The sequence below is a fragment of the Salvia splendens genome, chromosome 19, assembly GCF_004379255.2.
Source record: "Salvia splendens isolate huo1 chromosome 19, SspV2, whole genome shotgun sequence".
Lineage (NCBI taxonomy): Eukaryota > Viridiplantae > Streptophyta > Magnoliopsida > Lamiales > Lamiaceae > Salvia > Salvia splendens.
This window is the reverse complement of record NC_056050.1, coordinates 21,891,414-21,963,142: the sequence shown is the minus strand read 5'-3', so window position 1 is coordinate 21,963,142 and position 71,729 is coordinate 21,891,414. Positions and strand designations below refer to the sequence as shown.

At 40.3% G+C, this 71,729-nt stretch overlaps 3 protein-coding genes and 1 long non-coding RNA gene across 9 annotated transcripts; 3 read left to right on the top strand and 1 right to left on the bottom strand.

The window, feature by feature from the left end:
* Nucleotides 1-29,981: 29,981 nt before the first annotated feature.
* Nucleotides 29,982-32,288, top strand: LOC121778544. Its single transcript, XR_006045687.1, has 3 exons — nt 29,982-30,339; nt 31,081-31,169; nt 32,036-32,288. It is a non-coding gene; the product is annotated as an uncharacterized LOC121778544 (long non-coding RNA).
* Nucleotides 32,289-41,757: 9,469 nt separating this feature from the next.
* On the top strand, nt 41,758-47,171 carry LOC121778641. Of its 3 annotated transcripts, XM_042176025.1 has the most exons (4): nt 41,758-42,060; nt 44,495-44,604; nt 45,607-46,631; nt 46,848-47,171. In XM_042176025.1, exons 2-4 carry the CDS (start codon nt 44,599-44,601, stop codon nt 46,894-46,896), a joined length of 1,080 nt encoding a protein of 359 aa, XP_042031959.1. In that variant the 5' UTR covers nt 41,758-42,060; nt 44,495-44,598; the 3' UTR covers nt 46,897-47,171. The 3 variants fall into 3 exon arrangements, with proteins under 3 accessions (XP_042031959.1, XP_042031960.1, XP_042031958.1); XM_042176026.1 differs by lacking the exon at nt 41,758-42,060 and having other exon boundaries at nt 44,039-44,604; XM_042176024.1 differs by lacking the exons at nt 41,758-42,060; nt 44,495-44,604 and having other exon boundaries at nt 44,614-46,631.
* Nucleotides 47,172-47,315: 144 nt separating this feature from the next.
* Nucleotides 47,316-56,200, bottom strand: LOC121779769 (3-ketoacyl-CoA synthase 10-like). The gene is made up of 3 exons (XM_042177184.1): nt 55,672-56,200; nt 54,045-54,670; nt 47,316-48,065 (listed from the first exon to the last, which is right to left on the bottom strand). Exons 1-3 carry the CDS (start codon nt 56,083-56,085, stop codon nt 47,510-47,512), a joined length of 1,596 nt encoding a protein of 531 aa, XP_042033118.1. The 5' UTR covers nt 56,086-56,200; the 3' UTR covers nt 47,316-47,509.
* Nucleotides 56,201-59,713: 3,513 nt separating this feature from the next.
* LOC121779945 (protein RFT1 homolog) lies at nt 59,714-69,061 on the top strand. Of its 4 annotated transcripts, none has more exons than XM_042177426.1 (16): nt 59,714-59,856; nt 60,029-60,153; nt 60,239-60,318; nt 61,861-61,955; nt 62,455-62,618; nt 63,290-63,441; nt 63,927-64,045; nt 65,288-65,451; nt 65,639-65,713; nt 67,524-67,595; nt 67,672-67,809; nt 68,049-68,204; nt 68,353-68,405; nt 68,496-68,674; nt 68,758-68,836; nt 68,930-69,061. In XM_042177426.1, the coding sequence occupies exons 2-15, from the start codon at nt 60,081-60,083 to the stop codon at nt 68,816-68,818; spliced, it is 1,581 nt and encodes a 526-aa protein (XP_042033360.1). In that variant the 5' UTR covers nt 59,714-59,856; nt 60,029-60,080; the 3' UTR covers nt 68,819-68,836; nt 68,930-69,061. The 4 variants fall into 4 exon arrangements, with proteins under 4 accessions (XP_042033360.1, XP_042033361.1, XP_042033363.1 ...); XM_042177427.1 differs by having other exon boundaries at nt 59,719-59,856; nt 59,935-60,153; XM_042177429.1 differs by having other exon boundaries at nt 59,720-59,856; nt 59,935-60,153; nt 60,247-60,318.
* The last annotated feature ends 2,668 nt before the right edge of the window (nt 69,062-71,729 follow it).

Here is a 71,729-nt window from a genome sequence, read left to right as displayed (position 1 = left end):
TCCACTATGTGCATATGCTTTCTCTCAGTTAGGCCGTTTTGTTGAGGAGTGTAAGGGCAGGAGACTCTATGAATGATTCCACACTCTTTAAGGTAAGGAACTAGACCCTGAAACTCACCTCCCCAATCAGATTGTAGGATTTTAATTTTTGAACTCAAAAGGTTTTCAGCTAAAGCCTTGAACTGTTTGAAGACAGCAGCTAAGTCACCTTTGGATTTGAGATGGAAAATCCATGTGAATCTGAAGAAATGATCAACAAATGACACATAATAAGAGTATCCATTTCTGGATCTGACAGGAGATGGCCCCCATAGATCACTATGAACAAGCTCAAGAGGGGAGTGATATTCTGACACAAAATTGGAATATGGTAACCTATGTGCTTTGGAGACTGAACAAGATAAGAAAAGCGAAGGATTTTTCATTTCATTGAATGGAATATTACAACTACTTAGAGCAAGCTTTACTACATCAAGAGTAGGATGACCTAATCTATTATGCCATAAGGACAAATCCTGACTAGGTACACAGGAAGAGCTGCTGCTAGATTTAGAATTGGCTAAGCTCAGTGAACAGCTGGATATCCTTGACTGGAAGAAGAAATGGAGCTAGTGTCTCTCTTGATTGGGGAATGATCTACTAGCAAGTGATAAAGACCTCTCTCAAGGGTTCCTTTGAGCACAACTTCCCTGGTGCTCAGATCCTTAACAAAACAGAATTTTGGGTGAAACTAAAAAAATACAGAATTGTCGTGAGCAAATTTGGAAACACTGAGGAGATTCTTAGTGATGTTAGGAACATGCAAGAGATTTTTAAGATGAAGCTTTCTGGAAGAATTAGCTGAATGAGATTTAAAAACACATTCTCCAATATTTGAAATATTAACACCATCTCCATTACCAAGCAAGAGTGTCTTACCTCCTGTGTACTCTGAATTGATGTTGAGGTTGTTGAGATCATTTGACACATGATGGGTAGCTCCTGAGTCAGGGTACCAGCTTGAGGAATAGCTTGTGCCATAATTAAATTCTGATGGAACAGCTACAGAGTAAGAACTTGATGGAGATCTTGGAACTGATTGAAGCAGATGTGCCGAGGGATTAAAATACCCTTGTTGCTGTTGATGTGGTGCACTTCCTCTGAATTGAACTTGAGGAGGTGTGTAGTTCTGTTCAAACCTTTTTAAACAAAATAAAATTAACTCCTATATAAGGGAGAAAATTACAAATTAACTCCTATACTATAGATAGGAGGAAATTACAACTAATGTCAAGAGGGCTCGAACTCGGCACCTCATTCAAAAATGTCTAAGCTCCTTGTCGCTAGGACAAAGGCTCTGGACTAGTTTTGTTCAAACCTGTGCCAACACTTGGCTGCAGAATGTCCAGGCTTCTCACAAAGCTGGCACACTATCTTGTTACCTCATCTTCCATAAGACCTCTCTGATTCCTTCCTCCAAAGCCTCTTCCACGTCCAGATCCAAATCTACTGCTGTTGAAGCTTTGCTGGTCCTTTTTCTGCCCAGATTGATGTTGAACAAGGTTGAGTGTTGGCTGTGTACCTTCTGCACTCACTGATTGAGCTCTAGTAGTTTCCATTCTGGATTCAAAACTGAGCAAGAAAGCACTGGCATTTCCAATGCTCCATGGATCTGATCTGGAGAGTAACTACACAAACAGTAGGATCATAATCTTGTCCAAGACCTCTTAAGATGTGGAGAACTTATTCTCCCTCTGAGATTCTGCAGCCAACTGATCTCAGCAAGTCAAAATAGGTTCTCATCTTTCCCAAATAATCAGTCATGGACATCGCTTCTTTCTTCAAATTTTGCATCCGCTGTCGATATTGCATAACCTTTGCTGTTGAGCGGCTTGCAAAATTAGTCTCCAGAGCATTCCATATGTCTTTGGCAGATCTGAGTCCAACCACTAAGTTTAGAGCATTTTCCGATAAAGAAGACATCATCCATTCAGCCACCCTTCTATCTTGTCTTTGCCAAGTTGTGAACGCAGGATTTACCACCATGAACTCTCCATCTCGATCAACAATCATCTGTGGAGGCGGTTCAGTTTCTCCTATAACAAAACCTTCTAGGCCATGGCCATACACAATAACATCTACTTGCTGCTGCCACATAAGAAAATTTCCATCAGTCAGTTTAACTGAGATGGGGGTCAACTGAGAAAAGATTGGTGGCAGCGTTGCCACTGGAATAGTTTCATTGGCTTCTGCCATTTTTTGAGTAATGAAAGAAAAAGAAAAAGAATGGCAAAGAGCCAAGATCAAAAAGATCCTGCTCTGATACCATGAAAAGAAGCTGCGAAAGCTATGGAGACACACATACTGGAGATATGTTTAGTGAGAGAGAGCTCAAATCTGCATTTTTCATAGTTCGAATGTAACAAGGTGCAATACATATATTCTCTATTTGAATGATCTAGATCATTGTACTAATCTACTTTAACAAACTCTAAACATTGTACTAATCTACTTTAACAAACTCTGCAAGGCATGTTTCCTCTTTAAACCGTTCAACACCACGTCGCGCCAAGTACATATGTGGTCCTCCATCTTAGCTGGCTTGTACTTGGCTTCGGCTTGTGTGAGGTTAATAATTGGATGTTCTTGCACAGCACGTGCTTCAATCCTCTTTGTCTCATTCGCGTCTCCAGATTGTGGCTTGAGACCATGATCCACAACTTGATCAACTTGATCACTACGACCATGATTAATCTCAGCATTGTAGGCAGCAGCTTGACCAACAGCTTGATCAACTTGACATGCCGCGGCTTGGTATGCAGTGGCTTGAACAGTAGCTTGATCCACTTGGTATGCAGTGGCTTGAGCAGTGGCTTGATCAACTTGATATGCATTGGCTTGAGCAGAGGCTTGGTATGCAGCGGCTTGACCAGTGGCTTGATCAACTTGACGTGCAGTGGCTTTGTCATCACTTCTAACGCCCTTCCCCATCACATCCCCAATTCAGTCTCAACAAATGGATGCTCTCATCAATTCTAGAAAGAGAAAGAGAGATATATCCGAATTCCCACTCAACGACCTCAACCAAGACCTCCTCGAGAGAGTCCTCTCATGGCTCCCCACCTCCTCATTCCTCCGCCTCACTTCCGTCTGCAAGCGATGGAAATCCGTCTCCCACTCCTCTTTCAAACTCGCCTGCAACCAAATCCCCTCCCGCCGCTCCTGGTTCCTCATGGTCCCCTCCACCAACCACAATCTACCAATCATCTTCGACTCCGCCGAATTCAATTGGAAAATACTCAACAAATTAAACCAAATCCCCGTCGCCACCGCCGGCTTCACCGTCACCAACCCCGTCACCGCCTCCTCCCGCCACATCGATCCCCCGCCCTCTACCGCGATGCCGCCGATGCGATGGCGGCGGAAGGGAAAACTTTCAAGCTCGTTCTGCTCTGCGGCGAGCTTCCGAATCTCAGATTCAGAGAATACAGGTCTGTGACCCAGAGATGAGGAAATCCTTCTTTGAGTATCCACGGCTGCTGCCGGCGATGTCAAAGTACTCGATCGATCTGGTGGAGGTCGAAGGAAGGATGTGCGTGGTGTTGTTGTCGGAGTTTTTGGAGACGGCAAGCCTTCGGGTGTGGGGGTGGGATGAGGGGGGAGGTGTTTGTTAGGATTGTCGACTGCAACATTAGTTTGATATTATCCGCTTTGGGTTAAGCCCACACGGATTTATTTTTGGGTCACTCCCAAAAGGCCTCAAACTAATTGGGGTTGGACAGGAATTATATACACCTTCCAACTTCCCTCACTCATCCGATGTGGGATAGGTTTGTAACCCAACAAACGTCCCATCAAACCGAGACCACATCGGGAATGCAGTCGATAAAAAAATGGGTCGTTCCAACCCTGGCCCCTGGGTCATCCTGGGCCCGACTCTAACCCGAGTCCTTTAGGGCCCGACCCTAACCGGGGCTCATCCAGGCACAACCCATATCCACCTGGGCTCTGATACCACTTGTTAGGATCGTCAACTGCAACATTAGTTTGATATTGTCCGCTTTGGGTCAAACCCGCACGGATTTGTTTTTGGGTCACTCCCAAAAGGCCTCAAACTAATTGGGGTTGGACAGGAATTATATACACCTTCCAACTTCCATCACTCATCCGATGTGGGATAGGTTTGTAACCCAACAGTGTTGGGAGCAGAGGGCGGCGATGCAACCGTGGATGTCTCACGGATTGTATGGGAAGAAGGCGGATGTGAACTGTGCGGGCGGCGGCTACGGGAAGGTGTTGGTGTGTGTGAATTCTGGGGAGATTTGTAGGTGTTGTATGTGTGATTGATCGTCGAGTTACTGAGCTTGATTGAGCTCACGAGCTGGAAATAGAGTGAAGAAGCCGTCGAGGTTCAGCAACCGTCGGATCTCCTTAGGATTAGTTAGTTCTAATCTTGGCCGTTAATTGTACTAGCCGTTAAATTCAATATAAAGGTTGTTAGTTAGTTAGTTTTCATTCATTCTTTCTCATTGTGGTATACAGCTCGATTCAAGAGTGATTCAATAAGATTTCCATTTTTCTCTCAAATCAAAGTTCTTCAATTCTTAATTTCAGAATCAGTTTCATAACAAATTGGCGCCGTCTGTGGGAATTGAGGCGACGAGCGATTTCTTCCACCGATTGCAGTTTCCCAAAATTTTGAGCTCAAGATTGAAGTAGTTTTTTTTGTTTCTTGCGATTTCTTGATGATGGCAGCGCGTTTGGAGACCGAGAAATTCACAGGAAACAACGATTTCGGACTATGGAGAATGAAGATGAATGCGATGTTGACGCAGCAAGGGCTCGCATCAGCTCTGGATACGAAGCCGAAGGATCAGAAAGAAAATGGGGTTCTCGATGAAAAGGCTATGTTGAAGCAAGCTGAGATCGAGGCCAAGGCACATAGCACGATCATATTGTGCCTCGCCGACAAGGTTTTGCAGGAGGTGGCAAAGGAGACGACCGCTACGGGTATTCTGACCAGGTTAGAGGATCTCTATCTTACGAAATCATTGGCGAATCGTTAATATATGAAGCAAAGACTGTATTCCTATAAGTTCTTGGAGGGTAAAGGAGTGTTAGAAAAACCGTTGGAGGATTTTGGTAGAGCTATTGATGATCTTGAAAATATTGATGCTAAAATTGGGGATGAGGATAAAGCGATCCTACTACTAAATGCTCTTCCTAGATCCTTTGATCAACTTCGTGATGCTATTTTGTATGGGAGGGACAGAGCTATTACATTTGCGGAGGTCCAAAACGCAATTCGAGCTAAAGAACTCCATAATAGTGGGTTGGGAATTGGTTCTGGTTCCAGCTCTGCTATGGCAGAGAGCCTGAATGTGAGGCATCACAAATTCAAGAAATCCCTTCAAGAAGGATAAGGATATGTCTAAGGCTGATCAAGCTGATAAAAGGGAAACTCGGTCTTGCTATTGGTGCAAGAAACTTGGTCATTTGAAGAAGGATTGCCATGCTTGGAAAAGGAAGCAAGCACAGGCTGGGGAGAAAATGGTTAATGCAACTGATTGTGTGGAAGATGGTGAGGAGAATCAAATTTTGACTGTGGCAGATAGTGGTATAGGTGGATCTTGGATAATGGATTCGGGCTGTAGTTTTCACATTAGCTCTAATCTGATGTGGTTTGAGGAGCTGGTGGAGCACTCAGGAACAGTCATTCTTGGAAACAACCAGGTGTGCTATGTGAAAGGAATTGGCACCATAAGGCTGAAGATGCAGGATGGTTGTATTAGAGTCTTGACAGAGGTAAGATATATACCTCAAGTATCTGATTTCTCTTGGCCTTCTTGAAAGAAAGGGCTGTGTATTCTCTTCTGCTGGAGGGAAGATGGTGGTGTCTAAAAACAGCAAGATAGTGATGCGTGCAGAGAGAATAGCTAGCCTATATTACCTGCTAGCTGAGGTCCAGGTGCCACTCAAGGCAGAAATCAACTCAGTGTCTGAGGGCTTGGAGTTATTGCATAAAAGATTGGGCCATCCAGCTGAGAGGAGTATCAGAGAATTAGTGAAATCTGGGGTCATGAAGGGTCAGCTGGAGGTGGAGCATCTCAAATGTGAGCAGTGTATGCTTGGGAAATCTAAAAAGCTCACCTATCCAAAGGGCAAACACACATCAGCCAAGCCGTTGGACTATGCCCACTCTGATTTGTGGGGACCTGCCCAGGTTAATTCTATAGGTGGTGGCAGATACTATATGAGTATCATAGATGATTACTCAAGAAAGATCTGGATTTATATACTGAAGGAGAAGTCACAAGCATTTAGTAAATTCTGAGACTGGTGCACTAAAATTGAGCTTGAGAAAGGGGCAGTGCTGAAGTGTCTGCGCACTGATAATGGCTTGGAGTATCTGTCAAGGGAGTTTGATGAGTTTTGTAGGAGCAAAGGGATAAAAAGGCACAGAACAGTCCCACTCAACCCTCAGCAAAATGGTGTGGCGGGGAGGGCCAATAGAACTATCATTGAAAGTGTGAGGTGCATGCTTCTGTCAGCGGGCATGGGAATGAAGTTCTGGGAAGAGGCTGCCTCTACAGCTGTGAAAATGATGAATAAATGTCCATCTTCAAGCATCAATGGTGATACATTGGATTTTAGGTGGTATGGAGCTCATGGAGATTACTCTGGACTGAGAGTTTTTGGCTGCAAAGCTTTTGCTCACATCAAGCAAGGGAAATTGGAAGCAAGAGCTCAGAGATGTGTGATGCTTGGGTATCAATCTGGGGTAAAGGGTTACAGGTTATGGTGTATAGAACCTGAGAATTCCAAGATTGTGATCTCCAGAGATGTGGTTTTCTGGGAGGAGCAGATGCCATTTCTTAAAGAGTCTCCAAAGACTGATCAGACTAATAAGATTGCTGAGTTTGAGGTGGAGACTGAGGGTGTGGGGGCTGATGATGCTGATCCTGTTTCTGCTCAAAGTTCAGGAAGTACCAACACAGATTAGCAGGTTGAAGAACCAGAGAATCTAGAAAACTATCAGCTTACTAGAGATAGACTAAGAAAGCAAAATGTCAAACCACCTTCAAGATATGCAGATGCTGAGATGTTGTTTTATGCTCTGTGTGTGGCTGAGGAGGTGGAGTATTCTGAGCCAGCCAACTACAGAGAAGCTATTGAGAGCAAGGAAGCAGACAGATGGATGCTTGCTATGATAGAGGAGATAGAGTCTCTCCTTAAAAATGGAACTTGGATACTGGTTGAGAAGGTCCCAGGCAGAAAGATTGTGAGTTGTAGATGGATCTTTAAGAAGAAAATAGAGTCAGTTGATGGAGAGCATATCAGATTCAAAGCAAGGTTAGTTACTAGAGGATTTACTCAAGAGCATGGGGTAGATTTCAATGAAGTATTCAGTCCCGTTGTGAAACACACTTCCATAAGGATACTGCTTGCTTACTGTGGTTGCCAAGAGGGATTGGGAGCTAGAGCAACTACATGTTAAAACGGCCTTCCTACATGGTGAGCTGGAGGAAACTATATATATGACACAGCCCGAGGGGTTTGTCAATCCAGGAGAAGAAGGAAAGGTTTGTTTACTCAAAAGAAGCCTTTATGGGCTGAAGCAAGCAAGTAGACAGTGGCATAGGCGTTTTGATGATCATGTGCTGAGCTGTGGTTTTGTGAAGTTACTCTATGATGAGTGTGTGTATATCAAGAGGAGAGATGGTGTTTCTGTTGCCTATCTCTTGTTGTATGTGGACGATATGCTGCTGGCAGGATCTTGCAAAGATGAAATCAAATCAGTAAAAGATGACTTGAAGGCTGCTTTTGAGATGAAAGATCTTGGCCCAGCCAAGAGGATTCTGGGCATGAACTTGATCAGAGACAGAAGAAGGAAGTTGATATGGCTCTCACAACATGATTATGTATCAAGATTGCTACAGAGGTTCAACATGAGCAATGTTAAGGAAGGAGCAACTCCACTAGCCCAGCACTTCAAGCTATCTAAAGATTAGAGGCATAAAACAGAAGCTGAAGCTGCAGAAATGCAAAAATTACCATATGCTAACATCATTGGAGGAATAATGTATGCTATGATCTCGACGAGGCCGAATGTGGCTCAAGCTGTAAGTGTGACCAGTAGATACATGTCCAATCATGGAAGGGAGCATTGGTGTGCATTGAAATGGCTGATGAGATACTTGAAGGGAGCTGGGGACTTTAGCATTCTGTTCAGAGGAGATGATGAATATAAGGGAGATGTTATAGTTGGCTTTTGTGACTCTGACTTTGCAGGGAATCTTGATAATAGAAGGTCACAATCCGGGTACATCTTCACTATGTTTAGAGCATCTATTAGCTGGAAATCAAGTCTCCAAAGTGTAGTAGCTTTGTCGACTACTGAAGCTGAATTCATGGCGCTGACTGCAGCGGTGAAGGAAAGCTACTGGATAAAGGGGATTGCTGGAGATTTTGGTTGTGAAGTGGATGCTATCTCAATCGGCTGTGATAACAAAAGCTACTTGGCAAAACACAAGGTATATCATTAAAGGAGTAAACATATAGATGTCCGTTTACACTTCATCAGAGAAGGGATAGAGAAAGGAAATGTGAGGGTGTTCAAGGTGCACACGAATGACAATCCCGTCGATATGTTAACAAAGCCTCTACCGAGAGAAAAGTTTGATCTATGCAAGAAGTTGATGAGTGTTTGCAGGCTGAAGTCTGAGCAAGCTTTGATCAATCAAGGTGGAGGATTGTTGTATGTGTGATTGATCGTCGAGTAACTGAGCTTGATTGAGCTCACGAGCTGGAAATGGAATGAAGAAGCCGTCGAGGTTCAGCAGCCGTCAGATCTCTTTAGGATTAGTTAGTTCTAATCTTGGCCGTTGATTGTACTAGCCGTTAAATTCAATATAAAGGTTGTTAGTTAGTTTTCATTCATTCTTTCTCATTGTGGTATACAGCTCGATTCAAGAGTGAATCAATAAGATTTCCATTTTTCTCTCAAATCAAAGTTCTTCAATTCTTAGTTTCAGAATCAGTTTCATAACAGTAGGTATGTGATGTGTGATTTGGGGGAGAATGAGTGGGAGGAGCTGCCGGAATGCACCGTGGAAGGCGGGCGGAGGGAATTTGTGTCTGCTTTTTCGTTTGAGCCTAGGATTGAAGTTTGATTGATTTTTTTAAAAAAATTTATTTTAGGTTTTCTAGTTTTATTAGTTCATTATTGGAAATCATTGGATTTGATAAGATGTTTTCTTGAGTTGGAACAAATATTTATTGGAGGAGTTGAAATAAGTTGAATGAAAATTCAACAACTTGTACGTTGAATACAAAGTTATCCTTTTTTAAAAGTTCAATCAATTTTGACAATATGCAAGTCTAGTAATTTGCTTCTGTTTTGGTCATTGTCGTTGTAAAACAACTTAGGAAAAGTAATGAGGACTAATATATAAAATCTTGAAACAAACTAAAACAAATTAAATCTCATATAATTCATAAACTTTCTCTGGGACTTTAAACTGAGACCTTGTCAACAAAGCAAAAAAGTTGGGTTATCAACTACTATACTATATATACACATTATTATTTTATAATTATGGACTTATGGTTTACTTAAATTAACTTGAAACTAGGGAAATGTTAAGAACACAAGCATAGTCATGGCCCTTCAAATATGCTTAAGTTAGTGGGCTTTGTTACTCTATGTCTCAATTACTCACCCAAGCTTCAGGTCCAGCCCAAGATCATTGTCTCGGGCAATGGATGGCCCAATTCAAGTGCCAAGCAAATATAAATGCTAGTAATTTAATTCTTTCCGTACATGCTACAGTAGTTCATCTTTTAGAAATAAGATATGAATTTGCGCAGCTTCTATGTGTTTTGTTATTGTGAAATTATTTTATATTGTTAATTGTAGTATATAAGATAACATCTCCTCCATTTACTATCTACTCCCTTTGTTTGGCAATATGTATCCACTTTGATTTAACACAAATTGTACAAAATGTGAAGAAATAAAAGTGTCCAAATTTAGTAAAATATAAATTGTGCATATTATTAATTTAAGGCATAGTTGGGTGGTGGCTATAACAATTCTAGATTAGCTTATTTAATCTACATTTTTATTATTTGGTGGCATAAGTTTTTTTTTTTCAAAGCCCATGATTAAGGGCTGGCCCTACGAAGCCCAAGAAAATAAACTCCAATTTTGCAGAAATTTTTTTCTGGTTTTCGTGGTCTGACTATTTTTCTGCACCAATTTCAAAATGTGACAAACCTATTTTCTTACACAAATACTCTATCAAATAAACGTAAAAATAAAACTGATGTTTTTCTAGAACCTACTAAACATTCTAATAGATTATTTATCACATTCAATTAAGATATTTTTACATAGTTGATAATTTTTCTTAGAATAATTTCACTAACCTACCAAACTATAGAATGTTAGTTAAATGAGGTTGGATTGTTAGACAAAATATGTTCTACTTTTGTAAACAAAATCTCATCTTTTCTTAATCTCTTATTTATTTTGTATCTCTTTTTGGTTTATTATGGATGATAGAATAATTTATTCTTTAACTAAAAAATTTTCAATTCATCCCATGATTATTTCTCCAATTTTGATAATTTTTTCAAATGTGGGCGAGTATCAAAGTTAATTTCAAAACTATCTTGTAAAACTTATTTCAAGATAAGCCGCAAACCAATATGAATTCTTCAAACACTACCTATGGTTGGAGTGAGCGCAAGAAGACATAGCACTAATGATTGTGTAGTGTTTTGTTAGTATGAATATAATTGTCGGGAGCAATCAAACTAATTGCAAGCTACGAAATGTTACAGATGTATGTGAACAAAGAAGAGCGGAATAATCGCCAAATTGGAGGAGAAAAGAGAAAAGAAGAAGAAGATAATGATTTATATACTCTACGATAGAATTGCAAATCTAGTTTCTTATATGAAAAATAAAGCTAAATTTTTCAATAAAAAACGCACAAAACTTTGGATGACTTGGTTAAGCTTATATGAAAAAATTTTAATAATTGAAAGTTTGAAACTGATGTGTAATTTTCATCCTTTTAAGCATCAATTATGCATTTTTAATTTCGTATATCAATTGTATTTTGGTTTGTTTTATAATAATTCGTAGTTTGTTGATTTTTTTTTTATGAATTTTGCAAGTGAGAAAAAGAGAAATTAGATGTAAAAAATGTTACTGGTTGGGTGATCTGTGCCAATCTCTAATCAATTTAGTCTTAACTCTTAATAGAAGGTGATATTCACTTATCAAACATAATAAATTAGGAATAAAATGTGTAATGACCAATAGACCAAAATAATAAAATATACATATATATATTGTCAGGCAAGGGAGAGTAGTATTTAGAAGATATTGTTATCTTAAAACCTATTAGATTTAGCCCCAGATAAATATGCTACATATCAAATCAGTAAATAAGTGAGTAAATGAACAATAATTTTCCTACTCTTTAAATGAAGTAGAAGCTTCAATATTCTGTAATAAAATGAAATTGAAGCATTAAATTAAATGTAGTAAGACGTGATGGTTCATTTTCTTTCTGTATCCTTTGCAGTGATTCCAGAACTGCGATGCGTGCGTGCATCAAATTAATTCACTCTAAACTAAAAAAACACATACGGAGTAATAAAATTTCAGTTGTTGAGCACTCCAACTGTGATATGTCTGTCACTATATATTATCACCGTCTTAAGGCCACCCGCAACGCGTTACGCGGGTGGCCCGTGTCCCATTACGCCGTGACGGAACCAGGGCGGGACGCGTTGCAGCGTCTTGTCCCGTCCCCAGCCCGCCGGATCGCCCGTACCGCCGTGACCAATCGCGTGACGTCTCGCCATGCGCCGAGGCGGCGTGGCAAGCTCCCAGTCGATGCGTGATGCCCACTCGCCGGGCCGCGAGTGGGATTCTTCACGCTGACGCAATAATTCATTTTTTTAAAATTCGAAATTAAAAAAAAATTAATTGTGAAAACGGTAATGTTACCGTTTTTAATAGCCGTTTCCATTTTTTTTTACTGTATAAATACTCTTAATTCATCCTCATTTCACACACAACTACACATCTATTCTTCCCAAATCATCTCCATTTCCTCTCCAATTTTCATCTCAATTCATCACTCTTTTATTCTTCCCCCAAATTTAATCGATCTTATGGATCCATATGAGTAAATGCGTCAAATAATGGAAGAATCACTTGAAGAAGATCGACGCCGGGAAGCGGAGGAAGCCGCGCCGCCCCAAAGACGCTCCCGGACTCACATCCATTGTAACCGAGAGGAAGCCGCCGCAAGGTTGGTCTGCGACTACTTCTGCGATAATCCGGTGTGGGGAGATACCTACTTCCATCGCCGTATCCGCATGCACCGATCGCTATTTCTCCACATCGCAAATACATTGGCGGGCCGGGAAGAGTTCTTCCAAGAAAGGTTCGACGCCGTCGGCCGTCCCAGCCACACGACGCTGCAGAAATGTATTGCAACAATCCGTCAGCTTGCGACTGGACCAACGGCAGATGTGTTCGACGAATACCTCCACGTTGGAGACAGCACTGAGTGAATGTGCTTGCTCCAATTCTGCAAAGGCGTCCGGGCAGCTTTCACCGACGAATTTCTTCGGAAGCCAAGCACGACAGATTGTCAGTTCCTGCTCCGCCTTCACGAACAAGTGCATGGCTTCCCCAGGATGCTTGGCAGCGTCGACTGCATGCACTGGCAATGGAAGAATTATCCGGTGGCGTGGAGGGGTTCGTACACGAGCGGCCACAAAGGCACCCACCCCACCGTTATACTCGAGGCCGTCGCCGACTGCCGGCTATGGATCTGGCATGCGTACTTCGGGGTCCCCGGCTCGAACAACGACATAAACGTGCTCCAACAATCCGACCTCTTCGCCGAAGTTTTAGATGGTAAAGCGCCGGCCATCAACTTCACCGCTAACAACCGGTGCTATAGAATGGGGTACTATCTTGCCGACGGCATCTACCGAAGTGGCCAACCTTCGTAAAGACGTGCGCTAGGCCTGTGAACGCAAAGCAGGCGCTTTTTGCGCAGAAGCAGGAGGCTGCTTGGAAGGATGTGGAGCGGGCGTTCGGGGTTCTCCAAGCGCGCTTCAACATTATCAAAGCCCCGGCTCGTTCGTGATTCATGGAGAACATGGTCGACATCATGTATATGTGCATAATCTTGCACAACATGATTGTCCAAGACGAAGGACCCGAAGCGGGAAATTGGTTCGACCCCGAAGCCACCAGAAGCTCAACCGCCAGTAGTCCGCCTCGAAGTGGAGTGCATCCGTCTATACAAGAACAGTTGTCTATTCGAGCAAGGACACGTGACTCTTCCGCCCACGCCCAACTCCAAGATGATCTCATGGAGCACATTTGGTCAAACTTTGGTGGAGGAAATTAAATTATGTATTTTTAATTTTTTAGGATTTTTAATTATGTTTTTTTTAATTTTTTACGAATTTTATGTTGTAATGTTATTTTGTTTTTAATGAAGTGTGTTTTTATTAATTGAATTTGGTGGGAAAAAAATAAAAAAATGAAATTGAATGAATAGTAATTTAAGGGACGGTTAAGGGACGGAGGGTTGCAGGTTCCGTCCCTTAGTTAAGGGATGGAGTAAAAAGGTACAATGGGGGCCACAAATAGTGTTTTAAGGGACGGTTAAGGGATGATATAGTGACATCGCTGGCCTAATTCATCATAATTAATGCACTACACTATTCATTTTATTAATAACAAAAAAGCAATTCATACTTGATACTGCTCACTGCTATCAACTAAAATATAATCCCACGTCGTCTCAATACAATATAAATATAGGTTAATAAAAATATGGAGTATAAATAAAAATAATTTCGTTTTTAGATTAACAGATATATACTATAAATTACATATCTTGTTCAATTCTAATAACCAAATTAATAATCAATAAGTAAACCAATAAACAAGGTAACAAAAAACTATACTACTACTATAAAACCCAAATTCTTTTTCAACGTCAATTTCTTTTCGGTGCTTCAACTTTGCCAGTGGACAAAAAAAATTCGTCCAAATGTTATATAATGCTTATACAAACTTAGATACACACCAAAATATAAAAATAGTAAAATGAATACCAATTTTAAGTTATTTAACTAGGCCATATAATGGATTAAGAGCATGCGCAGCGGTGGCGTCCGTCGTCACCGCCGTCTGCGCCGCTGGCACGGACGCCATCCGCCGCCGCTGCGCTCGCGCCGCTGGCACGGCGCTGCTCGATGTATCGAGCACGTCCGTGCCAGCGGACGCACACGTGGCGCGCTCCCATTCGTCAACGGCTCGACCGTTGCATTTAAACATTTTTATATTTTTTTTAAAAAAATCGGTTTTTTATTAAAAAAACCGATAAAAAATAAAATAAAAAAAATTTCACTTCCCCAAAAAAATATATCCGTTTATAACCGTTTTTTACACCTTTTTAATTTTTTTTCATTTTTTTTACCCCAAAAATACACACTTTCATCTATAAATACCCCCAATTTCACCCCAAAAATTCACATCAAACTACACAACTCTCATCATCATTCTCCAATATTCATTCTCATCTCCATTCTCTCATATCCATTTTCATCTTCATTCTCTCATACCCTACAGCATCACTATGTCCGGCCAAGACGATAACCCTTCGGGCTCCCACGGTTGGAACCCCGAATGGTTCGGTTCACAACCGTTTCCTAGTCCGGAAACGAAATATTCGGCCCCTCCTCAAACCCAAGATTTGGCCGTTCCGGGTGGCTACCGTCCATACCCAATCGACGACCAAGGTGCCTCCGAAGGGCGCTACGGGTGGACACCAGAGCCTAGGCCTCGCGCCCCTTCCCAAATGCCGATTCCTCTATCTCGCGCCGGTGTTCGCACACCGTACTCACCGGCGGAGATGGAAAGATTGTTCAAGGCGTACTTGAAAATCTCCGAAGATGCGGTGGTTGGAACGAACCAATCCGGCGATCACTTTTGGTGGCGCGTCTCTAGCCGGTACAATGCAAACCGGCCGCCCGGAACGATCGAGCGCAACGAGAGTATGGTACGCAACTGCATCGGCCGAGCCAACGAAGAAATTGGCAAGTTCAACGGCTATTTCATCCAGGAGTCCCGGAATGCCGGGAGCGGCCGAAGCGAGGTCGACATCATCACCGCCGCGCTGAGCACCTACCAATCCATGAACGGTAAGTCGTTCAAATATCTTAACGTTTGGCAGGAGACGCGGATGACAAACTCGTATTTATAGTGTTGTGATTGGTATGTTGATGTGCATAATTATTGAGTTTCGGTGCTCAAAATGGTTATTTCCAGCCAATTACTCTATATTTTGGGGTTCACATGTTTGTTGAGTGTTTTAGGCAAAAAGTAGGCGAAAATGCAGCAAAAAGGGAACTACCCGGCCGGGTGAATATCATGTGGTTAAATTCCACTCGGCCGGGTGTCAACGTGAAGTCTGCCGAAGGTCAGAAGCTGCCGAGCAAGGGCGACCCGGCCGGGTGAATTTCCAGTTCATTAATGCCACCCGGCCGGGTGACTCATTTAACACGCGAGGAGTCCAGTAGCATCCCACCCGGTCGGGTGAATTTCCTATGCAATAAATACACCCGGCCGGGTCCGTCAGTTTGACGATTTTTTGATTTCCAAACGCGATTTTTGGAGGAAAAATAAGAGGCAAGAGCTAGGGCTATTCGATGACATTCTCTACAAGCCGCAAAAACACACACTCTCTCTCTATCAAGAACTCTTGGAAGAAGATTGAAGATTCAAGCTTCGATTCCTCCGCCAATTGTAATCCGTATCATGAATTCTATTATTTTCTTTAGTTTTTGTTTGTTTTCTACTTTGAACATGAGTAGCTAAACACTTTGTGTAGAATTCTTGGTGAAGATGCATTGATTCATAATTATTAATCCAATTGACTTCGTTTTTATCTTGCTCTTGTAATTATTTGAATTATTCTTGTGCTTTTTCCTAACACTTGCTTGATCACCAATTGGGAGTGTTAGGATTTCTTAGAGTAATCGGGAGATGAAATAATTAATCTTGAAAGAAGAATAATTCACACCTTAATTCAATAGAACTCGGCAGAGTTGAGGTTTTGAGTGGAATCTGTTATCTAATCGATCTATTGGGAGTTAGGTCTAAGAATTAGAAGGGGACTTCAATTGTTACACTTAATCTACAGGTTTCTCACCTCGGGTGGGGGTTTAATCTACATGTGTGATTGATTCAATAATTCTAGAGACTTTAATTGGTAAATCGATTTCAATTGGGTTAGGCTATGAGTTGTGCATCGGATCCTTGAATTCTGCATATTTCTCCACCATCTTACACAGCTTTCTTAATTGCTTTCGTGTTTAAGTGTTCTATTTTATTCTCTGACTTTACATGCTTTTAGTAGTTGTTAGTTTTAAAACCAAAAGATTTCTGATTGTCTGGATAGTAGTTGAAATTGGTTCGTGGTACTCAAGTTGACACTTATTTGTCTCTGTGGGATACGATATACTCTTGCTTGCTAAATGCTACAATAACCCCGTACACTTGCGGGTATTAATTGGGTAAAATAAAGTTGAGTCAAGTTTTTGGCGCCGTTGCCGGGGACATTTTTGTGTTATATAACTTGATATCGTGATAATAATCAAGATTACTACTTCAGATTTTTTTGCTTTTTGTTTCTTTTTACGTCATTTTTAATTTTTTTGGATTCTCACATTTTTGTTTCTTGTTCAGGTGTATGCACACACGTTCTAAAGGCTTGCCTCTAGAACCTTTCGATCCGGAGATCGAAGCAACAAACCGGAAGAGGAACGCCTATAGGAGACTCACGCAGAAAATTCAAGCTTCTTCGCCTAACCGCATAGGGGCATCTTCAGTTCAAAGCGACCTTTCACCCATCCGATCACCAGTTCAGGACCATATTTTGTTTGATCCCGTTTCTCCTAGTCTGATGGAGTACGAAGAGGGCAACAACGGTCCACCACCCCCTCCTCCCAATTATGCTGAGCTTCTACGACAGCTGGAGGAGCTGTGTCAACAAGTCAATCATAGACAAGCTGTGGTGCCTGTTCAGAATCAGTATGCATACCAAGGCCAGGCAAATCCAACTGTCCATAGCAACATCGCTGCCAACACCTTTGAGCTGAAAAGAGGACTTATTCAGATGGCAGAGAATATTGCTTTTAGGGGCAAATCCACAGATGATCCGAACAAACACATCACCAAGTTCATTCAGATCTGCAACACTACGAAGTTGAATGGAGTGACAGATGATCAGATTCGACTTAGGCTGTTTCCCTTTTCCTTAGAGGATTCATCAAAGGATTGGTTGGAGAGCTTGGAGTCGGGCTCAATCAGAACATGGGATGCTATGGTAGAGAAGTTTTTAGAAAAGTTTTATCCCCCCAGTGAGGCGATTAAGAGGCGGCATGAGATCATTGCCTTTCAGATGAACCCTGCGGAGAATATCAGAGAAGCATGGGCGAGATTCAAAGCCTTGATGAAGCGATGTCCTAACCATGGGCTAACCCCAACTGTTCAAGTCATAACATTCTTCAAGGGGTGTGTGCCTGAAGCACAACGGGAGTTGAACTTGAGCTCAGGTGGTAATTTTCTGAAGAAAGGAGTGGATGAGGCCATGGAAGTAATAGAGGAGCTCGCATCTAATGACGACGGATGGAGCAACAACAGGAGTAAAGTACATAGGGTGGCGTCTACCACAGATCATGATCCTATGAGCGCCCTATCTGACAAGCTGGATGCGCTGACTATGAAGTTTGACTGCATGGCAATGGGGCAACCGACTCAAGAGCCCCAAGGAAATATGGAGGATGTTAGCTATGTGAATCAAGGGGGCAACAACCGGTACTACAATAACCAACGTCCCAACTTCTAGGGTGGAGGATATAATCAGTTTGGGAACAGGGGGCATCCCAATCTCTCTTATGGGAACCCCAATAATGCTCTGCAACCACCCCCGGGGTTCACGGTTACCAATGGAGTGGTCGATGATCCGAAGAAGATGACCACAGAAGACATACTTAAGTCTTTCATGCTACAGTCCAACAAGCTCATGGAACAGAACAACCAAAGAATGGAGAAGGTTGAGACAGATGTGCAAAGCATGGCCACTCATATGAAGAACATCGACACACAGATCAGCCAGATTTCCCAGACTGTGAGTATTATGACTCAACCGGGAAAATTCCCTTCGAACACCATCATAAATCCCAAAGATTGCAAAGCTGTGCAGCTGAGGAATGGAAAAAGTTATGAGGGACCTGCAATGCCATATGAGGACAGAGTAACGGAAAAGGCACCTGAAGAGGAGGAGTTAGTCGAGGAAGTTGAGACCGAGACAGTACAAATTACTCCCCCATCTAAGGAGAACGTGGTTCCAACTCCACCTACACCACCTGCAGCTCACACTTCCACTGACGTGAGGATTCCCTACCCTCAACGTGTGCAAAAGAAGAAGACAGATGCACAGTTCTCGAGGTTCTTGGATATATTTAGGAAGGTGCAGATAAACATCCCATTGGTGGAGGCATTACAGCAGATGCCCAGCTATGCCAAATTTCTGAAGGATGTGGTTTCTAACAAGAGGAAATGGATGGAGTATGAGACGGTGAATTTGACTGAAAGCTGCAGCGCCATTATTCAAAAGAAGCTACCAGCTAAATTGAAGGATCCAGGAAGTTTTACCATTTCTTGCATAGTGGGAGATTGTCAAGAAGGGAGAGCGTTATGTGATCTGGGGGCGAGTATCAATCTAATGCCCTATTCGTTCTTCCAGAAAATGAAGATTGGAGTGCTCAGACCCACTACTATATCATTGCAGATGGCTGACAGAACAGTGTCATATCCGAAGGGGATCGTTGAAGACATACTTGTCAAGGTCGGGGAATTTATTTTTCCAGCCGACTTTGTAGTACTTGATATGGAGGAAGATAGGCACGTCCCACTTCTCTTAGGCAGGCTCTTTTTAGCCACAGGGAGAGCACTGATTGATGTGCACAAAGGAGAACTTACTCTCCGACTGAATGATGAGAGCATCACATTTTCCATCTATGATGCGATGCAGAAATATGATGACGAGGATGCTTGGAGGTTCAAACAGTGTAACATGATCGAGGTGATTGATGATTGTGTGAGAGAGGTAGCCCATGCTATTTCTTATCAAGACAGGCTCGAGTGATGCCTATCGCAGTCTTTACTGGCTTCAGACAGTCTGCAAGTGTCTGAATTTGCTGAAGAGCTACTTCATTTTGTGGGAGCTCTTAATTCTGGTGGGGAGATTCCAAGAAGGAACAACAAATTTTTATCCCTCAAAGATCCGGCAGACGAGGAAGAGAAAGAAGAGAAGAAAGAGGAACTTAAGCAGTTGCCTTCACACCTCAAATATGCTTTCCTTGGAGAGAATGAGACGTATCCGGTAATTGTCTCTTCATCACTTACTTCCACTGAACTCGATAAACTGCTGCGACTGCTCAGAAAGCATAAGGGAGCCATAGGGTGGTCTATCTCGGACCTCAAGGGAATCAGCCCTACTGTCTGCATGCACAGGATTCTATTAGAAGAAGGATCCAAACCTAAAGCTCAGAATCAAAGGAGGCTCAACCCGATAATGCAAGATGTGGTGAAAAAGGAGGTATTGAAGTGGTTGAAAGCCGGGATTATATATGCTATTTCGGACAGTGATTGGGTGAGTCCCACCCAAGTCGTAGCCAAGAAGGGTGGAATGACTGTGATTCAAGGTGGCAATGATGAGATGATAGCCACCAGGTTGGTGACAGGATGACGAGTTTGCATCGACTACCGAGTTCTCAATGCAGCCACGAGGAAGGACCATTTCCCTCTTCCATTTATTGATCAGATGCTTGACAGACTAGGGGGATATGAGTACTACTGCTTCCTCGACGGCTATTCCGGATACAATCAAATCCTGATCGCCCCAGAGGACCAATATAAATCGGCCTTTATTTGCCCGTATGGTGTCTATGCCTTTCGGAGGATGTCTTTTGGACTGTGCAACGCCCCTGCCACGTTTCAGAGATGTATGATGTCCATCATCCACGACATGGTGGAAGATATCATGGAAGTCTTCATGGATGACTTCTCGATTTTTGGGTCTTCCTATGATCATTGTTTGGATAATCTGACGAGAGTATTACAGAGATGCGAGGAGACCAACTTGGTGCTGAACTGGGAGAAGTGCCACTTCATGGTACGGGATGGTATTGTGCTTGGGCACAAAATATCTGCTGCAGGACTAGAAGTTGATAGAGCCAAGATCGTGGCGATTGAGCAGATGCCACCACTGTCTAGTGAGAAAGCTGTGAGGAGTTTCTTGGGGCACGCGGGGTTTTATCGTCGATTCATTAAGGATTTCTCTCAGATAGCCCGCCCCCTTTCCAATTTGCTAGCCAAGGATGTCAAGTTCAACTTCTCTGCAGAATGTCTGCAAGCCTTTGAAATTTTGAAGAAAGCGTTGGTGAGTGCTCATGTACTTATAGCTCCAGATTGGTCACAGCCTTTCGAGATTATGTGCGATGCCAGTGACGTGGCTGTAGGTTCAGCATTGGGGCAGAAGAGGGATAAAGTGTTCAGAGTGACCTACTATGCGAGCCGGACTCTAGATCCAGCTCAGGCAAATTACACCACCACGGAGAATGAGATGTTGGCTGTGGTATATTCCTTTGACAAGTTTCGCTCGTACCTCATTAGAGCAAAGACAATTGTTTTTACAGATCATGCCGCCATTCGCTATTTGTTTGCTAAGGTGGATGCCAAGCCTCGATTAATTCGTTGGGTTCTTTTGCTACAAGAATTTGACTTGGAGATTCGGGACAGAAAGGGGTGTGAGAATGTGGTAGCCGATCACTTATCTAGATTGGAGCACTGTTTTGAAGGGGAGAACTTGAAGAAGCCTATCAATGAGGAGTTCCCTGATGAGCATCTCTTCTATGCTCAGAGCTCCGTACCATGGTTTGCAGATATTGTGAACTTTCTAGTAGCCAAGGTGGTTCCAGAGGGCCTCAACAAGCATCAAATGAGGAAGTTCTTTCATGATGTCAAGTTCTATTTTTGGGATGAGCCGTTCCTATTTAGAAGATGCGCGGATATGGTGATTAGGAGATGCACTCCCAATGAGCAATGGGAAGCGGTGATCAGAAACTGTCACTCAAGTCCTAGTGGAGGACATTTTGGAGCTAATCGGACGGCGATGAAAGTACTTCAATGCGGATTTTATTGGCCTAGCATCTATGGAGACTGTCAACAGTTCGTTCTTCATTGTGATAAATGCCAAAGAACGGGGGGCGTCTCCAAGAGGAAGGAAATGCCGATGACAACTATTGTGGAGATAGAGCTTTTCGATGTGTGGGGGATTGACTTCATGGGTCCCTTCCCACCATCCTCTGGCCATCAATACATCCTTTTGGCGATCGATTACGTGTCCCGTTGGGTGGAAGCAATCCCTACTCCGGTCAACTCCTCCAAAGTGGTGATCAACTTTGTCAAGAAGAACATTTTTACGAGGTTTGGGGCGCCGAGAGCCTTACTTAGTGATGGGGGTTCTCATTTCAAGAACAAGTGGTTGGAAGTCGTGTTGAGTAAATATGGTGTCAAGCACCGAATAACTTCCCCATATCACCCTCAAGCCAATGGTCAAACTGAATTGGCCAATCGAGAAATCAAAGGCATCTTGGAGAAGACGGTGAATGCGAATAGAAAGAACTGGGATTTGAAGCTCGATGATGCATTGTGGGCGTATAGAACGGCGTATAAAACGCCAATCGGCATGTCACCCTACCAATTGGTGTTTGGGAAATCCTGTCATCTTCCTGTGGAGCTTGAGCACAAGTCATATTGGGCAGTGAAGCAGTTAAATGCCGACTACTACAAGGCGGGAAAGGAAAGACAATCCTATCTGAATTTGCTCGATGAATTCCGGAATGAGGCGTTCGAAAATTCTGCCATCTACAAGGAGCGACTCAAAACATATCATGATAAGATGATAGAGAAGCGGGAGTTCTTCCCGGGAGATTTGGTGTTGTTATTCAATGCTCGGATGAAACTCTTCCCGGGAAAGCTTAAGTCAAGGTGGTCCGGCCCTTTTAAAGTCAGAACTGTGATGAAGAATGGAGCTTTAGAACTTGAAGCTGATGATGGGAGAGTGTTCACGGCCAATGGTCAGAATGTGAAGAAATTTCATACTATGGAACAGAAGGAAGAAGTGTTCCAACTCTCCTTGGAGCCCCAGTAATCTGCTGTGGAGATGTCGAGCTAACGACTTTAACCAAAAGCGCTTAGGGGGAGGCAACCCCTAGTAGGTAACTTTATCGCTATTTGATTGTTTCATTTCTTTTGAGTCTCTTTGTTTTCAATTTTCTTTGTTTAAGGTCTTAGTTGTTTTTTTTGTGTTAAGTAGTCTATCAAAAGTGGAGTTGGTTTTGCTTGGGAGTTGTCATTGTGCAGGATTAGCTGTGGAAAACTCGAAAAAATGCCCAGAAGTTTTCACCCGGCCGGGTGTATTATTTGCCAAATATATCCACCCGGCCGGGTCATTAAAATAACGAAGAGGTAGTCCAGAGAGTTTCACCCGGCCGGGTGATTTTCAAGTGTATTATATACACCCGGCCGGGTCATCAAAATAACGAAGAGGTAGTCCAGAGAGTTTCACCCGGCCGGGTGATTTTCAAGTGTATTATATACACCCGGCCGGGTCGCTGCTTTTGTGAAGGAAGGGTCCAGAGAGTCTCACCCGGCCGGGTGATTTTCAAGTACAATATATCCACCCGGCCGGGTACGACTCGGTGAAACCTAGGATAAAATAGGTACACCCGGTCTCTCTTTCCCTACTCTCACCCGACGCCTTCCCCCTCTTCTCTTCCTCTTCAATTTTCGCACAAAACACACATAAATTCACACTAATTTCACACCCCCATCAAAAATTCACCACACCCATCTCACATTATCCCGTGTTTGAGTATTTTGGCCCGATTAATTTGTGCAATTGTTGGATTTCACTCAAGAGCTCAAAGAAAAAGCCCTAATTTTCGAATTCTCTTAATCTACACAACAAAGGTATGTTCTTCACCTCTCTACTTCTCTATCCATGGATATGGAGTTGTATTTTGTGATGGGTAGGAATGTTATAGTTTATGCAAGTTGAATTGATATTGGTTAGGTGCTTCACTTGTACGAGTGCATGCGCTAAATTGTTGCAATTGATGCTTGGTGCTTAAGTTATGAGTTTGCTATTGCTTGCGAGATCAATGTTGATGAAAGTGTTGTGTGAGTCATTATTCTATATTGGGGGTTGTAGATAATTTTGTGAGTTTTAGGGATTGAGTCTATCTCCCTCATTGTGTGATTTGTTTGAGGGATTAAGCCTATCTCCTCGGTATTGTCTGTGATGAAAGTAATTGTAGGAATCGAGTCTATCTTCCTAATTGCTTTTGCCTTACTTGTTTATTTGGTATGCATAGGGATTGAGTCTATCTCCCTTACTTGGTTGTTCTACCATGCCTCATTCTAGGTACCCATCACATGGCCCTAAAACCTCGCACAGTGGGTGTCACACTCCACAAAGGTGAGTCGAAGAAATGGGATGCTTTAGCGGCATTGGATAGCATGCCATCTAGATATCCGAGTCGAAGCGCACTCAACGGCCTCGGTATCAAACATTCTTGGGACATCCTCGTCGAGGCAGGCCATCTCACGCACTTGTTCGTGAGGAAGTTCGGGTCATATAGGGCCCTGACTGTAGAGTTCTTCACCACACTCAAGGTGGAGTACTCCAGGAAACGGATTGAGTCGATGTCCTTCCGACTCATGAATGAAGCGCACGATCTTACCGTCGATGAAATGAACGAGCTCTTCCAGTTGAGGGAAGAAGGTGAAGAAGGCCTTTTGGAGGACCCTCGGCCTGCGGATTATAGGAGGGACGAGTTCTGGCGATTGATTACCACTGAAGCGGCCTTCAATCCATCGAGGGCCAAAATCAACGCCATCAGAAACCCAGTGTTGAGATATATGGCGAAGGCCCTGGTCTACCTACCCTTTGGCCACACAGAAGCGGGAAGCATTTCATCAGAAATGCTATTCTTACTATGGGGAATGCTCAGCCGAAGGAGGATCAACACGGGTCATTACATGATTAAGCACTTGGAGAGACAGTCGAAAAGGACGACGGGAAAGCTCTGTTGTAGGGGAATCGTGGCAGCTTTGGCATATAAATTTGGGGTCAGTTTTGAAAATCGGATACAGGATCAAGGACCCACCCTACTGGACTGGGATACGCTCAAGAGGGCGGCCATTATAATGGTTGATAGCCGGGGCGTGGGGTATTTCAGGATAGAACCGGGGATGTGCATCAGATTCCCCGACCCTCAGCTCTTCGCAGTCGGAGGATGGAGTTACCAAGAGAACTGGAAATTGAACTCCCCGGCTCATATGGAGAAGATCGAAAATGACCCTCCTCAAGGAGAAGGTGCCCCAGACGCTAGGCCGGTCTTTATGGAACCAGACTACTTGCCGCAGCCTAATATCCCCGAGGAGCCTCTGCAAATTCAAGATGCGCCGGCGGCCATGAATGAGGAAGGTGAGGAGACCGCCTCGGAGTTCGAAGTGGGTCAAAGCAGTCGGCCCAAGAGGAGTAGACCGCGGGGGAGACCGTCCAGGGACGACTATTTGGCGGAAATTGCAGCAGGAGTACGCTCGCTTCAGGTGAGCCATGATCAACAAGAGGCCCGCTGGAATCAGGCGAATGCGGAGGCGATGGCTTGGAGAGCCCAGTGCGACACCCGGTTGGACAACTTTGGGAACCGGCTTGATCACTATGGGGAACAACTGCAAAACCTGCACACTCGCCTCGACGCTAGTGATGCAGCACAACAGGCTTTCTACCAAGCTTACTACGCGAGATTCCCGCCGCCTTCGGAATAGAGGTACCTCAACCATCCACTGCTCTTCAAACTTATTCTATTCTCTGTCTTGAATAAGTTTGGGGGGTTCTGACGTGGATCGGTTGCTCCTTCCCCTGCTTGTTTAAAGATTATGTTCTTGAGATTATTGTTTTTCTTTTTCTTTCCCTTCTTTTAGTTAATTTTGGATTTTTGGTGTCATTTGGTGTAAGTCCCGCCTGTGGGACTCGAATTCGAATATGGATGAATGTAAGATAATTTGCGCTAAGAGAAGGGTTGATAGCTGATGATGATAATTGTTTTGTCTTGAAAATTATGGTTAGAATGGTTAGGGACCTGCGTGATCAATTCATGATTTAATTGTGAGTGAAGTGCTTGTTTGCTTGGTCAATGCTAATCCCGGTGAGATTTGAGCCATATTTTGTTCATGTGTGATACAATTGGGTACATGCTTTTACTTCTAGAACTTGCTTCTCGTCATGTCAAGTCTATATATAGTGGATGTGAACTTAGGAGATGAAGTTAGGCATTCTTTGATTATCCTCATACACTTGTAAATCCCTAGTTAGCTCTCATAGCCAAAATGTATTTGATTGTTGAAAAGTAATATCTTAAATCACTCTCTAAAGTGAAAGCCTTGAGAAAAGGGAAGCACAATCGTTGCTTTTGTAAAGGAAGGGGTTCGGAACAAAAAAAATAATAAAAAAAAATAAATAAAAATAATAAAAGAAACAAAAATAAAAATAGGAGGTATAAGCTAGACGAAGTCTAGGAAAAGGAAAAATGAAAAATTGTGGTGTTGGAGACAGCAATAAGTGGGTCCTGGAGGCTAGGAGGAAGCATGTTGAAATCGGGCTTATCTGAGTTCTGTTTTGGAAATGGTTAGTGTTGGATTGTGTGCTTCAAGTATATTCTTCAGTCACTATAGCCTAAATGTTCCCTACCGTCCAAAGAGCCTACATTACAACCCGAATAAAGACCTTTCTGATCTTAGGTTCACTTTCACATCCGAGCAGAGGAGACGTTTGACGTTGAGCAAGCCTATGGTAAGCATTACATGTTACTTGATTTGAGTGTTTATATTATCTCTTATACATTTGAGTGAGAGGGAAAATGAAAAAAAAAGAAAATTGAAAAAATCACACTCTCTAAACCTTGTGAGAGCATTGACACCAAGTGATATACGAGACAGTAGCTTCAATTAATGTTTGATTGATGTTTGTATGTTTCCTACCTTCGAGCTTGCTTTGAAAAAATTTCTGAAGCAATACATCAATCCCACCTCTATGCATGAGTATGTTCTTCATAATTTCTTATTCTTATTTGAGGACAAACAAGAGTCTAAGTTTGGGGGAGTTGACAAACTCGTATTTATAGTGTTGTGATTGGTATGTTGATGTGCATAATTATTGAGTTTCGGTGCTCAAAATGGTTATTTCCAGCCAATTACTCTATATTTTGGGGTTCACATGTTTGTTGAGTGTTTTAGGCAAAAAGTAGGTGAAAATGCAGCAAAAAGGGAACTACCCGGCCGGGTGAATATCATGTGGTTAAATTCCACCCGGCCGGGTGTCAACGTGAAGTCTGCCGAAGGTCAGAAGCTGCCGAGCAAGGGCGACCCGGCCAGGTGAATTTCCAGTTCATTAATGCCACCCGGCCGGGTGACTCATTTAACACACGAGGAGTCCAGTAGCATCCCACCCGGTCGGGTGAATTTCCTATGCAATAAATACACCCGGCCGGGTCCGTCAGTTTGACGATTTTTTGATTTCCAAACGCGATTTTTGGAGGAAAAATAAGAGGCAAGAGCTAGGGCTATTCGATGACATTCTCTACAAGCCGCAAAAACACACACTCTCTCTCTATCAAGAACTCTTGGAAGAAGATTGAAGATTCAAGCTTCGATTCCTCCGCCAATTGTAATCCGTATCATGAATTCTATTGTTTTCTTTAGTTTTTGTTTGTTTTCTACTTTGAACATGAGTAGCTAAACACTTTGTGTAGAATTCTTGGTGAAGATGCATTGATTCATAATTATTAATCCAATTGACTTCGTTTTTTATCTTGCTCTTGTAATTATTTGAATTATTCTTGTGCTTTTTCCTAACAATTGCTTGATCACCAATTGGGAGTGTTAGGATTTCTTAGAGTAATCGGGAGATGAAATAATTAATCTTGAAAGAAGAATAATTCACACCTTAATTCAATAGAACTCGGGAGAGTTGAGGTTTTGAGTGGAATCTGTTATCTAATCGATCTATTGGGAGTTAGGTCTAAGAATTAGAAGGGGACTTCAATTGTTACACTTAATCTACAGGTTTCTCACCTCGGGAGGGGGTTTAATCTACATGTGTGATTGATTCAATAATTCTAGAGACTTTAATTGGTAAATCGATTTCAATTGGGTTAGGCTATTTCATTCAGGAGTCCCGGAATGCCGGGAGCGGCCGAAGCGAGGTCGACATCATCACCGCCGCGCTGAGCACCTACCAATCCATGAACGGTAAGTCGTTCAAATATCTTAACGTTTGGCAGGAGACGCGGACGCACCCGAAGTATAAGGGAGGCATAACATCCTCCTCTAGCGGCTCCTCCAAACGATCAAGGTCGGTAGCCCTATCCGACTCCGGCTCGGAAGAAGTGGCTAGCCAACTCGCCGGAGCTAACTTGGGTAGCCCCGACGCCGGACCGAGCGGTTCCCAACGCCGCCCCCAAGGAAGGAAGAAGGCGGCGGCCAACCGTCGTCGCGGCTCGACTCCCGAAGCCACTCCCGAAGCCGCTCCCGCTCCCTATGTGCCACCTCCACCCCTGAACAACTCGCTGTGGATGCTCTTAAGCCAACTCAATATGGCCAATAGGTCATCTATGACCCCCACGCAACTTGAAACACACGAGACCATGATAAAAGGTCTCCAAAAACAATTGGGGTTGATCCCGCCGGATGCGTAGTCTTATTAGGAGTTTAATTATGTAATTTTTAATTTTTAGGATTTAATTATGTAATTTTTAATTTTAAGGAGTTTAATTATGTAATTTTTAATTTTTAGGATTTTAATTATGTATTTTTTAATTTTATTTGTAATTTGTAATATTTATTATGGTTTTTAAATGGATTTTAATATTATGGAAATGTTATTGTTTAATTGAATTTTATATTAATTGTGCTCGTCCTTGCGGAAGAGCACAGTTGTGGGTGTTGTGCTCTTGCCAGAGAGCAGGCATGAATAGTACCGCCCGGGCCCACAACCGTGCCGCTGGCAAGAGCACGGTTGTGGATGCTCTAACACTTAACACTTTGGGTGACAATTCCAGCTGTATCGTGTTTCGATTGATAAAAGATTAGATCAGTAACTAAGAAGGGCACACAGCCACAAAAAAAAGTGCTCACACCAATAGTGGACACTTTTTTTTGTTTTATCAATTGATTATATATTTTAATCCAACTAGAAAATAAAAATATTAAACTAAATTTTCGTTGTATTACATGAAGGGGAAAATTATACAACGGAAATTTTCAACATCACACAATTTCTACACTTCGCCCCTCCCCTACGTGCTTAGACCTCTTCAATCAAATCGGTTTGGAGTTGGTTATGTGTTGTGGCCCTGCACATATCAATGAAATGTTGGAGCAAATATTCATTGCTACGCAGTACACCCATCTGTATCGGCGCGGAGGCAACACCGTGACTTGAACTAGCACCGTCTTCCAGTGCTCATCGCTCAGCAGCAAATCCTTCATCTTCTATTATCATATTGTGCAATATGATACATGCATACATGATATTCGTGACATCATCTCCATGCCAAACTCGTGGCGGGCACTGTAAAATAGCCCACCGTGATTGGAGCACACCAAAAGCTCGCTCAACATCCTTCCTAGCAGCCTCTTGTTTTCGCGCAAAATAGCCTTTCTTCTGTCCAATCGGTTGCCGAACTGTCTTGACAAATATGGGCCAACGAAGGTATATCACATCTGCCAAATAGTATCCTCTGATGTACTCCGTGCCGTTGGCCTCAAATCTGATTTATGGACCCTCCCCCTGGCACTCATCATTGAAGAGAGGCGATGACAGCAGAACGTTGATGTCGTTGTTCAAACCTGCAACACCGAAATACGCATGCCAAATCCGCAAACGGTAGTCAGCAACAGCTTCTAGGATCATCGAGGGATGTCTGCCTTTGAATCCAGTAGTGAACTGACCTTTCCACGCCACCGGGCAGTTTCTCCATTCCCAATGCATGCAATCGATGCTGCCCATTATCCCTACGAAACCGTGCACCGTGTCGTGCATATCTAGCAGTCTCTGGCATTCTTCGAAGGTTGGCTTCCGTGGATACTCCGGACAGAAGATTTTTCGGATGCCCTTACAAAACTGCCGGAGCATATTTAGGTCAGTCGTCTCGCCCATCTGTAGGTATTCGTAGAACATATCAGCGGGGCCGGCGTAGGCAAGCTGCCTAATTGCAACGGTGCATTTCTGCAAAGTAGACAGACCGATCCGGCTGGTGCAATCACGTCGGAGGGTGAAACACCTGTACCGCTGAGCCAGTGACGTCGCTATATGGGTGAAGAACGGTTGCGACATTCTGAAATGCCGACGGAAAAGCTCTGGCGGATAACGGGGGTTATCGCCAAAGTAGTCTACCATCAGCCGTTCGTGCACTCCGACATGGTCCCACGGGATTGTACGCCGATGACAAATCGCACGTGGGACCACAGCCGCTGCCTCTCATGTCGCGTCTTCGTCCGCTTCCGCCTGCACCTCTTGATACAGAGAATCCCACGCTTCATTCTACAAATCATCCATTTTTTTGGAGGTGGTATTTAACAAAAACTTAGAGAGAGAATGTAATATCCCAACCTTAGAAGAATTATGAATTAGAGATTAGAATTTATAGTTTAGTTAGTGGTTTTATTTGCATATGTTTTTGTTAGAAATAAGAGAGATAAATATAGGATTTTTTTTGGAAATTTAGGAAAAATAATGAAATAAAGAAAAAGAAGAAAGAAAAAGAATATGAAGTTGATGAGTAAGTTAGTAGGAAAAAAACGTGTCATGTGGAGAATTAGGAAAAAAATAAGGAAAGGAAAATAGGAAAAATAATACCCATCCTCTTCTTTCTTCTCTCTCTCTTTTTTTTCGTTCTCCATCTGCCCATGCCAACTTCATCTCTGTGTAAATTTTCAATAGCCCTCTACTCCCTCCGATCAGCTACCGCGAATCCTCCGGCCGCTCCACCGTGAAACATGTAATACACACCATCAGTCCAAGCTCTCAATTCCGCATTCTTCCCCTCAATTTTGGAGCTTAGGTTGCAAACCCACTTCCACTAATCTTTGGAAAATTGTTGAATTTAGAGGTTAGCTTCCTCCATAACCTCTTCAATCATATTTCTAAGTATAGTAGTGATGTTATTTTGATGTGAATCTTGTTGTTTGGTCGAAAATTAGGGTTCATAGATTTGGGAATTTTGTTGTTTGATGCTTTGGTGTAATTTGGCTATTGAACTATGCAATTGGAAGTAGGATATAATATTTAAGCATGAAAGTGATAGGAAAAATCTGATTTGTTTTGGGAGTTCTTTTGTTGGAGAAATAGCTTGTTTGTAGACTGTTCTGAGGCTACTGTACTGATCAGTTTCGGCCCCTTTAACATGCTAGAATTTATGTTCTAAAATTTTTTATGCATACTATCAGGTCTTGGGATGATTTCTGCAAAATTTCAGATCGTTTCGTCAACGTTTGATATTTTTAAAAATTCATGCTAAACCGTCGCCAGAATCTGTCACAAACTGGCAGGCTGTAGTAAAACGTTCATAACTCCCTAATTCCTTGGAATTTTGAGGAAAACCTTTTTTGTAATTAAAATAGACATCTAGAGGTTTATTTTGGTGTAGGGCTCGACCCCTAGTTATCTCCGAGCTAAGTCAGTTTATTATATGAAGTTGATGTAATGCAGTCAATATTTTTCTAAAGCTTTAAAAGTTGAGAATAAAGGTTTTTATGCTAAAAGGGAGATAGATAGATGTGATATTTTGGCTTACATATTTGTGCTTTAAGTGTTTATTTATGAAGTGTATATGTGGCTATTTTAAACCTAGGTGAACACGGTGCAAGCACAAGCAATAAGGGAAAGGAGCACCTCCCTGGTTGACTAAGCCAGTAATAGCGTTTTTTTTGACGTGTACAGGTAGTGTACGCGTGTTCTAGAATTTAATTCCTTTAACTTCGATAAATGTTACTATTTGGTTGTGTGATTCGTATGCTTATGCCATAGAACTTAAAAATGATTGTGTGGATTTTGTATACTTCCAAGTGATGTAAATAGCTATATGTGTTGAATAATGTGAAAGTTGATGTGAAATAGTTGCGTTATGCCCCATTGCTTGAGTGAATCACAGGGTATAGTTGGCATGCCATAGGACAGCAGTACTGCACACATGTTGATCACTCGTCTTCTGGACAACCGAAGCGATGATCTATATGATATATCGATTGTTGAAATGTACCCTATATGGGTAATATATGACAGTTGTCTTGCATAGGCCATTTGGAAGATTACAGTGTCCGATACGGACTTACATGATAGACGCCCTCATAGGGCTACAGATAGTGTCCGTGTACCCGTGTCCATCACTAAGCATAACTTGGGGGCTGAATGTGACTTTCTATTTTTGAAATAATATGGTTGTGCTTTGAATTCTTTAAATAGTTATGTTTCTTATAGTATAATTATGTTGACGAAGGAAAGTGACTGCTGACAGGATCCTTTGTTTATATCATGTTGTTGTACAGGATGAATGTGTTGATTATTTGCAAGTGATATATGTGATCTTAACTGATTCAAACTTTTAGTAAGGATAATATTTGGTAATATTGTGTTGAATTTGTATATTGATGCCGATGTAAATTGAATATGAGTTGTACGACATTCCAGGTAATAAAGTGTTTACTTGAGATAGTGATATGGATTGAAGTTTTAGAGATTTTATTATGGAATGCGATTACACTACGAGCTTTTCGAAGCTCACCCCCCCTTTCTTCTCCCTCTTGCAGAGTATAGAAGCGAGTGAGCTCGCTAGTTGGCAGCAGCACGTGTCAAGTCACTACCCTCCCTTTTTGCTGGTAAAGTTGGAGTTCTCACGTGGCATGCTTAGGCTAACTTTTGGTTGTTTGTAGTTAGTTGGAAATGTAAGGTTATAACCTTCTTTTTGCTAGTGAAGTTGTATAAATATCTATCGAAACAGGTTAATGTTGTTTTGTTATGTACAGTAGTAAACAGTTGTGTTATCAGGTTTAGTTTCTTTTATGATAGTGTTGTATGTTGAGTGGTTGCAGAAAAGAGAGAAAAAAAAAACAGGTTTTGTTTATCTATCGTACCGAAAGGTAACGTCACTTATTCGGTTAAAACTAACCGAGTAAGGGGTGTTACAGAGAAATTTGGAATAGAGAGTTGGAATGGAGTGAAAATAATTAGGGAAATGAGGTTTTATTTATAGGCAATAAATCAAAAAATGAAAAAAAACCGAGAAGTGGGCGGGCGCCGCGGCTCCCGGCTCTGCTATAGCCAGCCGCGGGCACCGCCGCACTTCTCCACACCACGCCGCGGGCTGCCCGACTAGTCGGGCGGGTGTTGTCCGCCGTCGAGGGCCGCGCCTCAAGTCTCCGACACTATTGTGGACACCCTTAAATTGTGCACTAAAGCACTTTCCTGTTGAAATACTATATTCGTCTACTACTAATATATTTGCAGTGGACTGCATGGACTTTAATGCAAATATTGGTTAAAAGTTCAATTGTGACAATATATTTTAATCTCCTTTATAATTTTAATAATTAGTACCATCAACCCTGTGCCTAATTTAATTCTCGAGAATTTCTATTATGACTTCGCGTATTAAATAGTACAATTTTAATGCACAATTGATGAAGTGAAAAATAAAAAGAGAGAGGATGGTGAAAGTAGTGTTAGTGGAGAATGAAGACCATATTACTATAGTGTAGTTGAATTTCCAAAATCAGAAAGTTCATATTTTTCGGAGACAAACTAAAAAGAAAATAGTTCATATTTTTTAAAAATAGAAGGAATATTATTTTGTCTAACGAAATGAATACCGCCTTAGTATATTATAACCGAAAAATATACTAAATTGGATAATTTGAAAAATATAAATAGAGTAAAGTTTTATGATTAACCTAGAAGGTCGTTTTTGCTTGGTTAAATAGACAGGTGAATAGGAAAGGAGGGCAAGGGCGGTGCATGGTTGTATAATTCATAAGTGGGGAAAACTCAAATATATAGATGATAGTAATTTATTATTATATGGTCCCCTTAAATTATAATGTCACACCCCCACTTATACCGGAAAGTGACCTTACATTTTGTCATTTGAAAGTAACTACCTCATTCAATGCCCATTCATAATGTCTTCAATTTCTCAATTTTCTTCGTTGCATTCCTTACTCAATTTTCTCAATTTTCAGCTTAATTTAATTTAGATCTTCTGTTTGTTAGATCTTGATTTACGGAGTATAATGTTTTAGTTTGCTTATATTCATTACATATTATGATTTTAGCATGCAATTGAAATAAAAATTTGGAATATACATTTGTTACAAAATTTATAGTACTATATTTCCTCGATCTATATACATCCAGCGGCGGATCCAGGTGGGGTCAGGTGGGGTCGGCCGACCCCACCACCGTCTCTGGAGTGCCACCAGAAAGCTGCCTCCGACCCTACGGCATCCATGAATCCGCCCCTATTCCACGCATAGAGAGATGAGCGGTGAGGCAGTGACTACGTCTGGAATATGGAGGCGGCACAGTGGACGTAGCCACCGTGAATAAAGAGAGGGGAAGAAAAAGCTTTTTTTCAGTTTATGCTCGTCCTGTTGTGGGCGAGGAGAGAGAGACTGAGAGGCAATAATTAGAAGTCATTTAATTTTCTTTTTTTTTCATGTACTCCATTTAGAGCATCCACAATAGCGCCTAGCGCACCGCCTAGCCGAGCGCCGGCGCTAGGCGGTCTATTGCAACCACCCAGCCATTTCCGGATTTAAAAACCGCCTAGCGATCGGCGGTTCCGTGGTGCTAGGCGATGCGCTGGGTGATCCGCTCGGCGCTATTGCAGCGTCCGGATCGCCTAGCGCACCGCCTAGCGCGATATTTTTTTTTAAACACTATATATACGCGCTTTGCACGTCATTTTCATTCGCACCACTTGTTTTAACGAGTACTCTCTTTATCTTAATTTCTGTACAAGATCAACACCTAGAAATGAGTAACGCCGGTGGTAGTAGTGGTGGGGATGCTGAGGAGTACGAACGTTTAATGAACGAAGCGCTAGAGGCCTATACGAACCGTGAGATTGATCAATGGATGCAGAGGGCCTTGCAATCGGTGGTACCTCGACCTCGCCCAGTGGTACACCGTCGAGCGGTGATTGATCGTGATCACGTAGCAGCACATCAGCACCTATACGAAGACTACTTCGCACAGGAGCCGCGGTTCAACGCCAACCTTTTCAGGCGCCGTTTTAGGATGAGCAGGTCCCTATTTATGCGTATTGTTAACGATTTGGAGCAACGATATCTGTATTTCCGCTTCAGGCACGATGCGTCTAGCAGACCCGGCCACACACCTATTCAAAAGTGCACTGCGGCAATCCGGCAGTTGGCCTACGGAGGCGCGGCAGACATGTGGGACGAGTACCTCCACATCGGTGAGACGACTGCCTGGAATGTATGAAGTATTTCTGTCAGGGCGTGATTGAAGTATTCAGTGATCAGTACCTTCGAAGCCTTACCCCCGAAGACTGCCAGGATCTGATGCAGATGCACGGGGAGAAGCATGGGTTCCCGGGAATGTTAGGCAGCATAGATTGTATGCATTGGGAGTGGAAGAACTGTCCCGCTTCCTGGAAGGGGTTCTACACGACCGGCTACAAAGGAAAGAATCCCACGATGATCCTCGAGGCCGTAGCTGATTACCGGCTGTGGATTTGGCATGCGTATTTTGGGATAGCCGGTTCGAACACGGAATTTTGGGATAGCCGGTTCGAACAAAATGAGCAGCTAAGGGCACTGAAGCAGGCTTAGCATCATACATGTTAAATTTTTTCAGAATTTTGTACACATAGGGTTCTTGATGCAAAACAAGAGTATAATTCTTTCTATCCCTGAAAATATTAATTCCCAGAATTTTCTGAGCATCCCCTAAGTCTTTCATGTCAAAATTCTTGCTCAAAGCAGCTTGCATAGCACTTATGGTTTTCAAACAAGGACCCATGATCAGCATGTCATCAACATACAACAATAGAAACACAGGAACAGTACCAAGGTTCTTCACATACAAGCAAGCATCAAAAGTACTTCTCACAAAGCCCAAATTGTGCATACAAGTATTAAACTTAATGTTCCACTGCCTAGGAAACTGTTTTAGACCATATAGAGCCTTTTTCAGCAAACACACATGATTAGGAAACTTTGGATCTACAAAACCTTCAGGCTGTCTCATGTATATGGGTTTATCAAGATCACCATGCAAGAAGGCAGTTTTAACATCCATTTGCTTTAATTCCCAATCAAAATGAGCACACAATGAAAACATTAACCTCACAGTAGTAAACTTAACAACAGGAGCAAATATTTCAGTATAATCTACCCCCTCTTGTTGAGTAAATCCTTTAGCCACCAATCTGGCCTTATACCTCAGCCCCTCCACCTCATTCTTTAGCTTATACAACCATCTACAGTCAACAACAGAGGCACCAAGAGGCAGAGGTACAAGGATCCAGGTCAGATTTACTTTCAAAGAATTCATTTCCTCAATCATTGCATGATGCCACTTATCCCAAAACTTAGACTTTGTAGCCTGCTTATAGGTTTGAGGCTCATCCCCATCAGATTCATGTACATTGAAAGCCAAGTTTATTAGAGCAATCAATCCTACATACCTAACAGGTTTATTCACATTCACTCTTCTGGATCTATCCCTAGCTAGCACATAATTGTTCAAAGTAGAGGCATCAATAGCATTTTGGATTCCAGAAGGACTGTTCAACAAGTTCTGAGCAGGCACAGCAGCATTCCCCCTATTAGGACTAGCATGCATATCATCATGAGGTAAAGCCACATTATTAACATCATTATCAGGTAAATTTCCCTCAAGGGGTGTTTCACTAGGAGTAGAAACTGGTATAGAGTTCCAAAATGGTGGCTCCACCTCACTTGAAGCATCCACTGGATGCTCCACAACAGTGGGTATATCTGTGGACTCCACCTCACTAGGAGGGTCACTGTCCACTTTCTCTAGAGCTGAGCTATCAGTCATTCTCAGACATGGGAATTCATTTTCATTAAAGATTACATCCCTGCTGATTATGACTTTAAAACCAGGCTCATCTCTAAGCCAGATCCTATATCCTTTAACACCCTCAGGATAACCCAAGAAAACACCCTTCCTAGACCTAGGTTCAAGCTTGTCAGTTTTAGTATGCACAAAAGCAGAGCAGCCAAACACCCTTAGGTGAGAAAGATTCAAGGATTTTCCAGTAAAAACACATTCAGGGCACTGCCCCAATAAAGGAACAGAGGGAGATCTATTTATCAGATAAGTAGCAGTCAATAAAGCTTCACCCCAAAACTTCTTTGATAAACCAGATTTTGAAAGCATGCATCTAACTTTTTCAAGTAAAGTCCTATTCATTCTCTCAGCAACTCCATTTTGTTGAGGAGAATATGGGACAGTTTTATGCCTTTTAATACCATGTCCAGCACATAAGTCATCCATTTGTTGATTACAAAATTCAAGACCATTGTCAGTTCTGATTCCTTTAATTTTCTTTCCAGTTTGGTTTTCAATCAATGTTTTCCAAGTAGTAAATTTTCCAAACACATCAGATTTATGTTTCATCAGAAAACACCACACTTTTCTTGAGAAATCATCAATAACAGAGAGAAAATAGACAGAACCAGAGTGAGATGACACAGGAGCAGGTCCCCAAACATCCATATGCAGATATTCAAGCACATTCTTACTCACATTAGTAGGAACAGGTGTAGGAAAGGTCACTTTATGTTATTTACCAAGCACACAAGTATCACAGAAAGGTAATTCACCACAGACATCAGAATCAGATAGAATGTCATGTTTTTTCAGAATATTCATGCAAAGTATAGTTGACATTTGCATCATTTTGACAGCTTTAGGTGCTATTATCACTGAATCATATAAGTAAAACAAGAATCCCACTGTAAAAAAGTATACAAGATCTGAATTCTGGACCACAATTTTTCCTTTTTGTCTAAACCCATATTTATTTACGTAACAGCCAACTGATTTCACAACATTAAGGGACCACCTTTTCACTTAATTACATTTAATAAATGAATAGTACATGCATATTCATTAGTTGAAATTTGAAAAGCATGGAGATAAATATTGGAGGTCAATTGAGCTAACTCATCAGATTTTACGTTAGTTTTACGTTAAGTTAGCTTTTACGTACCAATGGGGTGTAGCATAGCTGGCAGCGCTGAGCTGTGGTGACCTTCAGGTCACGAGTTCAAACCCAAGCCACCCACTGAGAGACTTTCGGCCTTAATCTTCAAAATCGGTTGAACAAGATTAGTTAGGAACACTTGTGGTCAAAAAAACCCACTGGGAGACTTCCGGTCCTAATCTGCAAACATGGTCGAACAAGATTAGTTCGTAACACCTGTGTTCGGTTGAACAAGATTAGTTCAGAACACTTGTGGTAAAAAAAAACCCACTGGGAGACTTCCGGTCATAATCTGCAAACACGGTCGAACAAGATTAGTTCGTAACACCTGTGTAAAAAAAAAAACTTTTACGGGTCTCGTCTTGTGAGGCTGGTCCCCCTCTTCCCATGTTTTAATAAACGTACCAACCAACTAATAAATCATGCATCCTCAAATAATAGTAATAGTAATAGTAGTAGGAAGTGTCCCGTGCAGTGCATGTGCATGTGCACGCGCAGTGGCATATGCAGAAAATATAGTCAGGAGGAGCTTCATTGTAAACTTCGTTCGTCTCATGGTAATTGAGCCGCATTTCTTTTTAAATCGTCTTAAGATAATTGAGTCATTTCTTATTTTGACAAAAACATTATTCTCTCTCCGTTTAATCTCTAAGCACTCATTTTGTAATTTCCGTGTAAAAAATGCTCCAACTAAGATGAAATTATAAAGTCAATCTCATAAATTTCATAAAATTCTCTCATTTTTATTTTTCGTTTTTTCATTATCAATTTCACATAATTAAATCAAAGAACTATTGAAAAACTAAATTTAGAATGATTAAATTAACCAAGGAAATTAAATAAAAGAGAAAAACTGAACTTATAGATTCAAGCTACAAAATATTCTCGTGAATTATGTGGGAAATTGTAATAATATATTATAGATTAAAATTTAGATAAAAAGAGTAGGAACTCTATTACTGTAGTATTCGGAATTGATTGATTAATCATTTATTAAAACTAAATAATCTATTTGGGATTTAATGTACATTTCCTAAACAAAAATGAAAGTAATATACTAAACCTAATACGCTTGAACTTTAAACGGCATATGCACTTTTGCTTTAAGTGAAAGCTCATCCATCACAAAGAAATACTATTATAATAATATAGTAATAATTGACTTTAATAAGGTAGTCTTCTTCCTCACGAATACGAGTAAAGCCATTTTTATCCATTTTGCCTCTGTAATTTTTTTCCTAGATCAAGTTCAGCCCTTCCTATCATCCAATTTTCAGAGATTTATTCTCCAACTGCGTTGATTTAGGAAGGGCTGATGAGAGTGATCAAAAATTTTAAAAAAATTTTGAAGTAGGAAAATTCACAAAAATGTCTTCTTGGGAGGGGCTTAAGCCCCTTCTCCTCTCTTACTGTGTCTGCCAATGTGCACGCGCACAGAGAGCTCTGCCAATGTGCACGCGCACAGAGAGCTGATCCAATTTGTAGAAGAGTGGGAGAGGGCAGCCTTGATGGCTCAGTTGAGTCTTTATATAAGTAATACTAATATGTGTTGCTTATACATAAAATGTATGTGAATGAAAATGAGTGATTAGTTTAATGACATGCAAACCTAAATTCACGTACCATAATGAAAAATGAAAATTCATGTTTACAACAACGTAGCTTTAGAAAAGTGGAGTAATCCATATTACTACTACATCTTATTACTGAAATAAACTATATTTCCATTTAATCATACGCTATTTTTTATTTACCTTTCTATCCGGTTGGGGTGTGAAATTAAATCCCGGGACAACGGAATCGCGCATTACTATTAGTGATCTCAGATCTGAATCAATTAATTTGCATTTTATTTCAATAACAACGACGTGACAATTACACAATGACCTCTGATTTTTTGTTTCATGTATTTAGCTAATTAATTTAAATCAAAAGATCAAAATGAAATTAGTAAGAGTTTAAACAATATATAAATATTGAAACAACTTTTTTTTTTGGGTAATGAGTTTTTATTTTTTTTAATAAATAGAAATTTCATCTTGTTATTAATTTGGGGCTTAGAGCATCCAGAATGGCGGCGAGCGGACCGGCTAGCCGATTCCCGGCGCTGGCCGGTTCGCTCGCCGAACCATTGCAGGCGAGCGGCAATTCGGCAAGAAAATCGGCGAGCGCACGCCGATTTTCGGGCGCTGGCCGATTCGCTCGCCGGTCGGCTGGCCGCATTGCAGGCTCCCGATCGGCCAACCAATTTTTTTATTTAATTTTCGAAACACTATATATACGCGATTTGCACGTCATTTTCATTCACACCACTTGTTTTAACGAGTTTTATCTCTATCTTAATTTCTGTATAAGATCAACAACGCGAAATGAGTAACGCGGGTGGTAGTAGTGGTGGGGATGCTGAGGAGTACGAACGGCAAATGAACGAAGAGTTGGAGGCCTATACGTCCAGTGAGATAAACCGGCTGATACAAAGGGCCTTGCAGCTGGCAGTACCTCGACCTCGACCCGTTGTCCACCGCCGAGCAGTGATTGAACGGGATCACGTAGCTGCACATCAACGGCTATATGAAGACTACTTCGCACAGGAGCAGTGGTTTAATGCCAACCTTTTCAGGCGGCGTTTTAGGATGAGCAAGGCCTTGTTTATGTGTATTGTTGACGCTTTGGACCATCGATATATGTGTTTCCGCTTCAGGCACGATGCGGCTGGCAGACCCGGCCACACACCTATTCAAAAGTGCACTGCGGCAATCAGGCAGTTGGTCTACGGAGGCGCGGCAGACATGTGGGACGAGTACCTCCACATCGGTGAGACGACTGCCCTTGAATGTATGAAGTATTTCATTCAGGGCGTGGTTGAAATATTCCGTGATCAGTACCTTCGAAGCCCTACCCCCGAAGACTGCCAGGAGCTGATGCAGATCCACGGGGAGAAGCATGGGTTCCCGGGTATGTTAGGCAGCATAGATTGTATGCATTAGGAGTGGAAGAAATGTCCCGCTGCGTGGAAGGGGTTCTACAATACCGGCTACAAGGGAAAGAATCCCACGATGATCCTCGTGGCCGTAGCTGATTACCGGCTGTGGATTTGGCATGCGTATTTTGGGGTAGCCGGGTCGAACAACGACCTCTATGTCCTCAACTCGTCGCCCCTTTTCAACGAGCAGTGCCAGGGCGTCGGTCCAGCCATCAGTTTTATCGCCAACAGCAACCGGCATGATATGAGCTACTACTTGACGGATGGGATATACCCTAGGTGGCACGTCTTTGTGAAGACGATCAGATGCACATCAGATGAGCGGATGGCCTACTTTGCTGAACGGCAGGAGTCGGCGCGCAAGGACGTGGAACGCGCATTTGGTGTGCTCCAGTCTCGATGGGCGGCAATTAGGGGTCCAACGCGTTTGTGACATGTCGACTGCATTGCCGATATAATGTACGCCTGTATTATCATGCACAATATGATTGTCGAAGATGAAGGTGTACAACTGACTAGTTGGGCCAACGACGATAATGAAGTCGGTCCAAGCCACGGCGTGGCCGCCCCCAACGTACAAAGCGGGGTACCTCACGATGAAACCGGCAGCCTCCAAGCACATGCCGACATGCGCCAAGTGGATGCTCATATTCGACTCCAAAAGTATTTAATTGAAGAGTTGTGGGCGCGGAGGACTGCACGACGTTAGTTTTTTTTAATTATGTAATTTTTTTTAATCTACATTTTTTAATTATGTAAATTTTTTTATTAATGTACTTTTTAAAATTAAATATTACTCCCTCCGTCCCATGCTACTCGCACTTTTCATTTTAGGCCGTAAATTTGAGATTGATTTTTTTGTGTAATTAAAAAAGAATTTTAGGTGTAATGAGACATCACTTAATAAAAGAGCTCTTAACTTAAACTAACATATTAATTAAATGCATTAATTCTAACTTAAATTATAAATAGTGTAAGGACTTTGTGACGAGCCGAAAAGCAAACGTGCGAGTAGCACGGGACGGAGGGAGTATTATTGAATTTTCCTGTATTTGTGTCGTAAATTTTATTCCGTATTTTGTGTGAGTGTTAATTATTTATTTTTTTTATAATTTTGTTTACTGTGGCTAGCCTATGACTAGTCCAATTGCTTCTGATGATGTGATAGGAAGAATTTTTAGTACGAATGATATGGTAGGAGAAATTTGTGGCTAGGCTATGACTGACCTATTGCTATTGGAGATGCTATCCACTTACTCTACTCTCCTCCCCTCCAGTCAAACCACATACTCCATATCTTAGAAAAGCTCGTAAATCACAAAATTTTATCTCTATCTCCCCACATCTTGGCAACTTGATTCGCATCAGGTTTCTCTCATCATCACCATCATCACCACCATCACAAAATATTATAATAATTGAATACAGACATTTTCCTCAGCGGCGGTGTGAAAGGAATCATACGCGTATGAATGAATATTTATTATGTGGATATGTATACCGTTATGGAGGAAAATGTTGTGGAACAATTCGATTCGTCCAAACCACCAGAGGCGTCTGCGGCGGAACCGGATTGGTCGAAGCTGCAGCAGGTATTTTATTTTTCCTTTCTTTTTTCTTTGTTTTGTAAAAATAATTCGATCGTTTTTTTGGATATTATCCAGTGGCGCCCCGCAGCTTTTCTTTTACTGCTTCATTATTTTATTTGATGTCTTATATCAATCCATATATTGGAAAATTTTGGGAGATTATTAATATTTCCGTTATGAGGTTAAGATTTCTTATATTTACTTGTTGCATTCCTGAGAATAATTTAAAGTGAAAACATGAATTGTTCCAAAAAATATATGAAAATCTCATACTATAAAGCTGTAGAAAATAACACTAGAAATTTGTAAAAACAGGTACCGAGGAGGAAAATGGAGATAAATTTAATGTTATTAGGTGGCGTTGCCATGACTAATATCATGAGACTATCCATTTAGAATTAAGTTGTGGGATTATTTTAGTTTGAGGGAGAGCAGTGTTGTTAGGGTCGCGGGGCGCATCGGGTCGATGAGGTGAAAATTCGGGTCGCGGGTCGACGAGTCGACGGGGTCGAGAGACCCACAAAGCTAGGTTAATTTTGTTGCCTTTTAATATTAAATAAAATAAATATATTGCTCTAACGTTTATAATATATCAAATAATATAAATGTAGATGCAATTCATGTGAATATAGATAAAATGGAAAATAGAAATGATCAAATTATCAAAACAATTCATAAGTCATAACACAATAAATAATTGAAACAATTGTCTTAAATTAATATCTTTTAGAGACTTTAGATAACAATAATAACAACAACTATAATAATAATAATAATAATAATAATAATAATAATAATAATAATAATAATAATAATAATAAATAAATAATGAAAATCAATAAATCTCCACTCATATTCAAAAAATCATAAATTACAAATTAAAACCTAAATTTATAACTATTTAGATGCAAAATTAATAAATTTAATTATAATTCTCAAATTAATATAGTAATTTATAAAATGCAATTTTAAATTAAACAAATAGATAAAGCGCAGCTGCAATTCTCTAAGAAATTAGTTATATAGTTAAATAAAAATGAACATATATTTAATTTAATTAGAACATCACAATATATTTAATTAGATTTGAATGTAATTTTGATTGGTAATTAAAGGTATTTTTTTATTTAAATAGGAACTAATCATATTTAAAGAATAGAGAATCTTGACAACCAATATTAATACTAATATTAAAAAATGAAGGTGGAAGAAAATGATTATTAACTTTTATAGGTCCTAGAAGCCCTAGCTATAGCTTCTGCCTACTTTACTTTTAAAATTTCTTGTCTCGGTAAACCCCTCTTCTTCTCTCTTCATTCCAATCCCTTCTTCTCTCTTCATTCTCACAGAGTCACAGACCCATTTCTGAGCAGCCATGGCCGAGGATCTTCTTCTTCTAGTCGCTCGCCCCAGTCGCTCGACCCAGCCGCTCGCCCCAGCCGCTCGACCCAGCCGCCTCAGCCGCCCCGACGGCGACCCCTGAATCTCGACCCACCCACCCACAATGGGGCGACGTCGGTCTCGACCCTTGCGACCCGCGACCCAAGCGCTCTCGGGGCGCGATTTTAACAACACTGAGGGAGAGGCTATGACTAATTATCATGAGACTATCCATCTAGGATTAAGTTGAAGGGTTCAATCTTATGAACCAAACATGATACATATTTAATCATGAGATTTAATCTTGTCAACCGAACTCCTCTTAATGTACAAGTTAATCATTCAATTGGAAAATGGAAGGACTTGGAAAGATATCTCGTGGTTAATTTAGATAACTGATAACTCATTTGCTGCTTCTGGATGCTGCAAAAATGCAATTGATTGAATTTTGTATTTAGGAAAATTAGTAGTCCTTCCGTCCCAACTAAGTTGAGATATAACTTTTGGACATGGAGATTAAGAAATTGGGTTAAAAAGTAGGAAAGAGGAATAAAGTAGGAAAGATAAAGATAAAGAGAAAGTAAAGTAGATAGTAGAATAAAGTAAGAGTGATTGAATGTTTTATTTTTCGTTAAAAAAGGAAATGACTCAACTTAGTTGGGACATCCTAAAGAGGAATACGACTCAACTTAGTTGGGACGGAGGAAGTAGTATTTCTTTTTTATGTACCAAAGAATGGATCACATAACTCGGCTCTAACAAAATTACTGAAACATTATCTGCTCTGTTTGTATCACACGAATTCAAACTCAAGTTGGTCTGCTATTTTGATTGATAAAGTCTGGATATTGTGTAAATTAGCATTAGACCAGAAACAATTGAGGAAACGAGGAGTAGGGGAAAGATTTCACAAAATTATTTGAAATGAGAAAAAATATTTCTTCAGGAAATAGCAATTAATATGATGTTGTTGAGGGTTATTACAGTGTGTAAATAATTCTTTTAGATTCAGAAATGTATTCGAAATAGTAACATACTATAATTGTTTTTGCAACAGGTGCTGCCGCAGAGCCATTGTAAAACTCTCATAAACCAATAAGCCAAAAAGCTGTTTAGGGGGAAAGGAGCATGAAAGCAAATGACAACTGAAACAATGAGGGGATGAAGGTATGGACCTTTTCTGTCCTATTCAGTCTGTTTTTATGACTTTATAAATGGTCCAAGTTCGTTTCATCAACTGACTTAATCATGTTGAGCAATTAAAAATACTCAAAATATTGAAAGTTGAAGAACCACATTTCATATTGTTACATGTTCAAAATACATTATTTTCGCCATCCTGTCTGTTTCTGTTGCCTTAATTCTGATCTTCCCTGAGCTGGTCTTATTGCATATGGAAACTACTCGAAATCTATAACTGTCTTATTATGGCATGGCAACATTTCTCTTTGTTTGAATGTGAACTTGATTCATGTGTAAACTACTATGCTGTCAATGTTGATGCCCCTAACTCATTCTACTACTTGAGCTAAGAGTCAAACAGAATTAAATTTTAATGGTTATTTTGATAGGATGTGCTTGCCTTCACCATATTTCCTTAGAAAGCATGAATTGTTAGTTAAGAAAAGAAAAGTTGGTCCTAAGAAGCATTTCTCGAGGATTAAATAAAAATAGGACTGTGAAATTCGTTGGTAGTCAGGAAAAAGCAATTGAAGATGACTTTCTGCAGCAACAGGGCAAAATCAAATGTGAAACTTCCTCTAAATGTGAAACTTCCTCTAACTACCTACTGAATAGTGTCTTCCCCACAGATAAAAAAAATAATTAGAAACCTAGTTGTTTGTCAAAATAGGGAAAATTCCAAGAGAATTTAAAAGCCTAAACTGTGTTGCCAGCTATTTATAACACCCACGAGCACCTCTTCATCCTACCTGTTATCTGCATTCTATGCTTGAGCCCTCAGAAAAGCTAAAAGCTTGATTTTCTAGACCCACCTTACCTTCTCTTCATCCTTCCAATTTTCTCTTGTAAATTTCCAAACTTGAAAATCTTGTTAATTAGAGAAATATGAGGGGTAAGTCTTCTTTGTCAAAGTCTAAAAAAGGTGGAGTTGAAACCGAGAATGAGCCTCATTTGTCAGGTGCTTACATTCGAAGCCTTGTTAAACAGTTATCCTCTTCCTCTTCAAAAACCAAAGATTCATCCAGTTCCAGCTTAGAGGGAGATGGGAATTCGAACAGTGAAAGCTTGTTTGCAAGTAGCTGTGATGGATTTTCTGATCAGAAAAAAGAAAAATCCCCTCCCCCGCTTCCACCACACAAAAAGCAAGTAAGGAGACGGCTGCATACCAGCAGACCCTACCAAGAGAGGCTGCTAAATATGGCTGAAGCGCGGCGAGAAATCGTCACTGCCCTTAAGTATCATAGAGCAGCTATGAAAAAAGCCACTGAAAGACAGCAGCAGCAGCAGCAAATGGAAATAACCTCCCAAACTCAGGTGTTTGGGTCTTCATCTCATCAGTTTTCTTTAGAACAAGAAGACATATTGAAATTCAGGAGAAATCCAAGATTTTATGCTTCAAATTCCTCAATTCCTGATAAATTCCCAAGTAGTTATCATGATAATTTCTCCCAATCACCGGGATTTTCATCTCCGTATTCTTGGTCCATTTCTCCGATTGCACCACCACCACTACCACTTGTCCAAGAAAATTTCAACTTCACACTGCCTAGCCAAACACTTGGCCTCAATCTAAATCTTCAAGATTTTAACAACTTGGACTCCACTTTCCTCTGTAGTACAAATCATTCATCAATTTACTCATCCTCATCCCCATCAACCTCTTCCTCCCCTCTTTCAGCCACCACCGAGGAAATTCCATGCATGGGACCACCAGCTTCGGCGGCAGAGTTTGGAGATCCCGGGTTGCATGCTGTGATGGATGATAAGGAGATTGCTGAGATCAGGTCAATTGGAGACCAATACCAGATGGAGTGGGATGATACTTTGAATTTGGTGAATTCGGCTTGGTGGCTCAAATTCTTGAAGGCAATGGAAATCACACCTGAGAATCAGAGTGTTCAGGATTTTCCATTTGATGACGTCATGGAGTTCCCAGCCTGGCTCAATGCCAACGACGGCTGCTTGCAGGATGTGAACTCTGATAATTACTTTGAAGATCCTGCTTTGCCTTGGTAAGAACTAGTTTGTTTCTGTTACTAATCTTATGTCTGCATTCTTACAAATTTTGACTTATTGTCTTATATTTTCAGTCTGTTAACATCTTGCATGTCTCTTTTCCTTGAATGTGAAATAGTGGAGTTTTTTTCAATATTGGACTTGAGAGCCACATATTCCCACATCATTGATGATATGTTGTCTTTTTTTGCTCTGTTTTTCAAATTTTGCAGCATGGATATCGGAGAAATCGAAGGGATGGGTGGTGACTGGTTAGCCTGAGAAAGATTGATTGTTCCTTTTTCGCATAATAATCAAATCGCCGGTAGCCTTCCCGTCCTCTCCCTGCCCACCACTTGGGCACATGCAGCTTATAAAATACTTATATTTTTCCAAATATTTCGAATAAGACTTGTCTGCCTGTGTAACCAACAGGCAATCCAATTTTTTGTTGATTGAAGTTGTAACATAGTACTCCATTTCTTAGTAGTTTGTAATTGCAAAATCCCATTTTCAAGCTTAATATATAGAAGAAAATCTGATGAAATTCTGCGTCACATATTCTCTCATTTCATCCCTGTGTTTCTATCTTTCTGATAAAGAGGCTATGAATATGTGATGAAAATTTCAAGCTTTGGCCCCTCTGTTTCTGTTATGCATAAAGATGATTTGTTTTGAAATGTTGTTTCGTGACTTCTTCATTTATTCAAACACAGTTTCAAGTCCATTAGGCATTATCCAACCAGATAAAATACACAATTTCCTTTCTTGTCATCCACTCATGTCTATAACGACTCCTTTTTCCTTCCAAAGAAAAAACCAAAACTAGAAAAAAGAATGGAACGTACACAATGTCTTTGCAAAGTATTGGAATAGTATAATGAAAACAAATCATCTAAAAAACCCCATTCCCTTGCACAGGATACCTGTGGACGCAGTCGACCCAGGGGCCAGTCTCCTGCCTCTGGCTCCTCCTCAGCGACTTCCAGACGACGCTGTTGCACTTAAAGCCCGAGCCAAACGACAGCTGCCAGACACGATCCCCTCTCTTGACCCGCTCCTTGGCCTCGAGGTAGGCCAGCTCGTACCAAATGGAGCTGCTGGAGGTGTTGCCGAACCTGTGCAGAGTGGCGCGAGAGGCCTCGAGATTCTCGTCGCTGAGCTTGAGGTTCCTCTGCAGCTCGTCCAGCACGGTCTTGCTGGCGGCGTGCATGCAGAAGTGCTCGAACGCAAGCTTGTAGTCCGGGATGTAAGGCTTGGGCGGCTGTGGGCCGCCCATGACCGTCTTCCAGACGAGCGTCGAGAGGAAGAGGAGCTGCTCGGAGAACGGGAGGACTAAGGGTCCCAGCGTCGTGATGTTCGTTTTGATCGCGTCGCCTCCGACCTCCACTAGGTCTTTGCTGATTTTAAGCCCTTTGTGCTTCTCGCTGTCCTCTTCTTGGTGCACGCTCCTATTTTCATACCGTATTATTAGAAATGAACCACTCATCCATAAAAAAGATCTTATATATGAATATTTTTTAATGTAATTAAAGAAGCTAATCTATATTTTTATATGTACCACAAATGCTTCAAAAAACATCTTGATGTCCAAACATAAAATTAGGGGATGCAAATGGAAGTGTCCTATAAAAACAAAATATTAACATAATTTGCCCATAATCTAGTGATATATTCTTTTGCATCCTAAATTGTACTCCCTTCGTCTTGGCATGAATGATTAAGAAATTGATATTTAAAGAGTTAAATGGATAGTGAATAAAGTATGCGAGAAAAAAAAGATAGAAGAGCGAATAGATAATAAAGTAGGTGGAAGTGTGAAAGTGTGTCCATGCAAACTACTGATTTGATCGAGTGGTGGAGCCTCTGCAGCTCAAAGAAGAGATCAAGAAATGAAGCTCGGTTTTGAGCTAGCTCGGCTAGAAAGGAGTTCGGCTAGAAAGGAGTTCGGTAAGCTCGGCTAGAAAGGAGTTCGGTAAGCTCGGCTTACCGAGCTGGAACTAGCCTGGAACTAGCCGAGAAGAAGAAGGCAGAAGAAGGAAGCTCGGCTTTGAGCTGGAACTAGCCGAGAAGGAAGAGTTCGGTTTTGAGCCGAGAAGGCTGTTCGGTTTTGAGCCGAGTAGCGGTTATAACTAACTTTGGGAAATAGAGTTAGTTGGATTTTATTTCTTGATTGCATCTTGTATAAATAGCTCGATAGAGCTCAGTAGTGAAGTAGCAGAATTACACCATATACACACACACCCAGAGAGATTAATTCTCAAGATAGCGAGCGGTTGTGAGCGGTAGAGTGTGAGTGTGAGTTCGTTGTAATTGTAAAGAGTTCATCAATAAGATTCCGGTCATCTTCTCCGTGGACGTAGGTGGTTCATCACCGAACCACGTTATATCGTTTGCGTGCTTTATTTTCTCGATTACGTGTGTGAGATCAGCGACATCGCAACCCAACAGGTGGCGCCGTCTGTGGGAATTTCCCAAAGGAGTTCTTGATTGCTTTCTGGGATAGTTAGGGTCCAAGAATTCCGGTACTTGAGCTGATCTTGGCGATTGCCCACCGTCTGTTTGAGAAATGTCTACAGCTAAGTTTGAGGTGGAGAAGTTCACCGGGAAAAATGACTTTGGGCTGTGGAGGTTGAAGATAAAGGCCATCTTGATGCAGCAGGGCCTATGGAATATCTTGAAGAATGAAGTCGATGCCGAGAAAGAAGCGGAGGTCGATGAAAAAGAGAAAGGAAAGCTTCAGGATATGCAGTATAGAGCCTACAGCACCCTAATCTTGAATTTGTCAGACAGGGTTCTGAGGGAAGTCTCCAAAGAGGAGACAGCTGCGGGAGTATGGACAAAACTTGAGTCATTGTACATGACCAAGTCCATTACAAATCGTTTACACCTGAAGCAGAAGCTCCTTGCATTCAGATTCTCAGATGCGAGAGGAATTACAGAGCAACTTGAAGAATTTGGTAAGTGTGTAGATGATTTGGAAAATATCGATGAAATGATCAAGGATGAAGATAAAGCCTTGATGCTGCTGAATTCGCTTCCTAAGAGTTTTGAACACTTCAAGGATGCGGTGTTACTTGGAAGAGAGTCCAAGGTTACATATGAAGAAATTCATTCTGCTCTAAAAATGAAGGAATCGCATAAGAATGATTATTCCACTTCTACTAGACAAAATGATCCAGTGGCTGAGAGTCTTTTCTTGAAGAAGGGTCAGAACAAGAAAGTTTTCAACAAGAAGAAACAAAACAAAGAAAAGGCTGAGGGAGAGAGGGAGACTAGAAGCTGCTACTATTGCAGAAAACCGGGTCACTTGAAGAAGGCATGTTTTGCTTGGAAAAGGAAGCAAGAACAAGCGATCAATGCAGGTTCAAATACTGCAGATCTTGCTCAGGAAGTGGAGTCCAATGAGGCCTTGAATATACTCTCAGGGGCAAGAATTGAAGAATCTTGGATCATGGACTCGGGTTGCTCCTTTCATATATGCTCCCACAGATCCTGGTTTCAAAAGTTGACAGCACACACAGGATCAGTAATGTTGGGGAATGATCAGACATGTGATGTTAGAGGGATTGGAGAAATCAAGCTGAAGGTGAGTGATGGTAGTGTAAAAACTCTCACAGAAGTGAGGTTCATACCTCAGATCAAGAGAAACTTGATTTCTTTAGGGCTGCTGGAGTCCAAGGGCTACAGGTTTGAGTCCAGTAACGGAGTGCTCAGGGTGACAAAGGGTCCCAGAATAGTCATGGAGGCCAAAAGAAAGAATACCCTGTATTACTTGGTGGGTGAAACCGTGATCAATGCAGCAAATGTTACTCAGTCAGAGAGCCTGGATCTGTGGCATGCTAGACTTGGGCATGTGGGGGAAAAGGGCATCAAGGAGCTTGCTAAGCTGGGTGTAATGAGGCTGGGGACATCAGAGAGGCTCAACAAATGTGAGTCTTGTATTCTTGGAAAGGCAAAAAGGCTACCATTCTCTGGTGGAAAGCACACTACAACAGCTCCCTTTGTATATGCTCACAGTGACTTATGGGGGCCTTCTCCAGCAGAATCCATAGGTGGAGGTAAGTATTTCATATCTATTATAGATGACTATTCAAGAAAGGTATGGGTTTACATCCTCAAAGAGAAGTCTCAAGCATTTGAGAGGTTTAGAGAATGGCATACTAGATATGAAAATGAGAGGGGGTCAGTGCTGAAGTACTTAAGAACTGATAATGGGATGGAGTTCTTATCTACTGAGTTTGATAGCTTCTGTAAAATGAAAGGGATAAGAAGGCATAGGACCGTGCCAAGGAACCCTCAACAGAACGGGCTGGCAGAGAGGATGAACAGGACGTTGCTGGAAAGAGTGAGATGCATGTTGTTCTACTCTGGAATGCCAAAGAAATTTTGGGCAGAGGCTGTTTCAACTGCAGCTGATCTGATTAACAAATGCCCCTCTTCATCAATTTCTAATGAGACTCCTGATCAGAGATGGTATGGAACTTTGGGAGACTACTCAGGCTTGAAGATTTTTGGGTGTGCGGCTTATGCACATATCAAGCAGAATAAGTTGGAACCAAGAGCAAGAAAATGTGTGATGTTGGGATACCAAGATGGAGTGAAGGGGTATAGGTTATGGAATATGGATGAAGGGGGTCAGAATATCATTGTGAGTAGAGATGTAGTGTTCGATGAGGGAGAAATGCCATTCAAGAAAAGTAGAGCACCCCCTGGTGGTGACAGTAGCTCTAGCATACAAGAGTTTGAGTTTGATGGGAAATCTGCTTGGTCTGATGCTGATGAGGATGTTGAAATCTCTGAACACCAAGAAGAAGGTGGAGCTTCCAGTTTTCAGTCAGATGAAAACACAAGAGGTGGAGATCCATCAAATCAAGGAAACAGAAGAAATCTAAGGAGGAATGCAGGCTTGCCCAGCAGGTTTTCAGATTATGATATGAGCTTCTTTGCTCTTTGTGTAGCAGAGGTGCTCATGTTCTCAGAGCCTTCAACCTATGAAGAAGCCATAAATTGCAAGGAAAGTCAGAAGTGGATCAGAGCCATGGAAGAAGAAATAGAGTCCTTGTTGAGAAATGGGACTTGGATTTTGGTGAATGACCCAGGGACTCAGAAACTCATAAGTTGCAAGTGGCTATTTAAGAAGAAGGTTGAAGTTGGGGAAGTTGAAAGCATACGTTTTAAGGCAAGGTTGGTAGCTAGAGGATTCACACAAGTAGAAGGTATTGACTACACTGAGGTGTTCTCTCCAGTGGTAAAACACACCTCCATTCGGATCTTATTGGCCTTGACAGCTCATTTTGATTGGGAGCTGCATCAACTCGATGTAAAAACAGCTTTTTTGCATGGGGATCTAGAGGAGACGATCTATATGATGCAGCCTAAGGGTTTTGAAAGGCCTGGAGAAGAAAAGAAGGTTTGCTTACTTAAGAAAAGCCTATACGGGCTCAAGCAGAGCAGTAGGCAGTGGAACAAGAAGTTCCATGAGCAAATGGAGCTGATGGAGTTTGAGAGATCCAGCTTTGATAGCTGTGTATATGTCAAGAGAAGTGGAGATTTGATAATAGCCTACCTGTTACTGTATGTAGATGATATTCTACTAGCTGGATCAAGCTTGAGTGAATTGCAGATTGTAAAAGATGAGCTTAAACAAAAGTTTGAGATGAAGGATCTTGGGGAGGCAAAACGAATCCTAGGCATGGACATTGTCAGAAATAGGAAGAAGAAGGAACTGAGGCTTGTGCAAGCTGAGTACATCAAGAAAGTGATAAGGAAATATCAGGTGACAAATGCAAAGGCAGTCTCTACTCCATTAGCAGGCCATTTTAAGTTGAGCAAAGAACAGGCGCCTAAAACCGATGAAATCAGAAGGGAAATGAGTGCGATACCATATGCGAATATAGTGGGAAGCATAATGTACTTGATGATATGTACAAGGCCGGATGTGGCTCATGCTATAAGCGTGGCTAGCAGGTACATGGCTGATCCGGGTAGAGAACACTGGATAGCTCTGAAATGGATCTTGAAATATTTGGGAGGATCTGTTATGACTGGTTTGAGATTTGGTGGAAAAGCATGGTCTGAGAAAGATGAGATTCTTGTAGGCTACTGTGATTCTGATTATGCGGCCAACTTGGATAATAGGAAGTCCCAAAGCGGCTACATATTCACTTTGTTTGGTACAGCCATTAGTTGGAAGTCGAATCTACAACCGGTGGTCGCATTGTCCACAACTGAGGCAGAATATATTGCACTAACAGAGGCCGCAAAGGAGGGAAAATGGCTACAAGGAATCTTACAAGATCTGGGGATAGAGCTGGGAGCAGTAATGATTAATTGTGACAGCAATTCAGCCATATGCTTAGCCAAGCACCAAATGTTCCATGAGAGATCTAAACATATCGATGTAAGGAGGCACTTCATCAGAGACGAAATTCAGAGTGGGAAGATCAATGTGGTGAAGGTTCCCACTGAAGAAAATGCCTCAGACATGTTGACCAAGTCACTGCCAACTTTGAAGTTCAAGCATTGCTTGAAGTTGGTGGAAATTGTGGAATGTTGAAGTATGGAACAGGATTGAGAAGGGAATCTAGATATTGATGGAGTTTTGCAAGGACAAGGTGGAGATTTGTGAAAGTGTGTCCATGCAAACTACTGATTTGATCGAGTGGTGGAGCCTCTGCAGCTCAAAGAAGAGATCAAGAAATGAAGCTCGGTTTTGAGCTAGCTCGGCTAGAAAGGAGTTCGGCTAGAAAGGAGTTCGGTAAGCTCGGCTAGAAAGGAGTTCGGTAAGCTCGGCTTACCGAGCTGGAACTAGCCTGGAACTAGCCGAGAAGAAGAAGGCAGAAGAAGGAAGCTCGGCTTTGAGCTGGAACTAGCCGAGAAGGAAGAGTTCGGTTTTGAGCCGAGAAGGCTGTTCGGTTTTGAGCCGAGTAGCGGTTATAACTAACTTTGGGAAATAGAGTTAGTTGGATTTTATTTCTTGATTGCATCTTGTATAAATAGCTCGATAGAGCTCAGTAGTGAAGTAGCAGAATTACACCATATACACACACACCCAGAGAGATTAATTCTCAAGATAGCGAGCGGTTGTGAGCGGTAGAGTGTGAGTGTGAGTTCGTTGTAATTGTAAAGAGTTCATCAATAAGATTCCGGTCATCTTCTCCGTGGACGTAGGTGGTTCATCACCGAACCACGTTATATCGTTTGCGTGCTTTATTTTCTCGATTACGTGTGTGAGATCAGCGACATCGCAACCCAACAGGAAGAATAAAGTAAGTGAGAGAAAATGTATGAAAATGATTAACCTAAGGTGGGACACCCATAAAAGAAAGTAACTAGGAGTAGTAATTTTTCAAAAAATTAACGGAAATTAATTATTTCTCTCTATTTTTGTGTCCCTAAAAGATAAGTTTTTTTTATAATGACAGTACCTGAAGCTGCGGTCGTCTGCGCCCTTGTGGGTGCGAACGATGTGCTCGAGGCTGTACTTGGCCCTGCGGCTGTCGCGGCGGCGGTTGGAGAGGAGGACAGCGGAGCAGCCCATGCGGAAGTAGCAGTTGGGGATGAGCATGGAGCGGTCCTTCCCAGGGTACCAGTTAAACCCGACTATCTCAGTGCTGACGACGACGGCGTAGTTGTTGGGGTTGGCCTGGAGCATGTCGCGGGCGAGGTCGAGGGCGATGAGGCCGGCGCTGCAGCCCATGCCACCGAGGTTGAAGCTGAGGATGTTGCCCCGCATCTTGTAGTGGTTGATGATCATGGCCGATAGGGACGGGGTCGGGTTGAAGAGGCTGCAGTTGAGCACGAGCACGCCCACGTCCTTAGGGCGTAGGTGCGTCTTCTCGAAGAGCTCGTCCAGGGCGCCGAAGATCACGGCCGAGGCCTCCGCGCGCCCCTCCTTCATAGTGGCCGTGTTCTCCGCCGACCCGATGGATTTCGGGACGTACGTCTCGTCGCCGAGGCCAGATGAGTCGAGGATCCGCTTCTGGAATTCGAGACTGGCCTCGTCGAATTTGCCAGATTTTCGAGCGAGTGAGATGAATTCATCTTTTGTTACCTGCATTCGTAGGCATTGTTTATTCATCAAATGATTTTGTATGTATATAAAGGTTTTTAGACCAAAAGGGATTAATTAAATAATTAGGACATGATCAAGATTCAAGAGTTTGATTTGTGTTTAAAGTTTAAACCATATGCCAAATATATCATGAAAAACGATAAAATTTAGTCTTTTACTACACACTTCTAAAATTCTAAATATAAATCATGAAGTTTGAGATTTTTGCAATTATCCATCATTATCTTTTCTGGTGAATTATGCTCTGATGTGGCAGCCGGTTTAAAACATATGGATAAAATGGTGTTAGACAAAGTGTCAATATCTAATTAAGTTTAAAATGTCATTTTGTTCACGTGTTTTAAATCGGCTGCCATATCAGTGTGTAATTAACTGAAAAAGGGAAGCATAAAGGATGAGATAATTGCTAAAATATCAAACTTTATTAGTACTTTATTTTCAGAATTTGAAAAGTGTAGGACTGGCCAAAATTTGACAATATTTTGTGATTTGTATATGACAATTTACCTATAGAATTGTAATAAATCTCTTCCAAAGTAAAAATATACAAATTAAAATATAAGAAAAACCTGAACTAATAGTCCATTTCTAAGTTATCAAGCCTATTCATTCTGTTCCTTAATAAAAGAGACCAAAACTTTACCATTTCTCGAGATCTATTTGACAATTTACCCATAGTTTTAAAAAAATTCTATATGTTCTTCCTAAATAAAAGAGACTATTCCTGTGTAGTAGTATATACGTAGCACTTCATTTTCGGTCAAACATATAACCGCATAAAGTGACAAAATTCATCTAATTCCATTATGTCGACCAAGCCAATTTGGAATCCAACATGAACTTAATCTAACAAATGCTTCGCAAACATAAAATAAAATAGAATTGGCATAAATTAACACAATCTAATGCTAAAAGCCTAAAACAACACAATACATACGCATCGGATTAAAATAGATAAAAAGAAAAAGTGATAAGTATACCTTATAATCGTCGCTAGGTTTGTGGCAAGCAAAATCAACAAGATAAATGGAACGCGGCCGCGAGAGGAAATAAACCGAGAGCGTGAACACAAAGAGAGCCAAGAACGCGACGACGGTGGCGAGGTCGTAGCCCGCGGTGCTGTCCCATATCCTCCGCCACACCTCCTCCCTCCTCAGGCTCCCGACCTCCGCCCCGAATACCAGTAGCAGCACCGGCACCGTCGCCAAATACACCCCGTGATTGATCAAGTAGTGGTAACCAAGCCTCACGTATTTGAGGTTGACCGAATTCACAAACTCCGGCAGCCTCCGCCGCACCCTCACCGAGAACGTCATCGACCCGGCATCCGGCCCCGTTGGCTCGATGCCTCGGTTCACTATTTCCGTTGATAGCATGTCGTGCTCTCGAGCCATATCGATCGATCAATTAGCAATAGTTTTTTTTTTCTTTTTTTTTGGGGTTTGGATTAATAGGATTTTGGGATTGTAATAAAATGGTGTGGTTGGATGGTTATGGAGATGAAAGAGTTGTGTGTATTTATTATGGGAGTAGGGTGGTGGGAGGATTAAATGTGAGCACAAAAGTTGGTTGGTTGGCTTTCAAAACCAACATTTAATTCGGTTGGTTCGAATCATGATATCTTTTTCCCTTCTGGCAATTTCGTATGGATTTGGGATGTCATTTAGTAGTATTTGTTTTCATCTGTGTTTTTTAAGGAAAAAATTGAGTCGAGTGTTGATGGATACGTTTCTCCATTGTGTATGTTGCCTACCTTGTTCTAAGAAAACTTTATTAAGTGAGGTAATTAAACTGTTGAATCGTGACATACGTACGAGCTTGCAAAAATAAACGGAGATTTCGCTTTTTGGATCATTGTCGAGTAAGAAATCACACAAGTAAAAATCGAACTAGTTTCCGTGGCACTATCTCCTGAATTTAGAGAGTGAAACCACGAGTATATGATTTTTTTTTATTTTGTTTTTGCATATCGTAATTATTCTAAATCAGTTTTCGTTTCAATTCCGGGTTTGGGATTCACTCGGATTCGATTCGATATTAGGTTGGAACTGCTTAAACGAGTAATTTATTGTCGGTTAATTGAATTGTTTTGCATTAGTTAATTGGCGGTTCTGGACCCGGGATCAAGTGGATTCGGTTTTTGGTTCTACTTGAGGAACCGAATTAAATTTAAATTTTAAGTTGATCCTAATTTTATAATTGTAATGCTTAATAATGTCAAGAATATATGAAAAATAAAATGAGATGAGATACAATAACATGTGTTGTGTAGCCAAGCTATAGCTTCAGCTCTATTTATTCGTCAGAGCAAGATATGGTTTATTTAAACTTTGTATTTAAATACAACACCAGGCCTCACACGCTAGATGCCTAGGATATAGGCTCCCCAACAATAATATTTTTCAAAAATGAATCAGTTAATCGGGTAGAACCGGGAACTGATCAGCTTTAGTACTTGTATCTGCATGGTACAATTTTGGTTAACCAGTTAATCGATTTGGTTAGGAACCGAACCGAACCGATTGAATAAACATGTCTACTTTTAGTAACTTTCAATTTGGATGTTAGGTTTGAACCGTCTCCTAAATGGCAGTTCTTAAGTCATGGGGTTTGCTCAGTTGAATATTGTAGATTTTGAATTATTAGGTTCTATTTATAACCGAAACCTATGGAACTTTTATTGTGTCACATAATTTTTAGTAGACTATTAATAACTTATTGCGTGCGGCACACATATTGTAAATAAAGCTAGTTTTAGGTGTTATGTATAAGAACTTCAACAACTTGGTAGAACAAATCTTTAGAAAACTGATATGGTGTATGCAGTGGCGGATCCAGGAATTTTCGTTTGAGGGTGCGACAAACAATTATGATTTTTTAATTATTAAAAACGCGAAGATGTGCATCAGAAGAAAATCGAAAAGATAAAAACAAAGAGAATTAAAATCCTTTTGAATATTTAAAAATATATATAATGATAAAGATATAAGAAAATGGGTCAATTTATTTTTAGAAATAGGAAATGATTGGTTTTAAATGCAATAGAAAAACTATAAAGAAAAAAAATATATGTATAAAATACATAAGTTCGAAAAATAGAAAAATACAGATAGAAAAATAAAGATAGGTGACCTAAATAAGTTTCTATATTCGAATGCATTTTTGAATATTTAAAAAAGAGAGAAAAGTATAAATATGAGAAATGTAATAGTACTACTATTTGCATAAATGAAAGTGGAAAGAAGTGAAGAACATAAAAGATGAGAAGGCGCTACTAATAAGCTTCAAACCCTGGTCTTCTGGATGAAATTTAGAGACACAACCACTGGACCAACAATGATATTGTGACTTTGTGCAGATATACATACAATATAACGATAATATTTGGGGGTACAACTGCACCCCTTTGTTCCAATGTGGCTCCGCCACTGGCTGTATGTCTTATGTGAGCACCGCTCTCGTTTGACGCACGTTAAGTGTTGTTCGTTTCGACCTGTATATTTAGTTTGGTTCTAATACATTAAAAATGTTGTTGAAATTTTAAATATCACAAAATTGCAAATAAAGCTAGTTTTAGGTGTTATGTATAAGAACTTCAACAACTTTGTAGAACAAATCTTTAGAAAACTGATATGCTGTGTGTCTTATGTGAGCACCGCTCTCGTTTGACGCACGTTAAGTGTTGTTCGTTTCGACCTGTATATTTAGTTTGGTTCTAATACATTAAAAATGTTGTTGAAATTTTAAATATCACAAAATTGCAAATAAAGCTAGTTTTAGGTGTTATGTATAAGAACTTCAACAACTTTGTAGAACAAATCTTTAGAAAACTGATATGATGTGTGTCTTATGTGAGCACCGCTCTCGTTTGACGCACGTTAAGTGTTGTTCGTTTCGACCTGTATATTTAGTTTGGTTCTAATACATTAAAAATGTTGTTGAAATTTTTAATATCACAAAATTTATAAAAAATCAAAGCTCGATTTGCTAATTTTCTCTATAATTTCAAACATATTAATATAACAAATTAAGCATTGATTTTTATGAATTTTGTGAAATTATAATTTTCAATAACATTTTTTAATGTATTAGAATTAAACTAAATATATAAATCAAAATTATCAACATTAAACGTGCGTCAAATAAGAATAGTGCTTACGTAAAGAGCTCACATAAAATATGTATCATACCTCCAAATCTTTAATATTTGGAGCCCAAATTTACATTTTTCCTATGTGCATGTGATATAGAATGCGACCTGCTTAGAATTTCACAAATCATTATTAATTAACCTGCGATTCATTCTTATAGTTCTCAGTTCTCACTTTTCAGTATTCTCACAATATGCTGAAACTAGTGTAATCGTAACCTAAAAACTAAGAAGAAAATAAATACTTGAGTACCACAAGTTGCAATGGACAATCAGTGTCGGAGTGGTTACGTAGATTATGTAGAGGACAATAAATGGCTGTCCGATAATTGTATTGACTTCGTCTCAATCGGAATATATATACTCCTCCCGTCCATTATTAGGAGTTTCGTTTCTTTCCAACATGAGTTTTAAGAAATGTTAAAAAAATTAGTGAAAAAAGTTAGTGTGATATATAAGTCCCACTATTAGTTTTAAATGATATGTCGGTGGAATGCGTTAGTGGAATGTGAGGCCTCTTACTCCTACTATTTATGATTTATGATAATAATAATAAACCGAGACTCCTATTTGAGTACAGATCAAAATGGAAAAACAAGACTCATATTCGCAGACTAAGAGAGAGAATAACATAGTAGAGAGTTTCTATTATATTATTCACTCCCTATTTTAACTATTTATTATTAATTTTTCAAAATATATGTAAAATAAGAACGGTGTCATTTTAGCTGGAATGGAGTCACGGAGGTACTAATTCACAATCTACTTTTCTTAATTTGGGCTCATTAAAATAATATTCAGCCCATAAATAATTAACTTAGCCCATTTCTCTCTTATTCTGCTCTTTTAAGACCATCGAGTTTTCTGCTTCATTAAAAGAAAAAAGTAAGCATTTTTATTTTAACAGAAAAACAGAAAGTCTACCTGGACTAGCTTAAGACGGCCGCCGTGATCGTAATTCCGATCACTGCAATTGCGTAGTCGGCTTGGTTGGCTGCTCAAACCTTTTCAAATGGTAATGTCTTCCTGCACTCACTTGATTCATCTGTTTGTGCACACAATTTTGACCCATTTAATATATTTTCCTGTTTAGGTTTGTCAAAAGCCTAATCCTCAATTCAATTTAGTTCAATTACTTGCTGTGACATTCCAAACTAACGCAAATTCATCATACAATGTTTCTGAAGATTGCTAGAAGTTAAGAACCAAAGCATAGAGATTAAAATCAACGGGGAAAACATGGTTTCAGAGATGTCAAGTGCGGATGGCGGCACATCTGCGAGTTTGCAGCGCACTTTTAAATACTTATTAGGTTTTACAATTTTCACGTTCATCTCTATCTCCAATTATTGAGTTTGTGATCACAGTATTTACGTGTTATAGTGTTTACTTTGTAGCAACGCAGTTTCTGGCGAGGGGAATCCCATTCATATTCAACTCCTGGATTGTCAGACACTTATCTGAGGAAGATTATGCGGTGATTAATTATGATACTATTAATCTCTTTTCGGCGAAATGAATGTGAATTTAGTTAACTTTTTTAGGGGAAATTAAGGAGTTAATTGTTGTATGGTTAGAGAAATCACTTGTTGAACAAAAATGGACATATAGAATTATGATTGTTAATCTGTTTAATTTCAGTAGCCAAGAATCTCTATGGGTTGGGGGTGGAGGATCGAAATTGATTATTTCTTGTTTCGATTAAATTTCAAGTGATTTGGGCATTAGCATAATTTAAAGGCAATTAATCTGACTTGTAATTTCAGTTCTAATGATTCATATGACTTTGTCCACTTTACATTGTTTGAGAAAGATTGTTATGTTCAGAAGCATGACATCCAACTTTTGTTTTTCATTATTGTTAGGATCGTCGACTACAACATTAGTTTGATATTGTCCGTTTTGGGTCAAGCCCGCACGGATTAGTTTGATATTATCCGTTTTGGGTCAAGCCCGCACGGATTAGTTTGATATTATCCGTTTTGGGTCAAGCCCGCACGGATTTGTTTTTGGGTCGCTCCCAAAAGGGACTCAAACTAATTGGGATTGGACATGAATTATATACACCTTCCAACTTCCCGGTCAAGCCCGTACGGATTTGTTTTTGGGTCGCTCCCAAAAGGAGTCAAACTAATTGGGATTGGACAGAAATTATATACACCTTCCAACTTCCCTCCGTCATCCGATGTGGGATGAGACCGAGACCACATCGGGAACGCAGTCGACGGATGAGGGAGGGTTTGTAACCCAACAAACCTCCCCTCAAACCGAGACCACATCGAGAACGCAGTCGACACGAACACGGGTCGTTTCAACCCTGGCCCCCTGGGTCTTCCAGGGCCCGACTCTAACCCAAGTCTTTCAGGGCCAAACCCATAGCCACCTTGGCTCTGATGGGTCATCCAGGGCCCGACCCATAGTCACCTGGGCTCTGATACCACTTGTTAGGATCGTCGACTGCAACACTAGTTTGATATTGTCCGCTTTGGGTCAAGCCCGCACGGATTTGTTTTTGGGTCGCTCCCAAAAGGCCTCAAACTAATTGGGGTTGGACAGGAATTATATACACCTTCCAACTTCCCTCCCTCATCCGACGTGGGACGAGTTTGTAACCCAACAATTATTACACTTGTTATATAAATTTTGTGAACTTGAATTAGTTAATATGTTTCTGTATGAGTTTTTCTTCTTATTTTTCATAGTTCATTTGACTTTGATATTCTCACAATATTTCTTGCTAACTATGCTTGCGTTCATCATTTTTTTAAGTACTATCTAACACTAAGGGCCCGTTTGATTTGCAAGATTATATCTCATGATTGAATATGTATTATGTTCGGTTCATACGATTGAATCTAACAACTTATTCTTAGATGGATAATCATATGATAATGAGTCATAGTCACCCCTTCCAACTAAAATAACCTGACAACTTAATCCTAGATGGAAGATCATATGATAATGAATTAATGAGTCATAGCAACCAAATGGCATCTAAGTGTTTCTTGAAACAATGCAGGTTTATGCCGTCCAGTTCCATTTGTTTGTTACCTGCATATTGTTTCTTAGTAGAGAGGGATTCCGGAGAGCATGCATGCGGGAAGATATCAAATGGTATTCTTAAATGCTTTTATTACTGCAATGTCCTATTATCCGTATTTTAGTCTTGTTTTCGTATACCTGCTCTCTGTGCTCACTTGCTTTCAGTCTGGATTTGCTTGCTTCCCTTAATTACCTAATGACGTCCATTGATGTGATGCACGTCCCTCTCTTCATGAATGTTCAGTGTCATTACTTAACATAGAACAACTTCATCAGTGCATAAAAATGTTTATGTAATTCAGTTTTTTCATCCACAATCTAGTTAAACTATGATTTCTTTATTGTGGTAATAACAGATGTAAACTGATCTACAAGTAGAAACTTACAGTTCAGATCACGTTTCAGGTTATGTGCTTCTTCTGCTAATTTTCAAAATACATATGTTTGCCAATGTTTGGGCCTTTGATGATTTTTTCTGATGTAAATGTTTTAAATACCAGAATATGCATGGATATTTACTTATTTAGTTGTGTTTGGTTATCTGAATGTACTCTGAAAATGGATTTATCAGTGATGGAGCTTCAGCAACAGGAGCAAATGCTGCTAAAATTTTGAAAGTGGCCTGGATAACTTTGCCTATAGGAATACTGGTTACACTTGGAGCATGCATATTTGTATTCTGGTGGCAAGATCTAAGTTATTCAAGTCCATATGGATATGCTATCTTGATTAATGGTAAGCTAATTATATAAGTGCTACAGACCTAGAGTTTCAGGGACGTGGTGCTTTGGTGCTACACAATATTAAGATAATTCTGATATTGGAAGTCTTGCATTTAATATACTCCCTCCGTCCCCAAAGAGTATGAACTTTGGGTTCGGCACGAGTTTTAATAAATAAGGGGAAAAGTAAGAGAGAGAGAAAGGGTAGTGGAAATTATGTTAGTGGAGAGTGGGGTCCACATTATTATAATGGTATAAGTGTTAATGGTGATGGTATAAGTTGTAAATAAAATGATGTGTGGGGGTAGTATGTTGTTTGAATTTTTCAAAATTAGAAAGTTCATACTCTTTAGGGACGAAAAAGGAAATAGTTCATACTCTTTGGGGACGGAGGGAGTAATATTTAAAATGCGATAGTGAGCTAGTGATTGTTTAATAATAGTAGAAGCAAAGTATATTGGTCTCTTCTGGTCCAACTAACTTCTGATGTTGAATCATTGTAAGGTTGTTGCTATTAGCAAAATATATTACTCTTCAACTTTGAGATACATAGAGCATTAAGTGGTGTTTTATTCAATCAGCTGCTCTTCTTTCAGAACATAATGGTTAAGTGGCATCTAATAAAGTCATCATCTTACTTTTCTCTCTGTTTAAGACATATTTTATCTATTTGTGCATATGCAGGTTTTGCATGCATTCTTGAGCTACTGGCAGAACCGTTTTATATTTTGTCCCAGACATTGGTTCTTCTGAAATTGCGGCTTCTTGTTGAAACTGCTGCCACACTTTCACGCTGTATGATAACATATATTCTCATCCTGAAGCAGCCAAGCCTGGTAAGTAGTAGAGCTATGCTTTACATTCTCAATCATAGAGGAGTTCTTACTGTCCTGTCCTTTTTAAGTGAAGAATCAAGCAAATTTTATTTTACTTAAACTGTATGCTTAATACTTTCATTCAAAGGAATTTATACTGCCCTTTATTATTTAGGGAATTAGGTTCATGCAGCCTCAAACTATTTCGATTTTTGCGGGCTCAAACTTGACACCATAAAAAAAACTAATTGGTCTCATGATCTCATCTAGCCCCTTAAGGCTCAAACCCTAAAAGTTGAAGTAGATCCCCTCTGTAATGATCAATTCGTATGTTCTTTTCTTGATTGTGCAAACAAATCATCTTTCTCATATTCTCGAGTGCCTTTAATTAGTAAAATACAGATATTCACGAGTATTATTGTGCTAGAACTTTTATGTGTTTGTCTTTGGTCTTCAACTGAGTTGCACTGTAACTGCCAACTAATCAAGTATTATATGAACTACAGGAGAAAGCAATTGTATTTGCACTGTCACAGGTTGCATATGGAGCATCTATTTTCTTGGGTTACTGGGGCTACTTTCTTCTCTTTCAAGTCTATAAATCCTCCATTCTCTTTCCATTCAGGTATTAATATCTTTGTGGCCTCCATTGTACTGAGCTGCACTTATTTTCCACAAAGAACATAACATGGAAAATCAAATGGCTAACATCTAAGAGAATTATTTATTGAAGTGTATTGGAGACTATTATTTTCATGATCTACTCTGTTGCCTGGAATTTTAGTTTCTCTTTCAGATTCCTTTATTCATGTCATACTCTAATTCTACTACCTCCGTCCCTTAAAATCGAAACTATTTCCATTTTGGGCCGTCCCTTAAAAATAGAAACTTTTAATCTTTCTATTTTAGGACGTGGACCCCACAATCCACTAACACTTCTTCCACTCTCTTACTTTACCCATTTTTCTTTTCCTCTCTCTTTACCAATTCTTTTCTCTTACTTTACCAATTATGCATTAAAACTCGTGTCGCTTTAAAAGTTTCTATTTTTCGAGGATGGAGGTAGTATTATATAACTCCATCTTTGTTTCAAGTACTTAGGTATTTTATTTTGAGACTGAATAGGATGATTGTTCAATAGCTAGTGGTCAGAGGAAGTCAGCTGGGTTTTGTTTTATGAATTGTTATATGGTTACTACTTTATCTTTTATGCTAGGTGGACATTCTGGGGTAAGATCTCAAAATGGTGTCAATCTGGATAATCTTGTAGCATTTGAACCGCATAGTATTCAGTATTGTCTATCTAGCTTTTTCTAGCATACGGTGTATGATACGATCCCACATCGGTTTCACACGAAAGTGTGGAATAGCATATAATAGGGAGTCAACCCTTTACCTTTGACCATGGTTTTGGGTTAAGTTAGGGCTTCCTATCTTATATGTTTATCAATTTGGTGCGGTGAACGTGGATCCGGATGTCCTACGGAAAGGGGCTACCCGTAGGTGTGACCAAGGGGTGCCACCGAAAAAAACGTGGGCACGAAAGGAAAAAGGGCCGTAAAGCGGATGGTGGGCCCGTGGCGTGTGCCGTCCGTGGACGTCCGGTTTAAAAGAGGGATGGATTGATACGATCCCACATCGGTTTCACACGAAAGTGTGGAATAGCATATAATAGGGAGTCAACCCTTTACCTTTGACCATGGTTTTGGGTTAAGTTAGGGCTTCCTATCTTATATGTTTATCAGTGTATTCTTCCAACATGCATAATGATTGTAATTTCAAGATGTAGTAATATTTGTGTAAGTTCAATAGAACAATCACTTTTCTCATTTATTTGCTTCGAGTTTTTTTTTATACTGCTTTTCAGGGTAGGAAATACAACGAGTTATGACCGTCCGCTTGCCAACATGTGTATGATTTTTACTCTTCAATCTTTCCGAAAGTTTATTCTTCAGGAAGGTGAAAAGTTTATCCTTGTTTGGTTGGATACACCATATAACCAAGCAGTCTATGGACTAGTCGACAAACTTGGTAAGTTGACCATGCACGTTTTTCTTGTGTTCTTTTCTATATTTTATTTGCAAGGATAAGATTATTTTTAAATGGATGCTCGCTTAATAAATGATATGGGATATGCATGCAAGATTTACCTATTTTAGAATTTTTTTATATGCTAGTCAGTCAGCAATCCAAGAAAACTAAGATGTTTTTCTTGCAGGAAGCTTAGTGGTGAGGTTGATTTTTCTTCCATTTGAAGAAAGTTCTTATATGACTTTTGCAAGGTCTGCCTCAGGTTTATACCTCTTCTTTTATGGGAACTTTTTTTTCTGGCATGCCAATGTGTATATCTATTCTGCAATCGACAATGATTTGGTGTACAATTATTAGAATTTACTTGGTTGTTGTTGTTTATATGCTGACATGCTTATCTGATGAGATAAAAGTGTGGGGGGGGGGGGTGTCTTCCCTTATATAAAGCTGAACTGGATTAGACAAAAGAAATTAAAAATGAGTACTCATCCAAACAATGCCTCAGCTTTCGGCATGCCACGTGCGATTTCTGTTGCTGGAAATCGAACTCCATGATGCATTTGTTAAAAGTTGATAGTTCAGATTTTTATTTTCTTTAGGTATTAAAGTGTAACTTTCCCATATTTTGTTATCCTATGCTACTGGAAATAACTTCAATAATCTCATAAGCAGCAATTCTGATGCTAGATTTGACCATGGGCGGATGCAAGGAGCTGGGGCAATTGCCCCTCCTCACCCCTACCTCACTCTTATACATTTACATATAAATTTCCAATTATATACTCCAACTATACTAATTGCCCCTTCTCAAATACATTAATTTTTCCAATATACAAATTTTTGCCCCTTCTCATATGAAATCCTAGCTACGCCTCATTTGACTGTAGTAGTCCATCAAAGTTGTATGGGGGTCTTTTGGCCAATTCTTAGTGCTTCTGTTGATTTTATGCTTGCCTAAGCTATTAATGTAAATGTATACAGGTGAGATTTGCTTTGGTAGAGATTGGGAAAGAATTCAAGAACAGTAGATTACATTGTTTGATAATAGGCATGAATTTGGCTTTATTATTTTAAGGTAAGACAGAACAATAAACAAACGATTCTTATAGATTGTTCTAAAAACATTGTCATGCAATAAAATTAATTTTATTTGGCAAATTGTTGATGCCCTGTTATGGCTATTTTACAGTTACAATATTTAGCCTCATTATAGATAGACATGAGCATTCATTGGGCTTTTTCTTCTTTTGTTCTAAACTAGAACTTAGGTTCCTTATTTGTTCTAGACTTTTTTTTTGTTCCGGATTTGGGAGAGACGCATGACCCTCATGCGTCTCCTTTTAATGAGACGCATGACAGTCATGCGTCTTTCATAGAGACGCATGAGGGACATGCGTCGTTAATTTTTTAATTTTTTTCGGGCAAAGACGCATGAGGGTCATGCGTCACGGGCAAAGACGCATGATCATCATGCGTCGCTATTTTTGTTGCTTCGCTCCGGTTGTCAGTGGTTTTTATTGCTTTAATTTGTTGGTTTTTGTTCAGTGATTTGACCACACATTTGACACCATAAATCATGTGATGGGCTAGGATGGTCCACCTCCCCTTATTTTATGTATTTGTCCAGTGATTTGACCACACATTTCACAATATAATAACGTGATAGGCTAGGATGGTCCACCACCCTTTATTTGTCGGATAGAAAATCAGCTCTCTAGGAGTTTACCTATCTTAGTGGACTAGCAATTATTGGTTCAGGTGTCATGTCACCCAACGTGCTTATCATCACCGCATTTGAAGTGCTTATTTCATTTATTGTTTGAACCAGGTCAGAAATAGCAACGCATGATGATCATGCGTCTTTGCCAGTGACGCATGACCCTCATGCGTCTTTGCCCGAAAAAAATTAAAAAATTAACGACGCATGAGGGTCATGCGTCTCTCCCAAATCCGGAACAAAAAAAAAGTCTAGAACAAATAAAGAACCTAAGTTCTAGTTTAGAACAAAAGAAGAAAAAACCCGCATTCATTTCTAAGATGCATGTTAACTTTCTAACTTTGTGTCCACGCAGGGGATCCCGAAAAAAAAGTGAAAAATCTTGCGAGGAGTCTTACAGATGCACTGAAGCTTGTTTTGCTAATAGGTATGCTGCAATTGTCTTGCTTCCTAGCTGTGTACCTTTTGTTCTTTGAAGATACCTATGCTACTCTATTTTGCAGGTCTGGTGGTTATTGCATTTGGTCCGAGTTACTCCTACTCCCTCATCAGATTGCTGTATGGCAGGAAATGGAGTGACGGAGAAGCTTCTACAGCACTCCAATATTTTTGCCTCTACGTGATAGTTATAGCCATGAATGGTAAATGATTGCACTTTCTACTCTTCCAGTATATCTCTCATCTGTCCTATGAGTCCTGACTCTATATGTATTCTGTTTTTCTTGTTTTGGGGTCATTGTGTTTTATGCGGCTCTTTAATTATTTTTCGGCAACAAAATTGGTTATGCAGTTTCTGGAAGAACAATAATAATAGTTTCTAGCTATTTAAGGACAACTGCATGACTAAAGTTGTTTGACTGACCATAATCTTATCTATCAGGAACATCTGAAGCATTTTTGCACGCAGTTGCAACAGAGAATCAACTTAAACGATCGAACGACGCATTGCTAATCTTCTCGTTGATTTATCTGGTCTTGAATGTCTTACTTATAAGATCAGCAGGTGCAATCGGCTTGATATTAGCAAATTCCTTGAGTATCCTTTACGATTTTTCTAAATCTTACTATAGGCCATTTTAATCTGCCTGCTTGATGTAGTTTATTATGTTAAGTAGCATCACATATAACAACGGTGATAGTTAATTGATCATTCGAAAAATTTTCTTCCTTGACGTTCAATAAAGACATGATCTTCCGGATAGTCTACTCAGCAATTTTCATCAGACAGTTTTTCAAGGTATGCCTATAATATGCCTGCTTTTGAAGCATTGCAGCTTGATTTTTGTGGATACGATGAACCATAGCTCATTGTGTGTCGTCATCGCAGGAATCCTCCTCCTTTTCCTTCAAAAGTTGTTTGCCTGGTGGGTACGAGTTTCTTCTGGTTTCAGGTTTTGCCACCTTCGTCTTTGAAATGCTATATCTTGATCGAGATAACTTCTGGGCCACCTTTGCTGTGCATCTCTCTTTCGGTTTGTCCTGTTTCATTGTATCTGCGTATGTAATGTGAGTATCACTGTGGGTTTTTTCCAAACTGTCTACCAATCAAGTAGCTTTGATGTTTCTAATAATGACACTCTTGTCTTCAGCTATCGAAAGGAGAAGCCTTTCATTAACAAAATCATACATTTCCGCGAGCATGCTGATTGAATCTGCTACACATCGAAGGTTACATGTTTTTTTCGCAATCAATCTGTCGTAAAAGATTTTTATTTTGTATGCATTCTTACTTTCTTTCTTCATATTTTTTTTAATATGTAGGTTGTGACATCACGATAGAAAATCAGTGCTGCAGAACAATATTTGTATCAGTTGTAGCTGACATTAGTAATTGAACTGTAACAATGTAAGTTAGTTTATTACCTACCAATTTCATGATTTAGTGTTGTGACATGTTATGCTTCTTGTTATTTTCTTTTCGTAACTTTAAATATTTTCATTTGATGAGCAATGTAACCTATCTGTCATGCAAGAATTGCATTAGTGTTGTTATTGAGGGGGGGAGGGGGGGGGGGGGCAGTGGCGGATCCGGGGGGCAGGAGGGGGCGCCCCTACCCGACCGTCCGGAGAGCCTAAATTTTTCATTGAATCAAGCTGAAAATAGCATATCCACCCTCTCTGTAGAGTGTAGAAATATTTTTGTTTTCAATAAATATCATATAAAATGTAGTAGTCCAATGGTTTGGTTGTTGAATTTTTAACCTAGATGTCTAGGGTTCAATCCTCATCAAAAACATATTTATTTTCATTTCTTCATTTTTTATTTTATCAATTCATATTTCTTCTTATTATCAAAATAATACCTTTAAATACTAATAAGTTGCATATATTATGTTATTATATTTATTCTTTAGTTAAAATCATTTTTAATCTTGTGTTAAAGTATTTTTTATTCTAAAGTACTTATAATTTGATCCATGCATCTTAATTATTCTCTATGTAACAAAATAAACATTTTAAATATTTTTGAAATATAAATATTTAGTGCTCTACTGATATCACTTTTGTATATAATATTTACCGTGATTTTAAATGTACATATATTTACAATAATTTTATATTTTAAAATGAATAATACATATTTGCAAGCTAAAGCATGTTTATATTTATATAATTTTTTATTTTAAAATGAATAATACATATTTGCAAGCTGAAGCATGTTTATATTTTATTAATGAAGCTAGAGCAACTTAAATATTAATATAATATTTATTTATTTTATTATTAAAAATAATATTAAATTAAATATTAATATTTAAATATAAGTTCCTCCCCCGCCATTTTCGAGTCCTGGATCCGCCACTGGAGGGGTGTATTAGTGTTGTTACTACTACATAATCTAAGAGGCGAAGGTGCCGTTCGGTTGCTTTGATAATATAATACCGAGATACAATATGGGATATATAAAAATTGAATCTTGGATAAAATTAACTGTTTGGTTGGAATGATTATATTTATACTTATGAATACATATTTACATAAAGACCCCTATTTTTTCTCATCCTATTTACGAGCCAATTAGCGCAGCATTTTTATAATTCTAAATTTGATTTGATGTAAAATAAATAGCTGTACAATTTATTTTCTTTTTATAATTGATTTTTTTTAAAGAAAATAGATTTGTCAGAAGATATTTTATTTTAGTCTAAATTCACCAAATTATTTTCTATCATCGTCTTCCTCTCATCTCAGATTCTCAATCCCCAAATTCACATCAATTAGCTCTTCCTTCTGCACTTGTTTCTTGTTGATTAATTTCTCAAATCAATCCAAAAATTCACCCAATTTATAAAGCTCGTATTCACCAAAGATGATGTTCATGCCGCTGCATTTTGGGAGGTCTTTCATGGATGGAACTCGAAGATTATTTATTAAATCCAGTTTTGGCTGATTTAAGAATTTACAGTGCTTGAATTTTGATAGCTCAAATTTTTAGATCTTGAATGTTTACAGGTTTTTTATATTTCTTTATTAATCCTTGACTTTATGTTGTAGAATTTAGAGTGTAGGCTTCGTTTTAATTTGAGCACAGAGCATTCCTTTTTCATCATAGAAAAATTAGAACTGTAATGGCTAACAGATAATTCCTGCAGAGTTCAAATTCTGAATTAAGTGAAGGATAGAAATGTCCAAAATCTTAATCGGAAGCCAAGATTATTTTGTCGGAGGGGTGTGGCTCTGACTTCTAGTCTTGAGATTATCCATCTATAATACAATCTTAGAGCACCCACGACCGTGCTCTTGCTAGCGGCACGGTTGTGGGCCCGGGCGGTACTATTCATGCCTGCTCTCTGGCAAGAGCACAACGCCCACAACTGTACTCTTCCTCAAGGACGAGCACAATTAATATAAAATTCAATTACACAAAAACATTTTCATAATACTAAAATTCATTAAAAAAACCACAATAAAAATTACAAATTACAAATAAAATAAAAAGACATAATTAAAATCCTAAAAATTAAAAATTACATAATTAAAATACTAAAAATTAAAAATTACATAATTAAACTCCTAAAAATTAAAAATTACATAATTATTGGCTAATATTACCTGAGGAAGACTACGCATCCGGCGGCACCAACCCCAATTGTTTTTGGAGACCCAATATCATGGACTCATGCGTTTGAAGTTGAGTGGGGGTCATAGTTGACCTATCGGCCATATTGAGTTGGGCCAAAAGGGTCCACAACGAGTTGTTCAGGGGTGGAGGTGGAACATAGGGTGCGGGTTCGGGAGCGGGGGCAGATGGAGTCGCGGCGCGACGGCGTTCGGCCGCCGCCTTCTTCCTTCCTTGCGGTCGGCGTCGGGAACCGCTTGGTCCGGCGTCGGGGCTACCCAAGTTAGCTTCGGCGAGTTGGCTAGCCACTTCTTCGCCGGCGTCGGATAGGGATGCCAACCGTGAGCGTTTGGAGGAGCCGCTAGAGGAGGATGTTACGCCTCCCAGATACTTCGGGTGCGTCCTCGTTTCCTGCCAAACATTAAGGTACTTGAACGACTTACCGTTCATGGATTGGTAGGTGCTCAGCGCGGCAGTGATGATGTCGACCTCGCTCCGCCC

Bases quoted from the DNA above. Each gene is read 5' to 3' on its own strand.
- LOC121778641 (XM_042176024.1), top strand. From the start codon at position 45,505: ATGAGGGGTAAGTCTTCTTTGTCAAAGTCTAAAAAAGGTGGAGTTGAA. The intron at 46,632-46,847 runs GTAAGAACTAGT...CAAATTTTGCAG, and splicing joins GAAGATCCTGCTTTGCCTTG to CATGGATATCGGAGAAATCG.
- LOC121779769 (XM_042177184.1), bottom strand. From the start codon at position 56,085: ATGGCTCGAGAGCACGACATGCTATCAACGGAAATAGTGAACCGAGGC. The intron at 54,671-55,671 runs GTATACTTATCA...CTACGAATGCAG, and splicing joins AACCTAGCGACGATTATAAG to GTAACAAAAGATGAATTCAT. The intron at 48,066-54,044 runs GTACTGTCATTA...GTATGAAAATAG, and splicing joins GCAGACGACCGCAGCTTCAG to GAGCGTGCACCAAGAAGAGG.
- LOC121779945 (XM_042177426.1), top strand. From the start codon at position 60,081: ATGGTTTCAGAGATGTCAAGTGCGGATGGCGGCACATCTGCGAGTTTG. The intron at 67,596-67,671 runs GTATGCTGCAAT...TCTATTTTGCAG, and splicing joins GAAGCTTGTTTTGCTAATAG to GTCTGGTGGTTATTGCATTT. The intron at 68,205-68,352 runs GTATCCTTTACG...CGTTCAATAAAG, and splicing joins GATATTAGCAAATTCCTTGA to ACATGATCTTCCGGATAGTC.